The sequence below is a fragment of the Mus caroli genome, chromosome 12 (genome assembly GCF_900094665.2).
Source record: "Mus caroli chromosome 12, CAROLI_EIJ_v1.1, whole genome shotgun sequence".
NCBI lineage: Eukaryota > Metazoa > Chordata > Mammalia > Rodentia > Muridae > Mus > Mus caroli.
This window is the reverse complement of record NC_034581.1, coordinates 7,027,170-7,089,085: the sequence shown is the minus strand read 5'-3', so window position 1 is coordinate 7,089,085 and position 61,916 is coordinate 7,027,170. Positions and strand designations below refer to the sequence as shown.

At 39.2% G+C, this 61,916-nt stretch overlaps 2 protein-coding genes and 1 non-coding gene across 10 annotated transcripts; 1 reads left to right on the top strand and 2 right to left on the bottom strand.

The window, feature by feature from the left end:
- The first annotated feature begins 2,137 nt into the window (after positions 1–2,137).
- LOC115032910 lies at positions 2,138–2,244 on the top strand. The gene has a single exon (XR_003838557.1). It is a non-coding gene; the product is annotated as a U6 spliceosomal RNA (small nuclear RNA).
- A 16,692-nt stretch (positions 2,245–18,936) lies between these two features.
- Positions 18,937–23,652, bottom strand: Rdh14 (retinol dehydrogenase 14). The gene is made up of 2 exons (XM_021179251.2): positions 23,208–23,652; positions 18,937–19,961 (listed from the first exon to the last, which is right to left on the bottom strand). Exons 1-2 carry the CDS (start codon positions 23,592–23,594, stop codon positions 19,344–19,346), a joined length of 1,005 nt encoding a protein of 334 aa, XP_021034910.1. The 5' UTR covers positions 23,595–23,652; the 3' UTR covers positions 18,937–19,343.
- Positions 23,653–24,238: 586 nt separating this feature from the next.
- Positions 24,239–44,099, bottom strand: LOC110307039 (cytosolic 5'-nucleotidase 1B). Of its 8 annotated transcripts, XR_002379348.1 has the most exons (11): positions 43,981–44,071; positions 42,317–42,406; positions 41,817–41,990; positions 41,212–41,355; positions 38,938–39,456; positions 38,593–38,760; positions 36,873–37,002; positions 33,965–34,087; positions 33,400–33,584; positions 27,432–27,525; positions 24,568–24,628 (listed from the first exon to the last, which is right to left on the bottom strand). XR_002379348.1 is itself a non-coding variant. In XM_021179250.1 (10 exons), the coding sequence occupies exons 1-10, from the start codon at positions 44,011–44,013 to the stop codon at positions 24,299–24,301; spliced, it is 1,896 nt and encodes a 631-aa protein (XP_021034909.1). In that variant the 5' UTR covers positions 44,014–44,088; the 3' UTR covers positions 24,239–24,298. The 8 variants fall into 8 exon arrangements, 7 of the variants coding, with proteins under 7 accessions (XP_021034909.1, XP_021034905.1, XP_021034903.1 ...); XM_021179250.1 differs by lacking the exon at positions 27,432–27,525 and having other exon boundaries at positions 24,239–24,628; positions 43,981–44,088; XM_021179246.1 differs by lacking the exon at positions 27,432–27,525 and having other exon boundaries at positions 24,239–24,628; positions 38,986–39,456.
- Between the last annotated feature and the right edge of the window lie 17,817 nt (positions 44,100–61,916).

Sequence of the window (61,916 nt, the reverse complement as noted above, 5' to 3'; positions counted from 1 at the left end):
CAGAGTTGTCTCCCTTTGGGTTTTCTTTATTGTTTCTACTTCCATTTTTAGATCTTGGGTGATTTTGTTCAATTCCATCATCTGTTTGGTTGTGTTTACTGTAGGTCTTTTAAGGATTTTTGTGTTTCCTCTTTAAAGACTTCTACCTGTTTAGCAGTGTTTTCCTGTAATTCTTTAAGGGGTTTTTGTGCTTCCTCTCTGAGTACTTCTACCTGTTTATCAGTGTTCTCCTTTATTTTTTTTAACTGAGTTATTAATGCCCTTCTTAAAATCCTTTATCAGCATCATGAGATATGATTTTAAATCAGAATCTGGATTTTCAGGTATGTTGTGTATCCAGGACTTGCTGTGGTGGGAGTACTGGGTTCTGATAGTACTATGTTCAATTTTCTGAGGAACGGTCAGACTGATTTAGGCAAATGGATGCATCTGGAGGATATCATCCTGAGTGAGGTAACCCAAACACAAAAGAACACACATGATATGCACTCACTGATAAGCGGGTATTAGCCCACAAACTTAGAGTACCCAAGATACAATTTGCAAAACACATGGAACTCAAGAAGAAGGAAGACCAAAGTGTGGATACTTCATTCCTTCTTAGAATGGGGAACAAAACACCCATGGAAGGAGTTACAGAGACAAAGTTCAGAGCTGAGATGGAAGGAAGGACCATCCAGAAATTGCCCCACCCAGGGATCCATCTCATATACAGCCTCCAAACCCAGACACTACTGTATATGCCAGAAATTTTTTGCCTACAGAACCCTGACATAGCTCTCTTTAGTGAGGCTATGTATATGCCAGTGCCTGGCAAATACAGAAGTGGATGTTCACAGTCATCTATTGGATGGAACACAGGGCCCCTAATGAGGGAGTTAGAGAAAATACCCAATGAGCTAAAGGGGTCTGCAACCCTATAGGAGGAACAACATATAAAGTATCCAGTAACTCCCCCCACCAGCTGTGTCTCTAGTTGCATATGTAGCAGAGGATGGTCTAGTTGGCCAACAATGGGAGGAGAGGCCCTTGGTCTTGTGAAGATTATATGCCCCAATACAGGGGAATGCCAGGGCCAGGAAGTGGGATGGGTGGGTTGGGGAGCAGGGCAGGGGTAGGGTATAGGGGGCTTTGGGGATAGCATTTGAAATGTAAATGAAGAAAATATCTAATAAAGAAAAAGAAAAAAGTTTAATTTGAAAAACAAACAAAACAAAACAAAAACAACAACCAAAAAAAAAACCCCAAACAAACAAACAAACAAAAAACCCCAAGCACTGGCTCTCCAATGAGAATGAGTGCCCAGGCAGATGCACATATTAGTCCTCAGCTGATGCTAGGGGAAAAGCGGTGACCCAAATAACAGACTCATGGTTGCTTAGCAGCACACATTGCTATGGTACTAAGCAACTCAGTTATAGTAGGGTTTATCTTGCTATCAGGGGTAAGTAGAGAATAGTTTGAAGATGGGACCAGGTAGTTGGCAGGAGTGAAAGGTAAAGCAGGGCCAATTTGTAAAGCAGGGCCAATTCTAGGGATAGTCTCTATAAGGGTATGACGGCAGTAAATTATGCTATTGTGCCTTCTCTGGTTTCATTGGCCTTTTCAAAAAGCAGAATTGATTATTTGAATTTCTGTTGACTTTTGTTTCTCTTTCATGAACAATCTGCCTTTTTCTTTTTTGGGTGTAATTTTGTTGTTAATACAAAGTAGATATCTGGTCTTCTTCACTCATGGCTCTGAGATTTTTATCTTTTGCAAGTTTCTGATAAGAATCAAAAGAACAGCTTACAGTATTTTTAAAAGTCTCTTTCAGTGTAAAGAAGTTTATGCAAATGAGGGGAATGTGAGGCAATAGGCTATGAACCTACAGTCTGGCCTCCAGTCCAGCTGAGGTCTTGAACTCAGGTAGGACCTAATGGGTGGTAATTTCTGCCTACATGGGATGGTAGGTGTTCCCTCATATCTCCTGGACCCCTGGCTCCTGTCAAATGTACTGTTCCCACAGCCCCCACAGGAGGCATGTGGCTTTCAGTCTCATAGACAATGTCCCAAGTTTTTGGCCTTCTGGTTAGACTCCTCCACAGTTACCTAGCAACAGCAAGATAAGCAGCCCACTATAAGAGGGGCTGTTTGCATGCTCGATTGGGAAGCACATATACTAAAATTGGAATGATACAGACAAGATTAGCATGGCCTCTGCGCAAGGATGACACACAAATTCAAGAAGCGTTCCATATTTAAAAAAAAAAATGGGGGGGGGGGCTGTTTGGACCCTCCTTGCTCTCTTAAGCTTTCACCTTTTTGACTCTCTAGCTCCTTCTCTCTCTTCCCCTTCCCATCCCTCTCTGTCTAAGCTTTTACCTCTCTCTCTAAACCTTCACCTTTCTTACTTGCTAACTCTCTTTCTCTCTTTCCCTCCCCCCTTCTCTCCTCTTGGCCATGGCCGATCTCTCTTTCTCTCTTTTCACCTTCTCTCTTTACCCCTACCTTTCTACAATAAGTCTCTAAAACCATAGACTGTCTCTGTTCATCCCCTTGCCCTCTCTTCCAGTATCTTTGGGGCCGAGTGCTGCCTCGGGGCCCCTATTCTGTTCTCAGCTCCTCCACTGTATCCAGCGTAGGATGCCAGATACTGAGAACCTTGTACCAGGGGCTGCCCCTTGTCCAACCCCGCCATGTGTGGTCAGTGGCTTAACACAACCAGATGCCCACCTGGGGCCACATGGAGATCGACCAGCAGTCCTCTCACATCTGCCTGCCCAGAATACCGGAACTCTGGCAGGACACGGGCTCTCTCCCTCCCACCTCTTCCCTTACACCCACAGCCGCTCAGGGAAAGTCTGGTAGTCAGAGGAATCAGTCTGTGGTTTAAAGGCTGGAATATTGAGTGCCACCGCCCAACCTATGAGGAAGGAAGGAGAAATGGAGACTAAGGTCAATGGCCTATAGTCAACAATGGAGTCAGTTATGCCTACTATGTAATGTAGCTTTCATAAATCCTTCAAATAAGTGAGTTCAGAGCTTCTGGGTTAGTGATATGTCTACCTGTTTGGATGGTAATACTCTCAGCTAGACAGAAATAGTCATGCACACACACAGGGCCCTTGTATGTTACTACCTGGTTCCTCATTTCTGTCTTTTACTACATCCTTTATAATAAAATGATAGCAAAAGGTAAAAATTTCTGAGTACTATGAAATGTTACAGTAAGCTGAGGAGGGAGTGTATGAATATCCAATCTGTAATCAATTTTGAAACAGTATGAATCATATAGTGACCCATGTTTTGTGACTCAGACCTACAATTTTGGACAGTCTTAACTGGGAAGGCCTGCCTGAAAAATTGATTCAGTATTGAATCACTGAACACTACAGAGCATGGGGGAACTGCTTGGTGTGAGAAAATCAGCTCCATAAATTTGGTAGTGGAACCATTGTGAATTTAGAGGAACCATTCTGGTTCTTTAAATTGTTAGTTTAATTTCCTATACATGAAGGGTTGGGGTTTTTTGTTTGTTTGTTTGTTTTTGTTTTTGTTTTTGTTTTGTTTTGTTTTTTTTATTTTACTTAACTTCTGACACATGATTGATTTCTCCTTAATCTCTTTCTAATTTATTTATTGAGGCTATCATCTCATTATTACTGTTTCAAAATATCTTTAAGCTTCCATTTTTATTTCTCTTTTGGCTCATTATTCATTTAGAAATATGCTTCTTGGTTTTCAAATTCCAAGTTTACTAATATTGTATATCAGTTTCCTCTGAGATTCAAACATTCCATTTCTCAGGGAACCTCCTTAACACAAGGTAAACAACTCAAAGAAGCTTCAGGAAGTCTCTGAAACTGACCAGATTCACCAGGTCCCTCCCCATCCCACCCCCAAATCCCAGTAAGCAATAAAGGCAATAAAGGCTATTGACTCACTCTCAGACATGATAGCTACAAAGAAGTCTCCTAGACTTGACCAGTAGCCCCAGTGAAGCAGAGACCAGCCTGCTGTCTGGAAGATTAGAACAATGAGTCACTTGGAAGACATTCTCCAACTAGTTGGAGATTCCCAGCTTTTGTGAGCTGTCATCCATGTTGGGCCCTGCTTGATAAATGCAACTGTTTTGGAGTCATTTCTGCTCATGTTAAGTAACCTCTCACTCATGTTTCTCAAAGTAACACCAATACAACTAATGGTTCACCAAACTGGACTGTGGTGGTATTGGCACTTTGTCCTGTCATGGGTTCCCTATCTGGAGTGAGTAGATTATGTATGCTAGGTCTCCCCAGGAAAAGACTTGTTACACGACTAGTTATTATTTAGCTCCTGATGTTTTTCTTGGCTGAATTGTGATTTAGGAGACCTTCCATATACTCCCAAACTTACGGCGTAAGTTAAAACTAGCTCTATAAACAATAAAAAGACACTTCCTAAAATCTTTTCAGGAGCTTGACAGATAATATATCCTTCAGTCAAAATAGGTAGTGTCTATCTAATAAACTATCTTTGTCCATCAAATAAACTTTGTTAAATTATTGCTTAAATCTTCTCTATTATAACATGTTTTGTCATAGTTCTCAATAACTGATACATAAAAATTTCATTCTGATGGTAGATACAGCAATCTCCGGGGTAAGTACAATTACTGTTTTTTTCTTGGATTTTTAGTGTTTTGAAGCTATTTTTAGGTTTTTTATATAATTAAGTTTATGAAACAATGAAGAAACTAGCAAATTATAATTTTTATTATCCTGATATCATCTCTGAGAGTAATGCTTTTGGGCTTGGTTTGAGTATGCCTTAATAAAGCTATTCTAGTTCTCATTTAACTACTAATTTCAAACCACTCTGGTAGTTTGAATACACTTGGCCTTTTGAATGGCACTATTAGGAGGTATGGCCTTGTTGGAGTAGGTGTGGCCTTGCTGGAGGAAGTGAGTCACTGAGGGGAGTAGGCTTTGAGGCCATCTTCCTAGCTGCCTGGAGACAGTCTCTCTTGGTTGCAGTTGAATCAAGATGCACAACTCTCAGCTCCTCCAGCACCATGTCTGCCTGCACCTGGATATTTTTACAAAGTAGTATCTTATCACACACATTTATCATATTTTCATTTAAAGCTACTAAGCTATCCCATCCTCTGCTTCTTCTTTTTCTCTTATTTCTCTTTTTTCCTCAGGTTATGTTATCATTTGATTGTTTGCATGTGAGGCTGGAGAGAGTTCCTTCTTGTTATTGATGCAGTGAGTACCTGTATTACATTGTGTGTCCTTAGCAATTTTTTAAAAACATGGCCCCAGTCAATTCTGAGTCTGAAGGCAAATTTAATTTTCCCAATCCACTTTTTATACCATTTTAATTACATGCAAGTATTAAGGGCCAGTAGTACAATAAGGAATCAAGAAAGACAATAAACAAGGAACAAGCAAGACAATAACACAAAGCCTCATGATCACTCTAGTGATAGCTGTTTCTAAGGATGATCAAGGTATCTGAGCCTACTTCTTTGTTCTACCCTAAAACCAGATCCTTACTTCCTTGTTTTCAGCCAATGTCAGATCCCTGCCTGAACTTACTTCTTTGTCATGCTCTAATGTCAGATTCCTGCCAAGCTTACTTCTTTACCATGCAAGTTTTATTATCAATAGTTTCATTTATCTGATTTCAGGATAATGGGAAAAAGGTAAAAACACTCGAACTCAATATTTTTATTATCCAGAAAGTTGTTTATATTTAAATATTGCCAGGCATTTTAAGTTTACATACACACACACACACACACACACACACACACACACACACCAACATATTATTTTACATTCTTATTTTTTAATATACCTCTGAGTTTTAGCTTCAGCATCCTCTGAATAGTCCTCTATTTTGGACACCTGGGCTCTTCCTTATGCCAGAAGTGAATCGCTGAGGATTCTTCTGATTGGGTTCAATTGTGGCCAGTCCTGTTTTGGTATACCAGCTAACATTTAATTTCCTATCTGCTGTGGACACAGTTTGATAGGAGTAGGTGATAGGGCTGGCAGTTATTTCTGCTGGGTATGCTGCAGTCTCTGGTTCAAATGACTGCTGCTGAGAAAGTAGCTGCTTATTTTTTAAAGGTTATCTGTCTAGTTCATTCAGTAGCTTCTTAGACTTTCTCTGTCTCTTGTTTCTGGACATTTCTTCATTGTGTATTTAGATACGAATGTTTTCCTTATTGCTATTAATACAATTCACTCCTGGTGGGCTTCCATGGCTTTTGACAGATGACTAGTATGTAAAACTAAGATACCTGAAAACTTACCTGTGCTCCGTGTAGTCGTACTTCCTGATCTCTGGTGACATTGATCATTTGGCTGTGTCTATGGTTTTGTATTTTACAGAACACAGTATCCTCAGGTTCATACAGGTTGGCATTTCTTTTGCTGAGTCTATATTATGGCCCCAGCATAGGCTGGGCAGCACACATCTTGTTAGAAGTGAAATCTGGTTCATTGCTCAGATATACCACACACAGTTTGCTATTCATTCACAAGTTCACTTCAGCTGTTTCAGTTTTGGAAAGTCAGGATTAAAACTGCTGTAGTACCTGTTGATTCTCTCTTTCTCTCTCTCTCTCTCTCTCTCTCTCTCTCTCTCTCCCTCCCTCTCTCTCTCTCTCCCTCTCTCTTTCTGTCCCATCCCTCTCCCGCCCTCCCCCTAACCTCTGTGTGTGTGTGTGTTTTAAGAGTTTTAAGATGGAACTTTCTACTGTTCCAATCTCACACTAGTCTTCTTGAAACTGAGTTAGTGCTTTCATCACTTCTGGAACATTTGTCTTTTGTCATTACAAATATTGCCTCTGTTCTCATTCTCTATCATTTTATGTCTGTATAATCAGTGCCTTCTTTACTCACTCATCCTGCTATATTTCTCTGTCTATTTCCCACTGTTTCTGTCCTCTGTGTCTCTCATGGCATTTTGGTAATGTCTCCCGATCATCCCTTCAGTTGCCGCTTCTCCCTTCTACTGTGCGGAGCTGACTCCATCTCTGAGCCTTTTCAGTTCTGTTTTAATGTCTAGAGCTCTTACACCATTATTACTCAGGTCTATCTCTTGCAGAGGTTTATGTCTCATGCAACACTTTAATTTTGCTACAGCAACTGTCATTCTTTACCATTTGCATCTGATGATCCTTCTGTCTGAACTCTGAGCAGAGGGTCACAGGACCATTCCTGTGTCTGAATTCTTAGTGTCTATAGTTATTCAAAATCCAGTTCAATGTAAACTCTGAAGATGTCAGTTTTTGTGTAAATTTTCACTTCTATTGTTCTTCAAATGCCAAAAGTTTGTGTAAATTGTTTTCCAGACTGGCAGAGGCCTTCTTGATAAAAGTGATTTTCTTCAGTCCATATAAATTCATTTATTCAAATTGACCTGATTTTGATTTTAAAAACATCTCATTATCTTACAGCTCTTTGAAGTTTAAAAAATACACATGAGAATTCATCCAGAGTTGTCCTTAAACAAGGATTAATCTGTCTAATTTAGTGTATTATATCCAAATGCCAATGACCCTTCAACTATTTTTTTAAGAACCGAACAAAAAGAAAACCTTTTCTCTGTCACTTTTCACTTTATTTAGAAAACTAACGTGACATAATATTGTTATGTCAGGTATGTTATCAGTTACAGAATAGGAAAGGTATTCTAAATAAGTGCAGGTCTTAATTAGTTGGCATTTCACTGATAGGGTATGCCTAATGTTCAACTTCTCTGCAGATGTTGGAGAGTTAAAAAGGCTTCATCGCAAGAGAAATAAATGTATTTACTATAAAGTACTATAACATGGTTCTTTTGATCATTGCATTATGATTTAGTTCAGACATCTTCATTGTTTGTTCAGTTTCTCTGAAGCCATGAAAGATGATCTATTTCCCTCTGGCAGCAAAGGAACACTATGCTGGGCCCTGGGTTATTTAACCACTCTGATAAATAATTTACACTTGAGATATTATACAGAAACCTTTTCAATTAGCTTGTGTTGACAGAGAAACTAAATATAGTATACTTAGTGAAAAAATTAACACATTCTTGACTTGCCAGGCAGAAGTAATCTTATCTAAAATAATACCTTTTCTAGGAAATGCATATATTTAGGAGAAAGATAGAAAAATAATAGTTATAAGCATGAGAATAAAATATATATTATTGTTTTTAATTAAAAGAAAATTTTAATTCATTTTATGTAACTTATTTGGTGACCTACAAGAAGCATCTGTTAATATATTAAAGCAGCCACAGAGTAAATTCTGAAAGAGTTTAGTTAAACCTTTGGCCCATCAAGCTTTAGTTAGGTAAATCACTAGTCTCCTGAATTCCAACTTCTTATTCACAACAGAAGAATGGAAATTCCTTGCATACTACATTGCTTTTAGTATTAGAGTTGATACAAGGAAGATCTCTGTTAGAAAAGGTTTTATACTAGAGAGAGATTTCACCAGTGAGTTTGATCACATGCTGGCTTTGTGTTATTAAGTGGGGATCTTTGGTCTAGAGGTTCACAAAGAATGTGTTATTATTGTAAGAAGAATAAAAATTCCTCAAATTTTTCATCTATTATTTCATATGGAAATTCATTAAGAGGTGAGATAAATGCTTACTAGTTATTGTAGAAATAATTATGTCGGCCTTTGAATGTCCTGTTTAATCAAGAAAAAGCAGACTTCTCCCTACAACACTTTAGATTCCCAGAAACTTCAAGATGACCAATAATTTGACTGACATAGAGAAGGATGCAGTGGAATTGGTGGAAGGATTCAAAATACTTCTCTTGTAAGACTTCTCCAGAGACATTCCTGCTTCCCTCGTGCTAACTCTCAATTACCACTGAAATAGTTACCAAAAATGACGAAGGTTGTTCCCGTCTACTGTTGAATCGGGTTGTTGCAGAGAACCCATTTGTGCCTATTCCAGCCAGAAGGACTCTCTACTCTTTTCAGACACTGAATACTGAACACTAAAGTATTGTTTAGAGTATAAAACACACTGCTTTGCTACCAGGGCAACTTGTTCCTGAGCATCAGTGAGGTGGTGTGCATTTTACCTTTCAGGTTACTGATTAACTAATTAATAACTCAATATTAAAAAACATAACCAAGTGTTTTATAATTGACTTATGGTCACTTTTGACAGAATATGGGACAAAAATGACTCAGTCAAGTGCCTGACTTTCATGGAGTAAAAATGTTCCACTCTTTCTGGCCTTTGACTCACTTCTTACCTTGATGTCTCTGCTTTTTTTGAAGCAGAGAAGGAGAACAAAATATTCCTGATTATTCCATTATGAACGTCTTTCTTATCCACTCTCAATACTTCAAACACTTATGTGGGAATATCCACCACAGATCATTCTACGATCTCAGCCTCATTACTGTAAGGGAAGCCGGTGGTATGCCACATGTTTCTTAGATGGAAAGAAGCTGTAAGAAAATAGTTCAAGCAGACATCTTACCTTAGGTATGGATATAGCTCTATAGATAGGTGTATACATGGATATTCTTTCAAATGTCAGCCTATCCCATTGTAAATATCATCCCTGGTCCTACCTATTATTAAAATATGGATGCCTTTATGTCTCTGGGAGATATGCAGAATGATAAAATGTAAGTTGAGAAGGGGCGGGGCAAAAATGTCATTGTAAAGTCAACAGCCAACACAGCAGTGTGCATGAGTCCAAGGGCTTCTTGAAGAGCCACTGCTAGAACACAATTTGTGGTCAAGGACTCACCTAATGCAAATATTCCAATTATGTCACCAAACATTCAATTCAGAACTCACTTCCTTTCCTTCAATCTCTGCTCCAGTTTTGTGTCTGCATTTCTTTTAGACAGTAACAATTCTGGGTCAAAAAAAATTGAAGGTAGGTCAATGAACCCATCCTTCCCCTGGGGCCCTGTCTGTCTACTGGAGGTGGTCTCTTCAGGTTCTATTTCCCAACTGTTGAGCATTTTGGCTAAGGTTATCTCCATTGAGTCCTGGGAGCTTCTCACATCTCAGGTCTCTGGGAGTTTGTAGGGGTCCTCCCCCTCCTTGACCCTACTCCCCTCAGCTTCATACTTTCATTCATTCTCCTGGCTCTCTGGGCTTCTCTTCTGTCTCCACCAATGCCTGACTCTGGCCCCCCTTTCCCTCCCTGTCCCCTCTCCCACTGAGGTACCTCCCTCCCTCGGCCTCCAGTGATTATTTTGTTCCCCCTTCTAAGTGGGATTGAAGCATTCACACTTGAAGAAAGGGTGTCTAATGACTGACCCAACTTGGGATTCATCCCATGGGTGGGCATTAAATCCTGAAACTATTACTGATGCCATTGTTGTGCTTGGAGCATAGGATGGCTGTCCTAGACAGAAGCCTAGCATGGCTATCTACTGAAAGGCTGAGATAGATGCAAATACTGAAACTTAACCATTGGACTGAGGTCAGGACTCTTATTGGAAGAGTTAGGGGAAGGACTAAAGGAGCTTATGGGGATGGCAACCCCATAGAAAGAATAATAGTTTCAACTAACATGGACCCCTCAGAGCTCCTAGAAACAAAGCCATCAACCAAAGAATATACATGAGATGGCCTGTGGCACCTGGCACATATGTAGCTAAGGACTGCCTTGACTGTCTTCAGTGGGAGAGGGAGTGCCTAATCTTGTAAAACCTTGATGCCCCAGGGAAACACAACACAGAGGGTGAAGAGAGGGGCTGGGCAAAGAGGGTGGGTGAGTGGGTGTGGGAGCACCCTCTCAGAGGCAAATGGGAGGAGGTATGAAGTGAAGAACTCTTAGAGGGGGAACCAGGAAGAAGGGCAACATTTAGAATATAAATAAATAAAATAATATAGTCAATAAATAAACAAATAAATATACATATTTATAAAAGGTAAGAAAAAACTCAGGTTCTCTACTCTGATTCATAGCTAAAAGATTCTTGTCAATTGATTTTCTAAAACAAATTTCCTCATTGGAATTAAAAATAGATTTTCTCTTTCCTTTTCTTTTTTTTTTGTTTGTCACCATCAACAAATATCAACACATTTAAAAACTCAAAGCTGCTAAGTTGGGGTTTGTACATTGCACAATTTTAATTTCACCAAAGAATTGGCATGCTAGCTGCCTTTCTCCCCAACTCAATGTCTCTTTTCCCTTCATGCTATGAAAACACTCAATTTCTGTATTCGTGGCCCCTCAGGATAATTTAGTCATTGAGGTCAATAATCCTGGTGGCCTATAGTGTTTGTTGGGAACATAGTTTATCATGAATATTTTAAGACAAAAAGAACAAAAATACATTAAGTTAAGTACTAATAAATAATGGAAAAGTCTATAAGAATGGGATAAGTTACAGATAATACTATAAGGACTGATCATTGAGGTAAGCTACTACTTCTGCCATAATGAGGAAGGCAAGGAAGCTGGAGGCTTCTCCTAGAATGACAAGTTAGAGCTTGGATCATCAGAACTCTGTACCAGGATCAGGAAATGGGATCAGGATATCACCAGCACTGTCCCTGTCTCTCAACGCCTTTCTTTATGAGAGTATCCAGGATCATCAGTGGCATGCCCTACGGCCTTCTTGTCATTGAAACAAACAGCCAAACACGGGAAACGAAGCTGAGCCAAAGGAAGTGACTGATCTTTCCTGCCAGTAGGAAATATGCAATAGTGGCAGGAAGAAGGTTTCTTTCTCGGTGTTCCTGTGACAATCTCTCTTTAGTGTCATCTATTTGGGATGACATGTTTCTATCCACAATATAGACAATGAAATTCTTTCTGGGTTGGCTTTATAAAAACATGTATGAGAGGGCCTTGCCTATCCTGGGTTACCTAACTACTGCTACACAGCTATCGCTATACAGCAAAAGAGGAACTAGAATTTCTGATCTTCCACTCCCTAAATGGTGAGACTACTGAGACATTGCTGTGCCCAGTTTATGTGGGGCTAGAGATAAAACCTAGAGCTTCATGCATGCTAGGCAAGTTTAGTGACTGAGCTACATTCACTGGCTTTATTTTTTAAATGCAGCTGTTCAAAAGATTTTTAAAAATCAGTTTTATTTTTCTAACAGAAAATATATTTTCCATACAATATATTCTGATTATTCTTTCCATTCCTCCAACTCTTCTCAGATCCCTCTACTTGCTCACCCACCCAAATCTACACCCTTTCTTTCTTTCATTAGAGTACAAACAGACATCTAGTAATATACAAAATTAACAATATAAGACGAAAACAACAAACTGGAATAGGACAAAACAAACAAACAGAAGAAAAGACAAAGAGCCAAAGAAAAAGCACAAAGTGTTTTTAGGTAAGAATAAAACTGAGCCAGGCAGTGGTGGCATACGCCTTTGATCCTAGCACTTGGGAGGCAGAGGCAGACCGATTTCTGAGTTTGAGGCCAGCCAAGTCTACAGAGTGAGTTCCAGGACAGCCAGCGATACACAGAGAAACCCTGTCTCAAAAAACCAAAAAAAAAAAAAAAAAAAAAAAAGAAAAAAGAAAAAGAATAAAACGTAATACCAGTTGATTCTTCAATCAGCTGAGTGTTCAATGTTCTATGTCTGACTATGTTCCTATAAACTTTATGTATGTTCATGCAAGGTAGTCCATCTTCAACAAAGCCTTTCGTTTGAATACAGTGTCTTATTTACTTGTGTGGGTACACAGGCATAGCAGTCCTGTGTAAGTCAGAGGGCAACCTGTGGGAACTGGTTCTCTCCACCATGTGGATATGAGCAATTGAACCCAGGCCATGGGCAATGGTAGTCAGTGTCCTTACCTGCTGAGCTATCATACCACTCTGCATACAATGTCTTGATTCTCATGTACATTTCCACTTGTGGGTGTTCCCCAGAGTTGATTATAAACTGTGCTTACTGTAAGGTACTGCTTGGAATTCTGGGTACTACGACACCCTAAGCTCATACAATGATTAAGTATGTAATATGCCTATCACTAAAGAAGCCTACATCATGTAAAAAATGAGAGTGGACACGCAGCCAGACACATTTTCACTGCAAAGAGACCTACGTGATTGTTACTCCCTTCTCTTCTACTCTTCTACTCCCTTTTCTTTTTAAGCAGAGTCAGATTTTTGTAGTTTTCAATTTTTTTTCTAAAATACCCACATACAGTCATCTTTCTCATTTCGCTAAGAGAGACACAAGAGCAAAAATGTGTATAATCAAAGAAGAATAAAGATAATATACATCCACACTTTCTCCCAAAGGCCACCGTGACTTTTACAACAACTCTGACTTCATTTATCTATAGGATGGCTCTTGATAGCTTTGTGTGAGCATTTGAAAGTTCAGCCAAGCCAGCTGCATGATCAACACAAAGACAATAGCTCCCACACACAGGGTTACATGGATTAAAGAACCCGATCCATCAGTAAATCTGCCAGATGGCAGTGGAATAAAGCTTGTAACTCTCTCACTTTCATTTCAACAGCAGCAAACAATGTTCAATGTTTAAAATAAACTCTTCCAGATGAGCTAAAGATAAACTCAGAGGTGGGTGGACCTGCTCTTGCTGGGCTAAGGCTCTGAAGTGTTTGATTACATTAGCAAGAAACCCTTGGGTAGAATCCCCTTCTGTCAACAGATTGCTTAGACCTGGACACTTACTACATGAAGCCATTTCCTGTGCTTTCATGGCTTGGTGGCAGAAACTAGTTTTGATATTTTTTTTAAACAAGCTAATAATGATAGGGCTCAGCATTTCTTCAAACCATACATATAACTTCCAGGTACAGCTAAAAGGCCAACATGTATGCAGGTCTTACAGATAAAAATTTCTGCATCTATTAAATCTGTTTTGTACAAAATACTTGACTTAAACATTTCACTAGTTTCATGGTGGCAAAAAAGAATGGGAGTTGTTAGAAGAGCTTTCCATTTCATTCTGCTAATGATTGGATAATTAATTAGATTTGTGTGATGTAATGACAGTGGCAACAAAAAAAGCTACAGATTCTGTTCTGTAAGTTTGAATTTGTAAATGAAAGAATGAATATCTCTTTTGATGTCTTCAACAAACTCAAATATCAGCAATGGGACAAATGGTAACAAATGGTAACAAATGGGACAAATGGTAACAAATGGTAACAAATGGGACAAATGGTAACAAGTCATACATAGGACAGCAACTTCCTAACACAAGGTGACCACGTGTTAAAACAATAAATCTTAAGCATTCAGGGACTCTGCTATTTAACATAATTAGTAGGCACTTTTTAAATGTGGGAGAGAGAGGCAAAGCTGATAATGAAATTAAATCTGAAGCAGCAGCTGCAAAAACACGTTTAAGCCACACTAATTATATCAGATAATCAATTCATCACGTTGGTACATTAAAAAAATAAAGTTATCCCCAAATTTAGAAGTCTTTGGAAAATTATGAATCACCCACAGAAAAGATGTATCACAAATCACATCGAACTAAAATTCTTCTGAAATGGCAGCGATTACTGTATTTTGCACAGTAGAAGCCTTCTTACTTGAATCTGGCTGGTTACATGAGCAGGCTTAGGAAAGACGGAAACCGTAATCGTGAGTCATCTACACCATGAAGCTATTACCTGCACGTGAACCAGAGCGCATCCATTCATCAGCCCATCATCTCATTTGAGGCTAAGGGCTTAATCACCCTTCTTGCTGCTCTTTGAGCTTAAATCCACTTGGAATTGTATCTTTGCACATGGCATTCACTAAAGAATACAACTATAATTTCCAACTTTTGTGTCATTTTTTTTTAAAGACGACCAAACAGTGCAGTACAGGGGATAACAACAGGAACACTGTACAATTCTGGGTGCACATAAAAATGCCATAATAAAGCCCATAGTTTTGTCTGTCTACAAATTTAACAATAAAAAAAAAAAAACAACAATGGAATCAAGCAGAAAATACTGGACTCAGAGTTAAAAACAGTCACTTGCAAGGGACTGAGTACTGATATCAGTGGTGTGTGCACAATATTTATTTTTAGAAAAAGATAGTTGTTTATAACTTAATTCATCAGTAAACTCCAGTGATCTGCCCTCATTTCCTTGTAGGAGAACACTCAAGCTAATTTTCACAGAAATTTACTTTTCTTTGACCTGATAGTTCACCAGTTTCTGTTATGACTATTAAATTGTACTGTGATTAACAGCAAGCCCAGCTAACAAGCACACAAGGACACACACATAGCTTTGGCTGTCTTTCCTCGGGTGGCTCCTGCATCCCCTGGAGACAGACACTAGGCAAATGTCGAACATATAAAAGATATTCAAATATTTGTTAATTTCAGCAAGTGAATGGTATGAAATTTGAAATTTGCTTGTTTTAATGATGATAGGACAAAAAGGCGCAAAGGGTCCACAGTCATGTCCAACCTATGTTATGTGGGACACAAGAACTCCCAGATACCTGTGAATGTAGTCTAACACAAAACTACAGTTACTTAAAACATTGCGACTTGTTTGGGACATTTTAAAATGTAGTTTCACAGTTTTCCAGCATGAACTTTCCAAAGTACTCTTGCAATGACTCACCAGGTTGCTAAAAGTAGGTCATCAACCTAACACCTTCACAAGATGGCAGAATCAGTCTGACTGTTTCTCAAAAAGACTGGGGATGCTGGTCTTACAGTAAGCTTGCACATGGTGGTTGTTGAAGACGGAATCTACTCTACTTTGATTAAACATCTGGCTTGGCAAAAAACTCTTCCTTGCTGTTTGCAGAAAACTAGGCATGCCTTCCAACTTTCCTCTAGGAATTAACTACCTTCCTCCATGCTGACCTATAGCTAATTTAACCCCCCATTGTCCAGAGAAGCCTTGTGAACATCTGAAGCTGTCTGTGGGGGCTCAGCTCCTGAAGGGTGATTAGTAACATGTTCTCTTTAGTGTTCCTTGGGACATTTGGAGTCAATTAAATATTCAAATATAGATTTTTCTTAGATCTCTGGCCAGGCCCAGCAGGTTTGTGCAGGGAAGGAGTTGGAGGAAGATAACTGCTATTCCTCACACCAGAATTTATAGCAGGAGATAGATTTAAAAATATACTCTTTAGACCTCCTGGGTCTTTGAGCAAATAATCATACAAGATTAAAAATTATATAGAAAACCAGAAGCAGCGTCATAGAGTAAGAGCTGTTGCACTATTACTACTGCTGCATAGAGACGAACTGTTTGTGAATGCACCAGCTTTGGAAGGTGGCACTAATTGTTGAAGCACATTAGAATATTCTGGACTAGCCAAGAATAATTTTTCAATTTTATAATATTGGAGGAAATAAAAGAGATGTTAAGACTATGTAGCATGAATTGGAAATGACTCATTAAATATGTACATCTTAAGATGTACACCTAACTTAAAAAACAAACCTGGGCTACTGATTCTTGGTTTAGGGTCCTTTCTTCAGCTGGACTCACTGAGCCCTCACTATCACTGATTCTTACTACTACTACTGTCACTATTAGGCACATTTTTGGATGAAAAGTTGATGTGTTTCTGTTATCATTTCATCACAGGCTTGGCTTTCTCTGTCACATTCATTCATTGACCAGTCCTTTAATGTACATAGGCATTTATCAGACACCAAAATAGTTCAGTGCTTGCTACAGATGCCTGATGACCTGAGTTTGATCTCCAGAACCAAGGGGAAGGTGGAAGGAGAGAGCTGACTCCACAAACTGGTTCTACAATCTTCATATATATGCTGTGGTTTAGACGTATATGCACTTTCTCTTATACACAATGGTAGAATTTAAAATGGCTATTTAAATTTAAAATTTAAAGTGACTATTACATACCTAACATGAGAGCTAGGGAAACATTTTGAAAGGTTAAATAATTGCCCATGATTATTGGGAGAGTTTATTTGGGAAATAATTATTTAAAATCAATGTAGTGGTATTGCTACGAAATGAAATCCCTTTCCCAGTTATAAGGTAACTAAGAGACCCCGAGATTAAGTAACGTGGATGATGTTGAAACAGCACGTGTTGATTCTAGAACCAAACTGCTTGAATGGGTTAGTTAAAAACAAACAAACAAACAAACAAACAAATAACAATACAAACCAATTCAAGATTTAGAATGGAGAAAATGGGGTTAACCTCATTTATTATTACCAGGCTCGGGGATGCTCTACCAATATTTGCCAAGTATAAAAGGTAACAAAATTATTTCCCTTATTCTTTTTTAGGTAGAATGCTCAGAAGTGAGCTACGAGAGAAAGAGTTGGAATAATCTTCCAACTGTACCTAGTAGGCTGCTGCTCTGGGCCCTTGATGCCACCCGCCGCAGTAGTGGGCTTTCCCTTCCAAATGGCAGCTCATTTTACCGTACTAGTTGGTGTTTGTAGATGAGTCGTTTCCCCATCACAATAAATTAATATATCCTATTTTATTGTGGTGCCACAAACAAGAACTCTGAAAGGCTCAAAGGGTCCAAATCCCCTGAAAAGCATCAGGTATCCTAACACAGCCAGAAAAAGATGGTATTAAATGAAGAGGGGAGACCCTTTCTAATGAAGTCAAGGTGTAGGACAGATTTATTAGCTCCCACTCCAAGTTGCATTCTTGTGTACTTCCTGTCCATATTTCCAAATTCAGCAGGTCTCTGAGGAAAACTTTCTAAAATGCATTGTAAGGAACACACCATAGCTTTGCCTATTACAGCGCAGAAACACCTTGGGATGAGAGGACCCTTTATTGTATTCACAAGGCAGTGCTCTAAAAGAAAACATACCATTTGCAGGATCAGCCAAGATCCTGCCAGTCTGAAGAAGAAACGATATTAGTAACCAGGTATGACATGTTCTTAAAAATAACGAAGAGTTAGGTCTGACCAAACGGCCATTAAACTAAATGGAGCTGTCTCTCACTTGGTGTTTTCATTGCTTTTTCCAATATTTTGAGGTGTCAAGACAGAAACACAATGGAAGTTATTAAGCTGATACTTTTGGTGTTACAACGCAGATGCAAACAATACGCCCATTTGGCTCAGTTATCTATTATTTTCCTGAACACCCCTTCATTCTTTGTTGCCCATTTCCACTACCTGTCACCTACACTGATTCTGAAAAGAAAAACTACTTTCTTTCTCTAGATAATGCTTTTAAATTGTCTAACTGAACCTGAAATTAATAATTAGTTCACTTTAGCAAACTACCAAAATCAAAGGAAATGAAGGAGAAAGAATTGATTCTGTCTACAGGTCAGTTGTGTCCTTAAAAGGGTAGGTAGTCCAGACTTAAGGGACATATAAAAAGATAATGATCTAAAGGCAAGGGTGTGGGCTGCTTTTCTACATTCAGAGCTGGGCACTGTGGATGGACAGTGGTAGTCACCAGACATTTTCCTGTTCAAAGGGTATAAATTTGAATATAAAGAGTAATGTTTGGGTTTAAAGAGCATAAATAAGAATATAAATTTCATATAGTCTGTTTCTATGTATCTAGTCCACTCTATTGGGGCTGTGGGGACAGAATTCTTTCCATTCAACAGCACCAAGTATGAGGCATGTGGACAGTCCATGAAGTGTTGCCAGTGTGAACAAAGAGCTTAAACAGGATGATTATCAACTACAACATTCTATAATATCCCTTTGGAGGATTCCACCCCGATATCACTGCTATATTTATACAGTTAACATTGTGTTTAAATGTTTTGAATAAAAGAAATTTTATTTCTTTTATTCAAAGAATAGCTGGAAAAGAAAAACAAACAAACAAACAAACAAAATGAAAACTGGAAAACCATCACAGGATTGGAAGTGTGTCAGGACACCAGGTCATAAACCGCAGATTTAGAAACAGAGCAACATGCAAGATGTGACAGGAAGAGCCTGGTACTGCAAGACCAAGAAAGGCTAATGAAGAAAAACTAAAGGACTACATTCAGCTAGCTGCTTTTAAAGAACTGCACACTGAAAAACCTACATCAGACATTTATTCCAAGTAATTTATGTACACACATTAGGCATAGTATTTACACAAAACAAGCATTGTAATAAAAATTCTAAACATATTTGCCATGAAAGTCAAAATTTTTGAAAACCCTCTTAAGACAGCTTTTAAATTACCAGTATCTTTAACAGTTATAATTGCCCAATTATAATAAATAACAGAATTGTTATATTCTAGTTATGATCCACATTTATAGCATCTTTGCTGAACTTTGTATTAGCCTCAAATAGTAGCAGTGCCCTTGAAATATCCATGTGCACCTCTCAGCATGATTGTGGCTAGACTGTTGTCAAGTAGCACATGCTCACAACATGCCATTCCTGACCAGGGGTATAATGGATCATCCTATACATAGTCCTGTTCTCTTTACTCCTATTTTAGAATGCCAACCATCACTTCACTGATATCCCACAGTTTTCTTGCCACTGACTCGTCCATAGCTTTGGGCAAGAGCTCTTCCTCCTTACAATCTCCAAAGTACCTTCCTGACACACCTTCTACGTCAGGTGAACAGGCTAAATAGATGGAAGTCTGGGCTCCTTCTAATGGAGTTTTGAAAAAAGCCCAGGATACCAAATTGAAAAGTGGTCTTGCCAGCAGTGGGATGTGTATATGCCTCCCTAGGTTTGTTCGCACAACACCAGGATGCAGCACATTGACAGTCACATTTGTTCCTTCTAAGCGACGGGCTAATTCTCTTGTGAAAAGAATGTTAGCTAGTTTACTTCGACTATAACAGAAGCTTTTATTATAGCTTTGCTCACTATTCAAGTCTTCAAAGTTGATTTCTCCATATTTATAAAGTTTGGAAGAAACGACTACAATCCTGCTGGGAGCTGAACTTTTGAGGAGTCCAAGGAGAAGATTGGTGAGTAGGAAGTGGCCCAGATGGTTCACTCCAAACTGCATCTCAAACCCATCTTCAGTCTTCATATATGGGCAGTGGAAAACCCCGGCATTATTGATCAGGACGTCTAGCCTGGGCTCCTCCTTTGAAACCAGGAAGAGAATGCAGAATTATGAACACACATTTTCCGTATCTTTTATTCATCTATGTTTACTAATAAGAACAAGAATTTGAGACTAAAACTAACTCAAGTTTTAGTCAGTGTATCTGGGAACTACTTGAAGCACTGTCATGCTCTTTGCAACTTAGTAATTATGAGTATGTATAGTTCACATTTCACTCAGATGTTGACTATATGTTAATTATCAAGGTCTTTCTTAAAAAACAAATACAGCAAATTTGGGAATGAGAGAATCCTAGGATTGCAGGTCTTATCTTAATTTCAGATGAACTAGAAAAATACCAGTTTTGATGTTATGTTAAATTTGGTATAGCATATTAAACGTATATGTTCCTATGATAACCTTAAAAACATCTTTCAAAATATGAAAAAAATATACTTTTATAGTGATGTTGCATGACTAATAAGGCCTACTTGGTCCCTTTCTCAGATAACCTTATCTACTTCCAATAATATCCTAAGTTCAAGATAAACCCAGGTGACTGGTCAGTGTCAACAAGCTAAGAGGCATGTCAAATTCAACCTGAAGATAAAATTCTTAGACTCCAAAGGCCATTCTCATAATTAGTAACCTAATCTCATAATTAGTAACCTAATCCTTCTAATTTCGATGTGTAAAACAGAGCTTGAGAGGGTAAGCAGAGCGACCATATCTAGCAGAGGGCTGATATTGTGACTCCCACCTCCTTACTAGTATCACCATCAGTAGTAAATGAAGATGCTTGAATCTGTAATTCTGTTAAGTGTAAAAGGTCACTACAAAGACAGAATAACTGAGTGCACATCCCTAAAACTGGTACAAACAGAAAGTCATAGGTACAAACTTTGGATTAGAGAGAATTGTGACTAAATCAAGATAGAAAAGTTAATAAAATCATTGAGTGGTTAGTTACTGACAACAGGGACTGTTACCCAAGTGACACAGTAGTCCAGGAAGAGCCCACTGACAGACAGACACCATTAACCTTCACTGTGACTCTAGAACTGTCCTTTCGTCCCTAAGGATCAAGAGGGTCGCAAATTACAAGACGTCTATACTCAGCTTAGTGTTTTGATCATATACCTCCACATCTTCCAAAATTCAAGTCCTACATTGCACTGTTCTCACTGAGAGCCTTTTTGTTCCTTATAGAATTTGCTTTTCCTTGGCTCGTTCCTGGCTCCTCTGTCTTCTGATGATAGAGTAAAACAAATGTACCACATGTTCCAGGTGTAAATCAGTGGTGATGACCTATCATCAAATTAATTTCAGGTCAAATTTCAACTCTTAATGCCTTTTTTTTTTGGCCAAGTGTAAGTGAAAGAAAAATGTGTTAAATTTCACAACTGTTACCAGAGGTTACCTGTCGGGTTAACTGTTTCTCATTCTCGCCTGTCGAAAAAGACTTCATATTTTCCAACAGTCAACTTCAAAAAGAAGGCACGAGTTCACAGATATGGCGAGAAAGGAGTGTTCGTCTTCACTAATCCTCTGGGAAGGGTTCCAGAATTAATCATTTCTGAGCTATCATTCTTTGCTGGGTTTAAGACTTTATCATTTTCTATTTTTTAAATTCTAGGAGATAAATACCATAAATTCCAAGAATACCAATCTGTAGAATGTTAAAACTTCTATTTCTCTTTTCTTCTAAACACTGAACTTCAGAGCCAAGCAAAAATGGAAATACTTAGGACAGTACTATTTAGGTACCTCTTTGTATTCATACTTTTTTTTATTGGTTTTACCTCAAGACACCAAAGCAGCAATGGTATCAAAAATGAGCATGGTTAATTCTATTTACACATTAGTGAGACAGGAAAACTTACTTCCTATGCTTTCAAAAACCTCCCAGACAAGCACTATTACTTGATCTACTACATGCAAATGAAATGCTAACAACAAAACAAAATACCAACTTCTCTATCTACCTGGCTCTTAATAAGCAACATGATGTCCCAGAACACAACAGGAGTATCTTGTACAATGGCTTAAACTTTGAGCAAAAGAGTGATGCTCTACTCATTATCTCAATAACTCCTCCTCCAAGTGGTTCAATATGGTCTCTCTTCTGATGAGACGGTTTCTTCGTACAGCTGTGCTTTTAGCAGTTATTGGTAGTTATTAGTTACTGTCTTCAATGCAAGTGAAAAGTTAAAAGAAAAAAAGAAGTCTATGTTGAACAAGAATGAAGGTGGCTGTGTCCATCTAACTTGGAGGTTGGAAAAGTTAGTATAGTGTCCTTCATGCCACAGTCCCACTAGTAAGAACTGTCAGAGTTAAATATCTAAATGTTAACAAATGAACTTACAGATATTTCTTTTGGTCTAAGTACATCACGGAAAAGAAAAACAGGCCATTTAGAATGCCTGCCTTAGATTCAAGAGATTTCAGAAGAGACAAGCACCCTCCGGTGTCTGCCTTTAGATCTACCTCTGGCAAGTCACCTTGGCCACAGCCTTTCTACTTCAGTAGAATATTTACTGTACACCCAAGGAAATCACACACCTCAGCCTTCAAGCACCAGGAATGCAGAACAGGAGAAGCAAGGAGTCTGAAGACAGGCAGTTACTTAACCTTCTTATGCCTCAGTTCCCTATTATGAAGTAGAGATAGTATTGCTTGCTTTACAAGATCTGACAACAGCCAAAGACATTAAAAATGTCCTTAGCACATCCCCTGGCATGTATAAAACCTTCCATAAAGCTAAGCATTAAATTATTTTTATTCCTGTCCCTTTTCAGACACTTAATGGAATTCCAAGTTTAGGGATGATGCAGGGTGTCAGTCAGCAAGTGACACCCCCTCCTACTTCAGCAGGACAAAACAAAAAAACAAAACCAGCAAACGAGAAAAAAAAAAAAAAGAAAAAAAGAAAGAAAAGTTTTAAGAAGGGTCTAATCAAAGTTTTTGGCTAGCTTTTCTCCTGTGGTGCTCACAGGCCTTGTGACATTGTAAGATTTGGCACACATTTCACTTCTGACAGGGGGAAAACAACTCAAAGATCAGCTGGTGACTGTCCTAGCCTAACAAAACCAAATGTCCAGACACTGGCTTAGTTATGCACTTCTTCTTAGGACCTCCCAGGAATTCCTTCTCAGACCTGCCCCTCCTCCTAGCTGGGTCCTAGGCCGGCAGGAGCCTTTCGGGTTTGGTCATGGCCACCCTCAAGGTCACACCAGGTTTCAGAGGGCCCTCCCCGAGGGTGGCTGAGCTCCATTCGACCCACACCTGTAGCAGTTCTTGGCAGAAGGCTCGCACTGAGCGCAGCGAGGCAAGGTCCAGCTCCTTAACGACCAGCTGGCCATCGGTGGCGTCGGGCCCGGCGCCCCCAGCCTGACCGAGCTCCTGCCTGAGCTGACCGGCCGCCTCCTCTGCTCGAGCGCGGTCCCGACATCCCATGATGACCCTCGCCCCCAGGCGGAGCAGCTCCGCCGCGGTGGCACGGCCCAGGCCGCTGTTTGCTCCGGTGATCAGCACTGTCTTCCCGTGCATGAGGCCCGGGTCCCCGCCTCCCTGCTGCCGCTGGCTTCTTGGCCCAGAGAGCCTCCGGGCGGCCAGCCACAGCGCCCCGCCCAGTGCGGCCAGGAGCGCTGCGGCCACACTAGCCACTGCCATAGCCTTCCGGTCCCGGTGCACTAGGCCTGGCGCACAGGTTCCGGAGTGCTATGGGGCCACCTACACGCGAAGGACTCTGGGGCGCCGCCTGCTGTCCTGGGCTACTGCGCGCGGGGCTTTCTGGGACTTGTAGTTTTGCTTCTAAGGCTGACTTGACTTAGTGTTCAGGAAGTACACATGAAAGCCCCAACGGATTTATTTAGAAGTGGACAGTGTTAGAATTGGTATATGCCTATAGACAAAATGACATTTCTTGGTAAAATTCTTGCCACACAGAGATAACAAAAGACACAGCCCCAGTTATCAGCAGTATCATTGATCGGACTCATTCCACCCTGAATATACCTTTCCTAGGTGATGTTGCATAGAGATTCATTCATTTGACTAACATTAAAAAGTGAGCAATGCTTTTTGAAAATTAATTAAGCTTCTTGTGAAACAACTTAAGTGTCAAAGTTCTAAACTTGTCTAAAGAGGCACCCATTACAACTTACAGAGAGGTGCAATAGTATCCAACATCCTTAGCTTTAAAAAGTAGATTGCTTGGCTGTAGCTTGAAAGTTCAAAATTTTTTTCCAAAAAGCAAAGAAAAACACCAAAGGAGCTAAGTTTTGTGGTCAAATTCTCAGAAATAACTAGTCACTCTAGCCATCCCAAACACGTGCCATTTGTAATACCAGACTGTTTATTTTTCCTCCCCATCCCTAGTTGCGTTTTTGAGCAATGCCATAAGGCACATGGGCCGTGATGGTACCAAATTTCTGTGCTGATTCAATGTGGAACATTTGGTCGTCGAAGAAGATGTGGGGCCGAATCTTCACTAAGATGGGACCTTTAGGGGCTCCAGCCAGGAAAAGAGCTTCATCTATCTCTAGACCCCATCGGCGAAGGGTCTTCAGTACACGGGCACCTGAACTCGCTGCACTACGAGCTGTAACCAGGTAGGTCCTGATGGGGCAAAGCAATCGTTCGTCTTTGGCATAGAATTTTTTCTGCAGTTTCCCTAAATCTTCCAGAAAGCTTTTAAGAGGACCCTGGAAAAGAGAACGTAAGTCTCAGCTGTGCAAGGGTGAGCAAAAGAGAAGTGATTACTGAAAACCAAACCAAACCAAACCAAACCAACCAACCAACCAAACAAACAAACAAACAGGGTCTTATATGACCTTAAAATCCACAGGTTGCTGACTGGCCTACAGTGATTCTGGGCTGACAGTACGATGTCAAACTCTCTGCATTTATGTGAAGATATTTCCTGATATACAACCATCCCTTGCATGCCTGGAATAAATCTAGGATAACCACATCATTTTTCATCCAGACAAAGATATGTTAAGTATGAAAGAACGTTCTATTAATAGTACTCCAGGGCAATAGGCATAAATTATCCCCGGTAACTGGGAGATGTGTTTCAGTTGACCACCAAAACCACCATTGTACCACATTGTTGGTTAGCTGAACATTTTACCTTTGAAATTACTGTCACTTTGTTTAACTAGTTGTTTGTTTGGCCTGAGTCCAACCCTGTCTTAACGCTATATAGCTTTATAGCTTTATAGTTTCTACATTAAGACATAATATTTGTTTCTTTTTATGTTATTTTAGTCTTTTCCATTGTTTTATGTTTACATCCATGCTTAACTATTTTATACTCATTTATGTCTTCTATGCGCATGCCGCCATTGGCATGCTGGCCAACATTTGTTGCATACTACTCTCTTCTCAAGAAAATACTTGTGGAAATCCTGTTTGACAATTTAGTATATTATCATCATACTGCTCACTGTCCCCTCTACCTGAGTGAGGTTTTGCCTAAAAATAGATTCCATGAGTCATATTTTCTCTGAATAAGATGGAACTCAGGTCATCAGGCTTGGTGACAAGCAAGCACTCTTATCCTCTAAGCCACCTCACTGGCCCATTTTAAAACCATGTTTATTATAGTGTGTGTGTACAGGGGCACACACATGGTTAAATAAATATACAATCAGGATAAATAGACATAGCTGGCTGAAGGGAAAAGTTCAGAAAAATATACAACACATACAGCATTATTCTAAAAGTTAGGAATATATGAATATCAGACAGGCATTGTATGAGAAACAGTTGATAAATGTGATATAGAATATATACCATTTTCCTAAATATGTGGAATTCAAAATATGCAAAACTGATCAAAATTGCCAGGTTTGTTAGAACTCATTTGTAATCCCACCATATGAGAAACTGAGTCAGGTGGCAGTGAGCTTGTCTTAGTAAGGGTTTTATTGCTGTGAACAGACACCATGAATAAGGTAACTCTTTTTATTTATTTATTTTTGGTTTTTCAAGACAGGGTTTCTCTGTGTAGCCCTGACTGTCCTGGAACTTACTCTGTAGACCAGGCTGGCCTCGAACTCAGAAATCTACCTGCCTCTGCCTCCCAAGTGCTGGGATTAAAGGTGAGTGCCATCACTGCCCGGCTGAGGTAACTCTTATAAGGATATTTAATTGGGGATGCATTACAGGTTCCGGGGTTCAGTCCATTATCATCAGGGTGGGAACATGGCAGCATCCAGGCAGTCATGGTGCAGGAGGAGCTGAAAGTTCTACATCTTCATCTGAAGGCTGCTAGGAGAATACTAACTTCCAGGCAGCTAGGATGGGGGTCATATAGCCCACACCCACAGTGACACACCCACTCCAACAAGGCCACACCTACTAATAATGCCCTTCTCTGGGCCAAGCATATGCAAGCCATCACAGAGCTCAAGGAAAGCCTTAGTTACTGCTGGATGTTTGTCATCATGACACAATTTGATACAGATTATCTAAGAGGAGGGAGGCTCCAATAAGGAAATGTCCCCATAAGATCCAACTGCAAACATTTTCTTAATTAGTGATTGATGACTGAGGGCCCAGTCCATTGTGGTTAGTGCCAATACCCTAGGCACCAGGCTGAGCAAGACGAGGGTAGTAAGCTGCACCTATTATGGCCTCTATCAGCTCTTGCCTCCAGGACTTTACCCTGTTTCAGTTCTCATTCCAACTTCGTTTGAAGATGACCAGTAATATGGATGTATAAGGTGAATAAACCCATCCATCCCCAACTTGTTGTTTTGGTCATGGTCTTTCTTCGAAGCAAGCAAACAAATGAACAAAAACAACCACCAAAAAAAAAAAAATCAAAAAAGAAACAATGATAACAACAACAACAACAACAAAACCCAGCCAACCAACCAACCAATCAAAGAAACAAACAAACAAAAATCACTAAGACAAGTTGGTACCTGACCATGTTTTGGGGAGAACTGTGGAAGAATCTTAGTGCTCTGCAATAGGAAAGCCATTTAATGTTGAGAGCTTGGTTGGATGTTCTGTGGCTGCTTGGAAGTAAGACTGATAAGAACAACACAGAGGGTTTTGCAGGTGCCCCCTCCCTCCTCTGAAAGTCCCGCCTGGCTACAAGAGGTAGGCACGTCAGTCTCTTATTATCTCCCTCTGGTAATAATCTCAGGCTCATCCCCATAGATTCCCCTTATATTCCTCTATCCCAGTACCCTCCCCTGTCCCAGACTTCCAGCTCGTCCCAGAGATTGCCCCCCCCCACCTTGTCCATTCTCATTCCCACCCATATCCTGCCCCCACACACACACCTGATCACTATCACCTTTCCCCTCCTCACTCCTCCTACCCATTTCCCTCTTTCCATCCATCTTTGATGGCCATTTAGTTTCCCCTTATGAGAGAGATTCATGCATCCTCCTTTGGGGCCTCCTTATTACCCAGATTATTTGAGTCCATAGACTGTAACATGGTTATCCTGCACTTTATCGCTAATGCCCACTTATGAGTACATACCACATATGTCTTTCTGGATCTTGGTTACCTGACTCGTGGTGATATTCTCAAGTTCAAACCACTCACAAAGCCTTCAACCTCAAATCTGTCTTACCTACAAGATGAGCAGGGATAAAAATGGAGCAGCACTGAGGGAATAACTAACCAATGACTGCACCAACTTGAGTCCCATCCCACGTGAGAGAGCTAACCCATGACAGTATTAATGATACTCTGTTGTTCTTGCAGACAAGAACTTAGCATAACTGATTACTGAGAGGCCTCATCGAGCAGGAGATGGAGGCAGGTGCAGAGACCCAAGACCAAACATCAGGCAGAGCTTGGAGAGTCTTGTGGAAGAGTGGAGGCATAGAACTGAGCAAGCTGGAGGGAGGTGGATGACACGATAAGACCTTCAGAGTCAATTAACCTGGAATCATGGGGCTCACAGAGACAGGGACACCACATAGGGAGTATGCAGGGACTGGGTCTAGGTCCCCCACATTTGTAGCAAATGTGCAGCTTGGTCTTTGTGTGGTACCCCTAACAAGTGGAAGAGGGGCTGTCTCAATCTCTGTTCTCTGCCTTTGCATTCCTATTCTGCCTGATAGGGCCTCAGGGGACGGGATGTGCCTAGTCCTGCTGGGACTAGTTGTCCCAGAGTAGGGTGGTACCCAAGGGAGGTTCCTCCTTCTCTGAAGAGAAGAGTAGTGGGCAATGAGAAAGTTGAAAGGGTATAAGGGTAAGTAGACTAGAAGGAGAGGAGAGAGGGGGGCTGTGATTGGGTTGTAAAATAGATTAAAAAAAAACCCTTTAAGAAAAAGGAGCAGTAGAGAGGGCGGAGGCCTCAACTATGAGGTTTTCAGAGGGAAGTTTAAAGACTCTATCACGGCCATTTGTTATTTTGATTTAATCCTGTGGTTCTGACTAGTTGGGGCTGTAGAATCAGCTGTAATTAACAAGATACCAGAACCACTAAAGTGAAATCTTTGCTTTGCTGGGATACTTTATGCTGGTCTTCCAGAGCTGAGCATTTAACAGTAATTAAGAAAAGACTGGCATTACTGAGGCAAAATCTTCTGGAAAAGTGTTTCATGAGAGTTATCACACATCAGCTGTGCTACAGAGGTAGCAAAGATTGTATCTCGTGCTGGCAGTCACGAACTTTGTAGTCGAAGAGTCACCAAGGTGGCAACAGTTTTGAAGGAATGAAGGGGTCATGGAGAGCAGCTAAGGCTTGGCTCTAGAGAGGGCAGGAGAGGTCATTGGTGAAGGTGCAGCCTCAGTGGTAGTCAAAGGCCCAAGATTGAAAGGGACATCGACATCGTAAAGAAGCTGAGGCTTGGCACCATAAATAAAACCTACTGGTGAAAGTTTAGCCCAGTTGCAGTAGAAGACCCCTATGTTTGGGAGAAGCCAGTACTATGGATTGAGCAAGAAGAATAGCAGTAGCAGTGGGGTGGAGCCAGATGTAGCCAAGAAATCAAGCTGTTTGTGTTGCAGAGAACAGAGTTGGAGAAGTGACCCAAGCCCTTTGGAGTTAGAAAAACTCGAGTGGATCCCAGATATTGGGCATTCTTTTATGCCCATTTAGGCAAATGTTGGAGTTTGGTTTTGCATTTTCAGATTGTGACTGTGCCCCTAATCTTTTCTCTTGAAGAAAGAAATTATTTATTTTTTATTTTACTGGAGCCCACAGCTGAGAAACTTTGGATTTTAAAGGAAATTGGCTATTTCAATGGGATTGGAATTTTAATGTGTTTGAATTTATAAAGACTGTGGGACTTTAAAAGTTACTTATAATTTTAATGTGAGATCTTAAGAGACAAGAAAAAAAAGGGTCATGGCTTAATAGTGATGTTTGTGCTTGTGTGTCAAGCTGACAAGGGGTCAGTTATGCTGGCTAGTCTTATGTGAACTTGACACAAGCTAGAGTTATCTGAAAGGAGGGAATCTTACTTGAGAAAATGCCTGCATTTTCTCAATTTGTCATTTTCTTAATTAGTCATGGACAGAGCAGGGCCCAGCCTATTGTGGATGGTGTCATTCCTGGGCTGAAGTTCCTGGTTCTATAGGAAAGCAGGTTGAACAAGCAGGACCCATCCATGGTCTCTTGATCAGCTTCTGCCTCTTGGATCCTGCCCTGTTTGAGTTCCTTTCCTGACTTCCCTCAGTGATAAACAGTTGTCTTAGTCAGGGTTTCTATTGCTGCACAAACATGATGACCAAGAAGCAAGTTGGGGAGGAAAGGGTTTATTCGGCTTACACTTCCATACTGTTGTTCATCACCAAGGAAGTCAGGACTGGAACTCAGACAGGTCAGGGAGCAGGAGCTGATACAGAGGCCATGGAGGGATGTTCTTTATTGGCTTGTTCCCCTGGCTTGCTCAGCCTACTCTCTTATAGAACCCAAGACTACCAGCCCAGAGATGATCCCACCCACAAGGAGCCTTTCCCCCTTGATCACTAATTGAGAAAATGCCTTACAGTTGGATCTCATGGAGGCATTTCCTCAACTGTAGCTCCTTTCTCTGTGATAACTCCAGCTGTGTCAAGTTGACACAAAAATAGCCAGTGCAACAGTACTGTGGAAGTGTAAACTGAATAAACCTATTCTTCCATAACTTGCTTTTTGGTCATGATTTTTCACCACACTAATAGAAACAGCAAGTAAAACAGTCACATAGTTAGATCTTATCTCAGTCAATCAAAGAAAAAAAATCCCCGGTAATATTTCTGTACTTCAACACTGCCTTCTTGTTGTGAAGACAGCAAACAATCAAAAAGAATTAAACATCTTACAACTGAACTAAAGTGGTGGTGTAAAATGCTTTCCAGTACAAGCACCCGAGTTTGTATCTGTAGCAACCACATCAAAAATCAGGTGTTGGGGGCTGGTTAAGAGGTTAAGAGCACTGGCTGCTTTTCCAGAGGTCCTGAGTTCAATTCCCAGCAACCATATGGTAATTCATAACCATCTATAATGAGATCTGATGCCCTCTTCTGGCCTGGAGGAGGAATACATGGAGGCAGAACATTGTATATATTTAAAAAGGGGGTCGGGGGAAGTGTGGTAGTATAGGACTTTAATCCTAGCACTAGGGAGGCAGAAATGGGAGGATGGACAGAGTTTGCTGTCCACCTAGTTGGGAATTCAAGGTTCAGAGACTCTGTCTCAAAACATATGGGTGACAGGGAAAAATGGTTGACATCCATCTCTTAATTCTACACACACACACACACACACACACACACACACACACACCCTCTCATCCCAGCAACATGACTTTAATTAATGTGATAATCTAATTTACACTTGTAGAATGGACCATCAACAATACATTATTTTCACAATACATAGGACATACTCAGCAGGTTATAACTTTCTCAGCAAAAAGTACACCACAACAAACACCATAAAATGCAACATAGACTTTCTGCTCACACTGGAATAAGCCATGTGAAGAGTAACAGAGCTATGTGGAAGGAAAAAAAAAAAAACACCTCATCAAATGTTTCACAGTTAATTTACCTTAACTGTAAACAATCCAACCAATAAAGGGGAAGTCATAAAGAAATTCAAATATATTTTGAATTGAAATAAAATGACATCACTTTTAAACATCTGGGATATTAATTTAGAAAAAAAAAAAAGAAACCAAATTACACAAAATCAGTGACCTAAAAATGTTAGGAAAGTTACCTTGTGAAAAAGATAAAATTGGTAAATTACTACCCATAGTGACACAAAAATGAAATAAAGCAAAGGAAAATGGCAATAATTAATATTATTGGACATGAAATTGGGAGCACATCACTTACTATTCTAAAAACATTTTAAAAAACACAGTAAAACATATATAAGTTTATGATTATAGAAATAAATGATATTTTTAATTTCTTTGAGGAGCACAAACAATAAACAGAAGAAAGGAATGGAGTGAAGAGGAAAAATTAAATGGCTATGTGGGAGAAAAGTCTTTCAAGGTCTGGCAAGATGGTTTAGGAGAAAAAGCACTTTTTGTTTAAGTCTGAAGACCAGAATTAGATTCCCAGAACTCATATAAAGGTGAAATGAGAGCACTGAGTGTTGCGTTTTTATATAAAAAGGAAGGGCCAAGGATATGTTTGATAGAGCCAGGTATGGTGAGGTGGAAGGGGGTGTCTCAACGGGTCCATGCTGAGGCATCCCTTCCCCCTGAGGTACCAGCCATACAATGGGTATAGTATGGAATAGGGTTTATTTAGGGCATAGGAAAGGGAGTGGGGAAGGGAGGAGAGAATGAGAGAGAGAGAGAGAGAGAGAGAGAGAGAGAGACAGAGACAGAGACAGAGACAGAGACACAGAGAGAGACAGACAGAGACAGACAGAGACAGACAGAGACAGAGACAGACAGAGACAGAGACAGACAGAGTCAGAGGGAGGTGGGGAGGGAGAGGGAGGCCTGATAGGAACAGTGGAAACAGTGGAGAAAGGTGGGGAGGGGGAAGGGAGAGAGGGAGAAAGGGATCAGGGAGAGAAGGAGTAGAGTACTAGGGTAAGAGAGCCAGGAGGGGGCAAGCAGCCCCTTTTTTAGTAAGCCAGGCATACCTGGCTGTTGCCAAGTAACTGTGGGGTGAAACCTAGAAGGAATGCTAACATTGAGTCCACAAAGTTGTCCCTTATCCTCCATATACATGCCATGGCACATGTGATCCAACCCCATCACACATACAACACACACACATACACACTTAAAATATATATAGTATATACTAAAATAATATACATAATAAAAATTTTTTAAATGATATCTGGGTCTAGGTAGTTTGTCTAGAAAGGTTTATCAAACATTTGCATAATTTTCATGCATTTTATAAAATCATGAATCATTATTACTCTACTACTCAAGTGAGATACAGCAAGTAAACTCTAGACTACTCGTATACATACATACATCATACATACATATATATATATATATGTATATATATATATATGAAGGCAGACATCTTCTCAGACTGAATCCAGGAATGTCTAAAAAGGATGACGACACTCTATGACTTTCTCCAGTGTTCATGCAGTGCATTACTGCCTCAACAAGTTAAGATCCTTCAGTGAATTTACATATGCATGTCCTCCCAAACCAATGGATTTTCTCAACTAATAGTGTGAAGGCATCAATCAAAACCCAGCATCCATTCCACAAATCTTCAAAAAATGCATAGTGGTTGGTAGCACCTTAACTTGACAAAGAATATCTGAAAATATCCTGTAGATACATTACTTAAGACTGGAAGTCTGAACATCCTTTGAAGGACAGGGAGCAAGGCCTACAGGTCCATACTCTTGGTTGCTACTGAACATTATATGGATCAGATTCAGAATAAAAACTGGATCAACCATCAGTTCAGATTCAATTTGGATTCCATTTTCATGTTTCCAATTTTGAAACACCCCCTTTTAGATCTAGATCTTAATTTTTAATACTTCATGAAGTGGATTTAGTAAAAAGAAAAAGCAAAAACAAACAAATACACAAAATCCTCCAATACTTGTTTGTTGAAGGCTAATTATTTATTTGGACGCAGAATATCAGTCTGGAAGTTCTTCCCAATTAAAGTGTCTTTCTTGAACTTGAAGTCACAGTCTGACAGACCAAGTAAATGTTTACAGAGCAGTGAGTATATTGGACATGACTTTGAGGCTAAAGATGTTGAAATGGCTTAATGGTACACAGTCCTGTGTGTCACTAATAACTTGAAGTAAGTTACCTCATCAGTAACAGAAGATCACTGAAGTGTTTCCAAGAGGATATATAAAAGAATGGTAAAATTCGCAACCATATATGTTCCGAAGTAAGGAGTAAGGAGGAACTAACAAGCAAAAGAGTAGAATATACAGAGTGGAGGAGGCCATCTAAAATTAGTTGAAAGTCATCACAAGGAACAACATCGATATTCACATGTTGGAAGAAAAGTAGATGAAAATTAAAGTTGGTTATCTTACCTGAGCAAGAGGCTTATTTTCAAATAGTGTTTCATGTTGGAAAAATTTGTCCAGCCCGTGATCCTTGGCAATATGTTCAGATTCATCTGAGAAGAGGACAGCATCCCCATCAAAGGCCACGCGTAGCTGTGTGTCGCAATAAGCCATGTCTTTGGCTCCAGCATACATGGTTGCAGAGGCAATACCTGACATCATAGGGATAGATTAGTACTCTTTTTAAGCCTATAGGTTTTAGTTTCTCCAAGTAAAGTCGTTTTCCCCATAGAAAGCTTCTTCTTTAGTTGTTGCCACATAATTCTGGAGCTGCCTACAACTACAAATCTCAGAATATACACAGACTCTGTTTATACAGGAATGGGAGGTGAAAATGAGCTATGCAATAACCACAGAAAATGTTATCTTCCCGTAAGGTCAAATCCTTATGGAACACAAGTAAGGGGTGCCATATGTGTAAAAGCCTCAGCAGAAGAGGCAATAAGAAGTAAGCCAGCTAAAGCTGTGTGAAACCCAAGGTAACTAACTATCAGTTCAAACCTTATGAGCTAGAATAAACCCAGGTCACTACCTTCTTTTATTGCTTCTTGTACTTTTTCAGAATCGGCAGAAAGATACAAGTTGGTAAGATATGCCTTCAAATATCCAATGGGGCTTTTCCCACCCGTCAAACAGAAGCGGTCAATCAGTAGACCTATTATCAGGTGAGAAAAGCTGTGTTATGATCAAAGATATAACATTGATCCAAATGACATTTACTGTAGGAATAAAATGTTGTATTAGTAAATGCTTGTGAGTTCATTTGTAAGTCTAACTGAATGTTATAAATTTTTGAAAACTAAAAATGAGTTTCACAGCACCAATATTATAAAACATCAAAGAAACTTCATAGTTTGGCACACTATAGTTTATGGAGCATATTCATACAAACCATGTCAATTTACTTAAAACAGCATGCCATGTGTGATTCTCCTTATAGAAAAGGATGCTGGAAAGACTTGCACAACCTACTAGTTCAAAGACATACGGCAGTCTTCAGCCCACATGTTTAACTACATCTGCATGAGGATAAGTCTCTCTTTTCCTTAAATTACAGCTTCCTCCTTGCTTATTGAAAGGAGTTTTTAAGGTATAGCCCCATTTTAAATACTATTTCTACATTTCTTCAATGTAATACGTAGTAATAAGTCACCCAGGATTTAAATTATTTTCTAAAGATAATCTAAAAATTTCACTCCTTCTTGACTAGAATATTTGATTGCAGCTATTAGCAAATGGAATATTAACTGATATCTCTACCAATGAACATCCATTTAACTTGTAAAAATTATTAATTATGCTATATCTAAGTTGCCCAACCTGGTATTCAACTTGCATGTGTTTCTGTGTAACCTAGGTAGGTCTCAAATCCAAGATAGCCCTCTTGCATCTTGCTGTAGTCTTCTGAAAAGTTAGCATGATAAGCCTATGCCATCAGGCTTCAACTAATATACTTTAAAATACCTCCCAATAATTAAAAGAAGAAAAATTGACTGTTCAAAAGATCTTGTATATCCAGCACCCACATATACAATGAATAAAAGAATGAATTTGTACAAGTTGCCTTGAAAGATATTTAATGAGCAAAGAGATATAGGTCAGTGGCTGACCATTGACCAGCACTAATTAGTTCTAAAGTTCAATCTATATACAAAATAATTAATTTAATGGTATCTATTAAGAGTTTTTAGAGAGTTATGCCTTTTAACATAGAATTCCTTTTCTGACAGTATTATTATACGGAATCTACAAAGTTTTAGTAAGGATTTAAGTATAAAAATCTAAGGTCCAGATTATATTTGAAAATATATATCCATCAATGTGAGACTCATGCATATGATAAAAATCTATGTGATTATTCAAAATTATGTTTAAATTTATGATAAACTGGGTAACTATGTTAGATAAAGCAAAATATGGAATCTGGTTAGCTGTTTTCCGAAGAATTAAGGGGCATAGGTCACCAATGTGGGTAGAATGCTTTGGTGTCAACAAAATATAAAAATTTCAATTGATACAAAGTTGACTTTAAGCGTCTCAGAAGTGGATCTTATATACCATTATATAACATCAATATAACGTTCTAGAAAATATGTGTTGGTACTAGGATTTCAAAACTGAGTGAAAACATTGTTTTTTGTTTGTTTTCTTTTCTTTTTCTTCAAAGTGATTCCCAATTACTAAGGAGCCGGGCATAATTATGGTAATGAAGACCACAGTAGAGATAGGCAAAGACTGTCTTCTGTATCCTAAAGAGGGAAATAACCAACTCTTCCAAGGTAAAAGGTTGTAATTCCATGGAAAAGACCAGCTGGAAAGATGTTCCAATTGTTTAATCAACAGAATTCATATTTAAGTAGCTGATTCCGGAGGCTGGAAACCTTGGTGTGTTTATCATGCTTCAGGACAGACATACCACTATCACTTACTAAAGCAGTGAGATTGTGATGCTGTACACCTGAAGTCCCATTCTGGGAAGCTGAGGCAAGATGACCTAGAGCTAGCCTGTGCTATATATGGCAAGAGCCTAATAAACTTCATTTGCTGAGTATCGTATGCTCCTCAGAGCCTTTGACATACATTTTCTCTTCAATTCATAACATTATAAAGGTTGAATTACTAAAATGCATTTCAGATTTTATAAGTAGGATCATGTGAAGTAGAATAAAACACAACAGCTTATAATACACCTTGGTTATTTATAAATATTCCTAATTTAAACTTAGAATCTCTATGTTCATAATTTAAACCTGATTTTGATGCGACTTACTCACAACTAAATCTGTTACTGGAAAACAAGACCAAGGCATCTCAAAGAGACTGTTAGGTCGTTTCATAGTAGAAAAACAAAAGGAAAATTTACAAGAAAGGTACATCGGTGGCAATGCTGTGAAGATCAGCACCAATGCAATCTTTTATGTAAAGTAATAAAGACAAATTTTCTGGTAAAAATATGGACTTGTGTGTGTGGGAGAGAGAGAGAGAGAGAGAGAGAGAGAGAGAGAGAGAACAGCCAGGAGCATCCAATTTTAAGAACTAGAAGGGGAGGTGAAAACCTTAAACCTTTCAACCTGTAACATGGATCTGTGGTGAGGAAAAAGTTTGATCCCATAGAAAAAGCCTCTGGGCTGACGGCTCCTTGAAGTCAAGTTCAGAAGTGAAAAACATAAAGCAGAGAAATATATTGAGGACCTGGAATTAAGACTTTGAAATTCACACTTGACAAGTTAAGTCCAGAGCTTTGAGCCCAACTCTGTGCTGAAGTTAAAAATGAACATGGTCTTTCTTGTTCTGACATAGGCAAATAAACATTCCCCACTCAGAAGGGGGTGTTGGTATCAAAGACATTGCAATGGTTTAAGCCACAGTTAGCTAAATAGCATGGCTTCTTTTTTGCAGGGCTGAGAGCCGGTCTTCCACATGGTATTTATTTTACTTACCGTAGTGATTGACGCTGTTTATAAGCCTTACTCCCACTTGGGCATGGTTATTAGTCATCAGTACTATATCGAATAAGTCCTGTTCCTCAGGATACAGATCACGGAGTCTAGAGTTGACATGCTGCAGTGCCTGCAGGTTGCAAACATGGATGTATAAAAAAGGGCAAGCAAGGTGTTAGGCAGCAAGAAGAAAAACACCTCATCAGGGTCAGAATCAAGCTCCATAGAGTCCTGACTGAAAAATCAGTGCTCTTTTAAAACATGGTGATGTCACCTTTCCTATGTTTTCTGACTCCCACACATAAGCCTCAATTAATGCCCATGGCACAAATGGGGATGTCTACAGGATGGTATTAAAACATCCTGTTTAATAGAATTGTCTTGGAAGAGGAGATAGGATAGGAGGGTTGTGGAGGGGAAACCGGGAAAGGGGGGTGGGCAACATTTGAAATTTAGTATAAATAAAATAACCAAAAAAATTATCTCAGCAGTAGGTAGAGAAAAAGATACATTTAATGATATGCCTTCTTATTTGTCTATTTGTTTAACTTTGTAAATCCTGATTTTATTGTAAGAAATTTGGAACGATTTGGGAATTTACTTGTCACTCATGCAGAAAGCAGATTGAGGCAAACTGATAATCTCATTTTGGTTTTGTTTTGTTTTGTTTTTGTATGTTCTATGGAACATCATAGGCTGTGACTCACTTATTTTAATTTTAGTTTTGGCATTTAATTCATTTTTTAAAGTGTGTGTGTGTGTGTGTGTAAAAGAAAGAAAGTACTTCCAGAGTCTCTAGCTCAGTGGTTCTCAACTTTTCTAATGCTGAGACCCTTTAATACAGTTCCTCATGTTATGGTGACCCCAACCATAAGATTATTTCCTTTGATACTTCATAACTGAAAATTTGCTATTCTTATTATTTGTAAGGTAAACATTTTGAAGAGACAGGGTTGCCAAAGGGGTCCTGATCCAAACATTGGGAACTATATGTCTAGAAGCTGGAGATGGTTGTGAGCTGCCCTATGTGGGGATTGGGAACCAAGTCAGGTCCTCTTCAAGAACAATGCCAGCTTTAAATACTACACTCTTCTTTCCAGCCCTTTAATCTTTTTACAAAAAAAAAATTAAATGTTTTTCATGGGCTGGTGGTTTCTCTCCATGGTTCTACATGTCATGCAAGTATCTTACTCCAAACCCGTAGAGGTGACATTTGCTTTCACATAGTTACATGATTGATTGTATAATAATCCAATAATTGTATACAGGAGATAGGTTATGAGTGCTACATATTTTAGTATACATTCATGATAGTACATGCTGGGATAGTCTTGATTTTCTTAATATATTTGGGGTCAGACCAGCTCAAGTGAATTCCATTATTTTAATAAGGCGTTTTCTTTCTACTACCCAGGACCATTAACTCATTATTATTTCCTACCTAACTTCTGTTTAGAGGAATCAGGCTTTTGTTTAAAGGCCAGGTAACCAGGGCTCCATTGAAGAAAGCCACGATTCATAATGGCAGATTCAGGATGAAAAATCCTTCTCTCAACAATTCCGAATATCTTTGGGACTTGGTCAACTGGAATGGGGCAAGAATTATAAAGATGGTATAGGGATTATTGAGGAGAATGGGCAAACTCCCAAAGGTCCATCTGGGTCCTTTTTCTTCTTATCCAGAGTCCCTGATGGGAGTGAATGGCAGTTTACACAGTACCTTGACAAACCGGAATGCTGGCCCTGGGGTCAGGATGACATTCTCGTTAGTGAGCTGATACTCCATGTACTTTTCCAGACCTTCCTCTTCGTAGATTTTTCTGTCATCTACCATATTGAAAAGTGCCCGAGAAGAGACGGCAATGGTGATGGCATGCTTGGGTTTGGGCTGTGGAGGTCAAGGAGAGGAAAGTCAACACATATAGAAAAGGGTAGGAATGTAGCTGAGACAGGATAGAGGACCGAGGTGGGAAGGCTGAGAAGGTCTTCTCTACACAATAAGTGGGATGGAGTTGAGGGACAGGCAGAAGGGAGCCTAGGGGTGCCAGAAGCCAGGCACCCTCACCGGCCTGGGCCGTGCACAGCTGGGGATCTTCTCATACAGCATGCTCACAGATGTCCAATAGGCCTCATCCACCTCATCTTCCTCCGTCTGCTGCCTCTGCCTCTGCTGCAGGCCATCAGATATATATTCCGGTTCCAAGTCCACAGAGGTGCCATACTGGAGGCGACGCTGGACATAGGGCTTCCACTCAGTAGGAGGAGTGCGCGGATATTCTCGGGTCTTGGGCATCCCTTCTCGCGAGTCACAGCTGTGTGCATAGTCCCTCAACTGCAAGTCTCTAGGCTCTCTGTTTTCCCTGTGAGCCCATGGATCACTGCCTGTATACATCTTCGCCGATGTTCGTCTCGAGTTTGGCTCTGTTTCCGGAGGTGTGGGAGGTTGTGATTCAAGCTGGGTGATAGGTCTGTTCTGGGGGGTCTGTTGAATGGAGGACTTCTCTGATGTCTGAGGTGGAGGCGAGGTCTCGTGTTGACTGGGGGAGGCAGAGGAAGTTCGAGAGGTAGTGGAGCTGTTAGGGGCCTGATGAAGAAATGGAGGTTGAAGTTTAGGCCCATGAGGATTTACATTTATCTCCCATACTGCACCTCCTAGCTCTAGCCTATTCCTAGATATTGAATGAATCCTGGTTCATTCTCGCCCCTTTAACTAGACTGAAAAGCATCCAAGCATTTCTAGTCTCCAGACATTGGGTATTCCTGTTAAAATAGACTGCTTGCTGTACTCTCATCCACCAACCCCTCTACCTGGACCTCACACATGGGTATCACATTTGCTCATTGCAGCACCTGGTATTTGGCTTTGAATAAATCATAAACCTTGCCTCCCTAAATGACTCCAGTGAGCTTCATGTGCATATTGGGTAAGACACTGGCACTAGAAGGCTCTACTTACCCTAATCCTCTGTGACTTTCTTTGCGCAGTGACTATGCATGTGATTGCTGGGAAGGCTTCAGTCCTTTTTTTTTTCTTTTAATTTAACAATTTTTATTAGATATTTTCTTCATTTACATTTCAAATGCTATCCCTAAAGTTCCCTATACACTCCCCCTGCCCTGCTCCCCAACCCACCCATTCCCAAAGTCGCAGTCTTGATATGCTATCAGATAACATCAGAGTTGATTATCTTTCTAAATAAGAAGGGGCAGTTCTGGAGAAAGAATGCATTACTGACACAGCTCTGCAAGATGTTATTAAACATTCATGTATTCATATAACACTCAATTTATGTTTGTTTCACATGTATGGCCATTCTTGGTGAGATTACTGAACCAAACCCAGCAAAATATAGGTATATGGAATGTGTTTATATATTTGAACAGGGAAATCTCTTCTTTTCTATGCATCTGAAAAGAATTTCATAATCTCACTTATGTGGTCAGGCCAACTTAAAGGTCTAAAGCCCATGCAATGACATTTAAATGTTCTCTTTTGATTTGATTGTTTTCTTCCCTTTCTTCTTTTGAAAGCCAAGGGTACTCAATTGTGTTTGTTATTTAGATGAAGGACAGAGAATATATTACTAGACCTAAAAACTGTATTTAAAACTGTTGTCTTCTGCTTTGTAGTATGAAAATTTGGGCAGATCGCTCTGTGGTTTTGTTTTCTCAGTGGTAAGTTTAGGCGGGCCTAGGTGTTTCTGGAAAAGCTAAATTAACTACTAAGAAGTCAGTTACCATTGTGTCCGGGATTTCCTAGATGTTTTGAGTTAGGGTCTTTTTGCATTTTGCATTTGCTGACAGGACCCTGATATAGCTATCTCTTGTGAGGCTGTGCCAGTGCCTGGCAAATCCAGAAGTGGATGCTCACAGTCAGCTATTGGATGGAAAACAGGGCCCCCAATGAAGGAACTAGAGAAAGTGTCCAAGGAGCTGAAGGGGTCTGCACCTCTATAGGAGGAACAACAATATGAACTAACCAGTACCCCCAGAGCTCGTGTCTCTAGCTGCATATTTAGCAGAAGATGGCCTAGTCAGTCATCAATGGGAGGAAAGGCCCTTGGTCTTGAGAAGAATATATGTCCCAGTACAGGGGAATGCCAGGGTCAGGAAGCAGGAGTGGGTGGGTTGAGGAGCAGGGTGGCAGGAAGGTATAGAGGACTTTTAGAGAGGAAATTAGGAAAGGGGATAGCATTTGAAATGTAAGTGAAGAAAATATCTAATAAAAAACTAACATTAAAAAAGTCACTTACCCAGAACAGGGTCTAAGCACTTTGAAAAATAAGTCCCAATAGACAGAAGTTATCATTTATCACCCACTCCTCTCTTTCATCATTACCTCTACCTTGATGACAGTATTCCTGCTTCTGGGCTCATCCACTGATGGAGCCCCAGTAGATGGGCTCCGTGATGTTCGGGACCACTGATTTCGTACGACGTAACCTCTGGAGTCTGTATTATGCAGAGGTAATTCTTGGGATCCCTGTGTAAGAGAAAAGACCCAACTATTTAATTCTTAACCATCTACTCCTTATATGTATCTGCCCACAGGATAACCATGTCAGACAAAAAACAGCAGCAACCAAGGGAAAGATGTTCCCCAGCCCTGTTTCTATGACCCTTGATTCAGTCTAGGTCCTGGTTTTGCTCTTCAGTCATATCTTCTCCTTTCCCCAACATCCGCCCTTAAAGATAAACCTATGACTATAGGTCAAAATTATATATCTATGATTTTACTGTACTGTAAATCGAGGGCAGCTGATACTCAAACCACAGCTGCAGCAGGGCTCTGTGACAGCTACACAAAAGTGCATACAACCTGCCAACCTTTGTTTCATGATGACACCATGGAGAGGCAAGTGGACTATTTTCTGTCCCATATCCTTCCCCTACCCAGGATGACTGGGGCTCCCCTCCCAAATTAGTCATGCGATCTCTGCTCACCCTGATCATGGTGATCTGCCGGCCCTGCTCCCACAACAGGCACATGTGAATATAAATACGTATTGTGCGACAGGGGCTAGTTCCCTCAGCTGCACAAAGGCAGCGTCTACAGGAGTGGTGATACCGCATGGGGCAACATCTCAGCGAGTGATTCGGGTAGCCTGCACGCCTCATCTGAAAGATTGTGCAGAAAATGGGTCAATGTGATGGCCAGACTTCCACTCCCTCCCTGATCTGAATGGACCAGTCTCCTCCTGTTGGCTGAGCGGAGGAGACTGTATTTCTACACTTATCATTCTGCCTGAACAGGGAGGCTGTGGACTGGAGGGAGGGCAAGGGCCAGCTTCTCCTGAGTGTACCCCTAACCTCTTCACTAGGACCTTAGGAGTATCCATTGGTGCAGACCTGAAGGGCTCACATGTCTCCTCCAGAGCTTCCCCCCTGTTTTTTCTCATTGTGTTTTCTGCTTTCTTTCAGCTGTGTTATGCAGGGCAGCTCACCTGAGTGCTCAGACGAGCTCCAGTTTTGTCAGAATCCTTTCTTTTCTCTGCATCTAGACTCTCTTTTGAGTACCTCCTTCCAGGTTCATTCTTAATATGGAAACAAAGAATGTTTATTAATGTTTACTCTCAGAGACATTAGAAACCTTGGGTTTGGGAATTAAAACAGGGTAAATAAAACCTAAACTTTGTCCCTTGGCCAGCATCAAAAATTTATGTAAACTTTAGCTATGATTCCTTTCCCACTCTAGCAAGTATAAGAAAAGGACACATTTTATAAATAAAATATTACATAAGCATATTGTTATATGACTCAGTCATTCCATGGGTTCAGGATATGAGCTGTATTTATCATTAAAAATGATAGCATGAGGAATGTAATGAGCATCTTCGGGGGATCGACAGCATTTGGATTTAAGTGTAATGTTGCATGTGCAGAATAATTGTTTCTTCTCCTGTTTTTCTGAAGACTGCTAATTATGAAACTTTTCATTTTCTATATAGAACAGAAACTCATATAGCTGATCCTAACCAGTATTAATTTGATTTTTACAAACAAGGGCTTTTATCTTTTACAAATTTATTGGTACATCTATTCTTATTGTCAAGTTTCTCTTAGCATCTAGCTAAAAAAGGGAATTACCTACTAACAAACTAATAGGTAAAAATCAAGAACAGATAGGATGAACACTTATTTTGTAGAAACCTAATCAAATATTGATGCCTGCATTTTGAGTGGGAAATACCGAAGTCTACTTGTTTTATGCTAATTCAAGTGTGTACTGTCATTAATATTAGTGTTAAGTGTCTTTTTATGATGTGCCATACATACATAAATTAGACCAAAGTCCTTTCAGAAACTTCTATGTTCATCCATTTACTCCCTGCACCGGCCCAGGAAACATCATCTCCATGGTGTTTGAATGAGATGTGACTTCAAGGAATGGCCTAGCTGCATAATTATTGAGCTGACCTGAGCTGACCCCACCAACTCCCATGGCCCCATTTCAGGTTCCATAATATTCTGTCACTTCTAGCTTCCAAAATATTTAAATCTAACCATTCTTTATCTTTGTGTTAGGTCTCCGGTCATCATTCATGGCTTTTAAAGCCTTCACATTTCCAAAGGTGTCTCTTTTGTTGAATGTAAGCATACTTAAGCTTTATTCCCGGGTCAACTCTATCTTCAACCCAAACAGACCAGGAACATCAGGATGAAGCCCCACTACTTCCTATTTCTATGCTTAACACCCATGTAACTTCTTTGTAAGCCACTTTCTCTTCAATAATCTCCAAAACTCAGCTCACTCCAATCTTGCTGCAGCACCACAGGCAAACGTTCTTTGTACAAATCTCCTATAGAGTCATTGTATTTACTTTTTCATATTAACTATGAGCATATGTTCAACACAGGCTGACACACTAGGTTGGCCTACATTCTCCCACTTCACCTCTTTCTTTGTTGCTTCCATTCCCTATTCCATGTCTCTGTGGTCTAGACTTATTTGTTGTTGCAGAGCATTCCCAGAGAGTAAAAATGGACGAATGTTTCCATGTTCTCAGCTTTCTGGTAAGATTTTAGGGTAGTTCACTCACTCACTCACTCACTCACTCATTCACTCACTCACTCACTCACTCACTCACTCACTCACTCACTCACTCACTTTCTTTTTTTGTTTCAAGGATGTTTGACTCATTTCTTCAACTGATGGAATTCGTTTGTTGTTATGATGGTCTTCATCTCCCCAGCTCCATTTCCTATCACTTCGCTGGCTCAGTCTAGCTCTGAATTTAGAATGTCAAATTTATGACATCATGTGTGATTCCATGGTAACTAACTGATGCCACACATATATACTTAGATTTCGTTGTTGTTGTGAAGAGAGCAGTAGCCTTTCCTATTTCAGCACATTTACTTATTGCCATCTCTTGCATCTGCAGGAATTGATGTGTAAATTGCTCAGATGTCCATTATGCTGCAATATCCATTTTACAACCTCGTTATACCTATGTTTTTTAAAGCCTGACTCTGTCACACATCATACCTATTCTCCTTGGCTTTGTCCATATTCTGGTTGAAATGAATACAAATTCATTTTTGGGTTAAGGCATTTGGTTTGTTTTTTGTTTGTTTGTTTGTTTGTTTGTTTGTTTTTCTGCAGATTCAGAGACTCTTTGACAGCTGGAAATTGGTTCTAGTTGTAGATTTTGGCTTTGATCTTTGCTTTAGTGTGTGTGTGTGTGTGTGTGTGTGTGTGTGTGTATGTGTATGATTTCTTTCACAGTGGCAAAGACCCTTGTCATTGTCAGGGATGTTCCCTATGCCTCGACAAAGTAGGTTATTGCCTGTACTATCTTTGTCTATCTTTCCTCATGTTAGCAGAATACCCATCCTTTGATATACATTTCCCCTTTTGGGTAAAGAGAAAGCATTATATCAAAAACAGTCCCCAGATTCTGGTTTATAGAGTCAAACCATATTGTTATGTTTTTGTTCTGATTTTAATCTTCATACAAATATAGGTAAGATACATGTGTTCTGTCAGTCCTAACTGTTGAAACCATAAGGAGAAAGACAGGTTCCTGACCTTCCTAGAAATCACTGATTGTCAAATTTGACTGGTACAAGTTTTCTAAATAATCTTTTACTGTATATATCATTCAGGTATTAGTTTTGAATTCCCTTATGCCACCACTCTCTACCACAATACCTTCTGCAACCTCAACGAGTTTGGCTAATTTTAATAATCTTAATTTTCTCCATTACAAAATGGAGAAAATATTTAGATAATAATAGGAAAAACATTTAAGATTTATTGTGGGTGCTGGCAAGATAAATTAAGTGAGTGAAGTGCTTGCTGGATAAGCATGAAGATCTGAGCTTGCATCTTCAGCACTATTGTAAGTAGCCAGATGAGGTGGGAACACCTTAGCCTTGGCACTGAGCAGGGCAAAACCAGGTGCTATCTAAGGGCTTGTTAGCCTGTCTAGGTGAAATGCAACAGGGTCTTTAGGAGACCCTGTCTCAAAACCTAAGGTGGAGCCTTTTCTATTCTTTTCAGTTATCTCCACTGTGCAGGTGCCAGAGCTGAGCACCTATCACCATGTCTCAAAAAATTGCGGAAATCGTGAACTTTCTGCTCACAGCCTGGCAGAAGGATGCCAAATATGTCAAGAACAAGGATAGTGTGAAGTTCTAAGTTTGCTGCAGAAGGTCTCTTTACACCCTGGTTATCACAGACAAGGAGAAGGCAGAGAAGCTGAAGCAGTCCCTACCCCCAGAATTGTCAGCTGAAGGAGTTGATATGAACCAGACTCCTGCATGTAACTATTAAAAGCCATGAAAAGTAAGAACCAAACCAAACCAACAAATAAGAAAACCAAACCAACAACAACGTTGACAAACCCCAAAACAAAACCAAGAAAATAATAAAAACAAAACAAAACAAAACATAAGGTAGAGAAGCAATTGAAAAAATAAAAACATACTAACAATGACCTTCAGTTTTCACTGTTACACTTGTCAATGAAGTCCCCAGCATACAAATTTAGTGTAATTGTTGAAATAACTGAATTTATAACTGAGTAATAAATATTAACTATTCATCTCATTCATACTCTTTGCTCCTTATGTAATTTTAAATAATTTAGCGACTACTGAAGTATAGTTGTAAGAACAGGATTTATAGAATACTTGATACTTGTTGATAAAGGTTTATGAACAATCAACTGTCAGTCTTGTGACCCCCCGCCCCCATTCCCTATTTGGTAGACTTATTGGTACAAGCAGAGTAAAGTAGACAGCTGACATAGGACAGACACTGGGAAAAGCTCTGACCTACATTCTACAGAATAAAGAAGGAATATGTAATAGAGATGAGAGTTTATACCAGTTTGCTTTCTTAATGACCTTTCTAAAACATATCTAGGATCAGCTTGTCTGATCTCTTCTATACTCTATCATTTAAACTAATAATTAAATATTTCCAATATTACATAGTATAGCAGAGAACAGGATTCTAATAAGTACTTAAAATTATTTTATGAGTTAAGATCTAAATATATAGCTATGTTATTTTGTCTCAAGCCCCAAAAGTGATATTAGAGAACTCTTTCGTGCTGATTTTCAGATTTCTTTATTTATTTCCCCTTATTCTTCTCTACTCCTTAAATTCTCTATTGAGCATGGAATAACACACATGTATAGGAGGTAAGTAATTTATTTGGCTTGGATTCTTTTCTCTAGAGGTTGACCTTTGCACATAAAGGCAAATTGAAACATCATTATGATTTTTTTTTTTGGTGTGTGTGTATGTGTGTGTGTGGCCTTCGAAGACTACCTCAGACTGGTTTTAATGATTTAATTACCATTGCCAGTTTCAGTTGTATATAATTTTTAAAAGAGATCCATAAAAGGATTGGAAAGGAATGTTGGAAAACCACAAATATGGAGAGTTGTAAATCTGCATTCTTCATCTATTTGGAGAAAATACTTTTTTAGTTCTTGCCGTGGTTACAAAGATGGTCTACCCTTTGTGTTGGCACTTTCCTTCTTAGCAGAGTGCTTCAAAAATTTTTCTGGGACATAGTTTCCACTTGGCCATACTCTCTCTAGTTCTTATTTTCAGGGACAATAGTGATATCACTTGACAATTTTGGAGATGTTAGGAGACTATTGGTTAGTCTGGAGCTTTTCAAAGAATGAGGCAAAGATTTTGTCCTACAACTAGGAATTGCCATCCAGGGAAGATATCAAAGATTTATTTTCTTCTCATGACTACCCTGTTTCATTCAGTTCTGTAGAAATCAACATCTTAAGACATGGCTTTCTTGCTTTAATGGTCTTTATGTCCCAAGTCTACTCACTTTACTGAGTCTAAAGATACAGGAACACTTAAAAATTTTAACAGTATTCATTGCTATTTTACAGTGTTTTCATAGACGGGGAAACACAACCTTAAATGTGTTGCAATTTTGAAAGTTAGATCTAGAAGCACAGGTGAAGATAAGAAGTGTGGGTAGAAAAAGTGGTCAGCCAAAGTGCATTATAAACACACATGAAGTTGTCATAAAAGAAAAACCAAAAAAAAAATAGCTTACTTAAAAAAAAAGAATCAAAGAACATAAGTAAATACTATGAGATAACAAAATAATCAGGCCTATAAAAAGAGAACAATGTTTAATTTCCTATATTAATTTAGTTAGTAGATTTTAGTTATCTCACTTAACCTTTCTGTTAGATGTTGCAAGAATTATATACCATATGTAATTCAGTATTTTTCTTTCATAACATTAAGTTTAGTTTTCATATTGTTATTTCCCTTGGCTAATCATAGTTTTTAATGAGCTCATGACATTACAGAGTGAAGACACAATAATTTACATAAGGATTTTCCTTCCATTGAATTTTGAGTTTCAAAATTTCTTCCTTATATATTTTCTTCTTGTTTTTTTTTTTGTTGTTGTTTATACAGAGTAAAAATTTTAAAGTATGAAGTTTATTCCCACAGGGACTAGTAACTCCAACTGGTAGCAACAGCATCTTCAACTTTGCATCTTACAGAGACCAGTTTGACTTAATCTTCTCATTCTGCTTTGCCATTTTCATGTGTGATATCCCAGCCATTTTTAAGAGTGTAAGTCTTACAGCTATCTTTGAGTCTACTGTTCTCTCACTATTAAATCCTTAGTCAATCGTGAATGCTTTGCTTTCTAAATAGATTCAGTTCAGCTGCTCATTACCATAAATATCACTACCTGATTTGAACTAATTTCATCAGCTCTTACCTAGAAAGGTGCCTCATTAGGTTGCTGGCCTCTCATATGCATTCTTTCCTACTCTAAGACAGCAAAAGCAATTAGTTAGTAATCCAATGTATTAAATTGTACTCAATACAGTAGTTCTCCAAAGACACATGAGCAAGGTTGAAGTCCATTCCAGGATAGCTCTCATCTCATATTCTCCAGTATTCTCTTTTTCTTATCATCTCTAGGTCTATGAAGTAAGCGTATTCTCAAATTAAGTCAAGACAGTTAAACTTACTGCACTGTCTGCTAATGCTCTTCATACATTTGCATGGCTCAACTGCTCACTTCAGCTGGCTATCTGTACCTGTGACATCTCACAGGTCTTTGTCATTAAAATTGTAACCCTCCACCAATCAAAGAGTACACATGGAGGGACTCATGGCTCCAACTGCATATGTGGCAGAGGACAGCCTTGTTGGCATCAGTGGGAGGAGAGGCCCTTGGGCCTGAGGGTGTTTGGTGCCCCAGTGTAGGAGAATGCCAGGGCAGAAAGACAGGAGTGTGTGGTTGGGTGGGGGAGCACCCTCACAGAGACAGGGGGCGGGTGATGGAATAAGGGGTTTCTAAATGGGAGATCTGGAAAGGGGGAAATATTTGAAATATAAACAAACAAAATATCCAATAAAAAAGTTTTAAAAAGAATAAAAATCAGAATCCTCCTTTCATTCATTCTAGAACCCTTTGTTTTATCTTTATTCACAACAATTATTTTGACTTGACTCTATTTCACAAGATTTTATTCATTGATAACCTTTCCTGGTCCCACGGTAGTGAAAGAAACTTTTGAGAAATGACCTAACTTACATACCTTTCTCACAGTTGTTATTTCATATTCCAGAACAATTATTAGCAGGTACTTTATTAAGTCATTGTTTAATGGATACATTGATCTCTTGGGAAAGTGCATTATTTAGCAATGATGATAAAGGAATAGAGGCCTGTGCTAATAGTAGTGGGGCAGGTGAAAAAGAGACATCATTTTCTTGTGCTTCAGAAAAGCGACACTAGTATACAGGGTATAAAATAAGAGAATTGCTATAGTTCATTTTTTGGAGGGGAAGACTGTGTGTGTGTGTGTGTGTGTGTGTGTGTGTGTGTGTGTGTGTGTGTGTGTGTGCGTGATACCCAGGATGTCAGAGGTATCAGATCTCCCTGTATCTTGAGTTATAATTGGTTATGTGTTGTATGACATGGGTGTGGGGAATCAAACTTGGAAGATAACTGATCTTAACCACTGAGTTAATTTCTCTGGCTTCTACATGTGTATGTAGTCCAGGCTGGCCTTGATCTCATGGTCCTCTTGTAACTGCCTTTTCTACCACACTTAGCTATGTTTTTGCTTCTCACTTACTTTTCTAAACAAGCTATCCAGAGACTAGTCATTATCATACTAGAGAAGTCATCAGAGTTAACCTGGGGGGCCTATAAAATATAATTGCTATATGCTAATTAATAGTTTAACTATGACATATTTATGCACAGAATACTAGACAACAATTAAAAGAGAAAGCCAGCAATACAGCCAGTAACCTGGATGACTTTCTAGAGACAAAATAAATCTTTAAAAGTAATAGATTGCAGAAGCTTTGCAATTTATGAAATTCCTAGGCAAATGGATGGACCTGGAGGGCATCATCCTGAGTGAGGTAACCCAATCACAAAAGAACTCACATGATATGTACTCACTGATAAGTGGATATTAGCCCAGAAACTTAGAATACCAAAGATATAAGACACAATTTGCTAAATACATGAAACTCAAGAAGAACGAAGACCAAAGTGTGGACACTTTGCCCCTTCTTAGAATTGGGAACAAAACACCCATGGAAGGAGTTGCAGAGACAAAGTTTGGAGTTGAGATGAAAGGATGGACCATCTAGAGACTGCCATATCTGGGGATCCATCCCATAATCAGCCTCCAAATGCTGACACCATTGCATACACTAGCAAGATTTTGCTGAAAGGACCCTAATATAGTTGTCTCTTGTGAGACTATGCCGGGGCCTAACAAACACAGAAGTGGATGCTCACAGTCAGCTATTGGATGGATCACGGGCCCCCAATGGAGGAGCTAGAGAAAGTACCCAAGGAGCTAAAGGGATCTGCAACCCTATAGGTGGAACAACAATATGAACTAACCAGTACCTCCCCAGAGCTCGTGTCTCTAGTTGCATATGTATCAGAAGATGGCCTAGTCGGCCATCAGTGGAAAGAGAGGCCCATTGGTTGTGCAAACTTTATATGCCTAAGTACAGGAGAACGCCAGGGCCAAGAAGTGAGAGTGGGTGGTTGGGGGAGTGGATGGGGGAGCGTGTGGGGAACTTTTGGGATAGCATTGGAGATGTAAATGAAATAAATACCTAATAAAAAAAAGGGAAAAAAATAATAGACTGTGTGATTACGTTTGAGTACCATTCTTGACATGGCAAGTAGTAGAAATGGAGACCAGATTTGTAGTTGCTACGATTCAAAAGTGAGGCAGGGCAAGTGGATGTAGCTATAATCAAGTAACAAAGAAGAATGGTTTTGGTACCTTGATTCCATCAATGTCAGTATCCTGGCTGTGGTATTGCTATACACTGTTACAAGATGTTACCACATACTTCTTCAATTGACTTTAAGTTTATGAGCTTTTAAAGTAGGGAACTACTTAAAAAATGTTTAGTTTGAAATCAATGATGATCACTATTCATTCAGTAAATAGAAAGAATTCTGGGTACTTGATTTGAAGATATGTCCTGCTTTGTAAGAGGATAGCCTAAGAGAGGAAATATTTACAGAAATTTTGGATCATATGCTTAAATCTTTTCAATTCTTTTTTTTTTTTTCGAGACAGGGTTTCTCTGTATAGCCCTGGCTGTCCTGGAACTCACTTTGTAGACCAAGCTGATTCTTTTATTTGAATGTCTTTGGATTTATTTGCATGTCTTCTCTTGTCTCCTGTCTCTTCTGAGGTCATTATAGTCCAGACTGCAATTAAATAGGCCTAAATGTTCCTTTAAACCTAAAGGAATCCTTTACACCTAATTTACATAGCAAAGATAGATTTTAAATACTTCCAAAATTAAATATAAAAATAAAAAATGATATGCTCTTAGTAGTTGCTTTCTGTATAAATGGAGGTACCTCTCATATTTGCTTTCCAAGAATATCTGAAACCTTGTACTCTGCTTTTTGAGACAGGTCTCAGTATGTGGCCAGGTTAACCTCAGTTTCCCTATCCTCCTTTTTCCTACTCTGATGTGCAGGATAATAGGTCCACACCATCATGCCCAGTTTATCTAATTTAATATTGTGTCATTTTAAATCAAATGCTTCTGAGGTTAAAAAAAATCAAAGAAACAAAACAAAACAAACAAAAAAACTCTTCTACTATCTACACAGTTAATCTAGGAGTCTTGTTTCTTTGTGTTCTATAAAACGGGCATTATTATATCCAACTGGACAGGTTTCCAGGGAGTAAATTAACCAGATTCCTTAAAGGCCTTAGGGCTTCACAGTAAGTGCTTGAGAGCTTTAACCCCAGGGAATGTTGTTACCCTGAGTTTGGGTTGAAATATTTATGGCTGAGAAACTATGGACAATGAAGACAAGAAACCTAAACATATGGAGACATGTTGTATATATTTCATATTGTTTTCCACTTAAAAAAATTGCCAAGCAGGATATAGCGACATGTTGCCTGAAGTTCCAAAGTGACAATTGGTAGAGTCAGGATTCTACTTCTGCCCTACAGGACTCTAATACTTATGATGATTGTCATTCTTAATCATCCTTTCTCTTCTCCAGTATCCTTGTCTTCTACATCAGTCACCATGCTAAGTCATGGGAAATCCAGTGCAGTTAGAGACACTACAGAATTGGATTATATCTATTTGAATTTCTGTGCTTCCTCAATGCTGCTGTGTCTCTCCAAATCTCAGGCTACTATTAAGGAGAAGCGTCTCACGTGGTCCCCGCTTCAGGACATTTGCAGAATATTCTTGCCAAAAGCTGGTAAGTGGAGATTTCTTGTGTAAAATTTTGACTGAAGGCCAATGTGTCTATACCAGTCTGTTCTTTAATCATGGTGACATTAGCTCTACACGTATGTTGACCAAGGCTATGAAATATAAGTTCTAAGGAGTTTATCCAGAAGGTGAGTGTGTTCTTCAGAAATCCCAAGTGAAAAATAAGTTGTCTTTGAAGTTCACAGATCTTGATTCAGTCAATCCTGTTCATTCATACATTCAGTATTTACCATGGAGTCAGAGAGCCAAATAACTCTGGCTAAGAACACTGAGATAGCCTGTTTTGATGGACTAGAAAAGTATTTATTTATTTATTATTTATTGCACAACACTGGTAATTTAAAAATATTCTACCTAAGGGAGATACTGATATGAGGCCCCCAACACATATACAGCATAAGAATGCCAGGTCTATGTTCAATCAGTGATGATGCACCAAACCCTCAAGAGACTGGAGGCCCTAGGGAGTTTAGAGGTCAGGTGGGTTGGGGGGTGGGGACGTCCTCATGGAGACAGGAGGGTGGGGGGGAAGTATGTGATGTCGGAGGGTGGATAGGGGAGGGGAATAAAATCTGGAGTGTAAAATAAATAAATAATAAAAAATATCAAACTTTCAAAAGAGTGATATTCATAATCCTCTCACTTGTAAAATAGAAATCGAACTGCTATTCTCTCTGTCTCTCCTTTGTCTTTCTCTGTCTCTCTCTCACACACACAGAAGTACACACACACACACACACACACACACACACACACGCACCTGTGCGCAAGCACACACGCATGCACACACGTGTGCATCACTCTAATAGCTAATTTAGTCATTGAAGTAAAAGTACATCAGAAGTTCACAGAGTTTTTTGGTTTTTCTTTTCTTTTCTGTTTTCTTTTTTTTTAAGTGGCAGACTATCTGTTCAAGAGTCAAATACTAAACAAACATTCTATCAATGGCCTACATCCCCAGCCTAGACATTCTTCTTCTTTTTTTTTTAATTAGGTATTTATTTCATTTACATTTCCAATGCTATCCCAAAAGTCCCCCACACCCCTCCCCCACCCACTCCCCCACCCACCCACTTCCACTTTTTGACCCTGGCGTTCCCTTGTACTGAGGCAGATAAAGTTTGCATGACCAATGGGCCTCTCTTTCCACTGATTGCTGACTAGGCCATCTTCTGATACATATGCAGCTAGAGACAGTACTGGTTAGTTCATATTGTTATTCCACCTATAGGGTTATAGATCCCTTTAGCTCCTTGGGTACTTTCTCTAGCTCCCCCATTGGGGGCCCTGTGATCCATCCAATAGCTGACTGTGAGCATCCACTTCTGTGTTTGCTAGGCCCCGGCATAGCCTCACAAGAGACAGCTATATCTGGGTCCTTTCAGCAAAATCTTGCTAGTGTATGCAATGGTGTCAGCGTTTGGAGGCTGATTATGGGATGGATCCCCGGGTATGGCAGTCTCTAATTGGTCCATCCTTTCATCTCAGCTCCAAACTTTGTCTCTGTAACTCCTTCCATGGGTGTTTACCTCCAAGACAAGCAGTATTTAAAATCTATCTATAGATCATTTGGAAGATACCCAAAGGGCTTGGAAATCTGCCTGGCTATATAGAAGTCAGCAACCATGTTTACATAAAGACAAGATACCTTGGTCCCTATGTGAAATTGGTGTCTTGCTCCTTTTACAAAAATCCTGACTTGTTTTTTCCACTTTTCATTCAGTTTAGGCCAAATGGTCCATAGTCACCCTTTCCCCCCTTTCCATCTTGCCTCCAATACCCACTCTCATAAGTAAAATTAACAGATGATCCCATTTCTCCCATTAGTAACAGCCATTAAGCAGGAATTTTCAACACCCAACAGCCTTAACCAAACCCTAATTAAGTGCTGCCTGCCACCTCCTACTTACAAAGCATACCTTTCTTTCTTCATACCAGCTACAGCACCCTTCAAAAAAGCATGCAAAAAACTTCCCTCCTCAGCCAGTACTACCTCACATCATTAATCAACTTGCTATATGCCTCAACCAGGGGTAGAGGTTTCCCACTCAGTCCGGCCAGTTGAACAAGTGCTAAATGAAACTTATGTATATAAACTGTACAGTAGCAGCTATACCTGGAAATACAGTGTATATAGACAGATATGTGCCATTGAAGTTGGTCTGTGTATAGACCCATTCTGCGTGACATCCTAATGTTTTGGTTTTTCAAAGCCAAGCTTTCAGTAGAACAATGTAAGGCAATGCTTTCTGGCCAAGGACCAATTGGTACTATACTGACTTGCTGGGGAGACCTAATATCTAAGAAGGAATGTGGGGAGATAAGATGGTTTCTATATTAGACATCTTTCAGAGACAGAAGCAGAGAATTCGAGTCATGAGCGCATGGACAGGGACCATCATGCTGTGTCTTCACTGTTCCTATGTAAGTTTCTACATGGCAGTAGCCCTCACTTCCAGGAAGAGTGACCTCCTAGGTGACACTGCTCATCTCCTTGAGTGATATGTTGCTAAGGAATGAAGTGGCATTATAGCTTGGGGTTATAGACTAATGCTGTTTCTTGTTATGTGTCTGGGTAAGTCTCTCACTTTCACCTCCCATTTCCTTCTTTATAAAATAGGAATGATAATGATCCTGACTTCAGAAGGGAAGGTAGACAAGGGAAGTGTAAATATGTTTCAGGGGCTGTGGCTGGGTTTTCCTCTGGATCCCAAGGCCACGTACAGAGGGCCCTGCTCTGAACTCCAGTAACCTATGGACAAAAGTCAGGGATTATGCTCTCTCTGTTTTTCTTTGGCCTGTTTTTAATTCTTGGTCTGTGTGATTTCCTAGCAACAGCCCCCTCTGTGGTGAGAAAATATGTGTGTTTGCTATTTGAGGAGCAAGCAGCTTACTCTTGAGGTCACCTTACTGCCCACTGACATAGCTACAAAGTGTCAGTCTGTGATGGATGCCTCTGACTGCAGCCTATCTCAGGCTAGAGTCCCGAATCTGGTCCAGCTTGGATTTTGTACTTTGGTATTGCAAATGAAATGGTTTAGTTTTTGGCTTTGAGATGGTTTAGTTTTTTGGATTTGACATAAATAGCTCCCCTCTCTTTTCTAGTTAGTGCCTTTGGGTACCTATCACCTTCTCCCCTGTAAAATAAAAGGCTTTTTTATTTTGTAAAGGGCTATTTCCCTTTTGCTTAGTTTCTGTAGATGGCACAGTCCATGGATTGCTTTTAGACCCCTGAATGGTTCTCTTTGACATTTAGTAGCTGCTTTTGGTCTGGTTTATATGATATTCCTTGAAACCAGCCATCTGCCCATTACATATCCAGTGTCATATATGAGCCCTCTCAAGATATCCTAGGCAATGTCTACAATAAGCTATAAACTTGCCAGATTAGAATAATTTTTCCTGATTGTTTTGTTTTCAGATTTGGAGGATAGAGCCTCCAGGATATCTGTCTTTGCATGCCCAAGTGTCTATAGTACAGTGTTTCATGTAATTATCTCCCGAAGTAACAGAAGAATTGGAGAAGATGTGCATGCTAGTGCATGCCTAGCATCCTCCCCTGAGATACCTAGATACTCTGCCTCTCACTTGAAAGTCTGTGTCAGAGAGCAGATGAAGGTTTGAGGACTTTTCAGACTTGAAAAAAAACCTTCAATCTTATTTTATTATTGTTTGCCCATTTGTACTTTTTTTTAAAACTGTCAGCTAAAACATCCCCAGTAATTGATTAGAGTGCTCAGAATAGCAGAATTCTCAAGAAACTTAAGGATGAGCATGTCTCATGACTGAAGATACCTGAAAATCAGTATGGCCCAAATGGACTTATCTTGGGTTCCCAAAGACCTCTTTGTTCAATGTTTGTTGTCTCAGGGAGCTCTGAGCAGGGACAGGAAGGTTTCATCACATCAACAGAGACTTCTATGTAGGGAGCAGACTTCACAAATCAGATTATTTTGGGTGGCTAATGTGGTGCGAGTAAAATTTCATTGACACATCATGTCTTAGATATTTATTTAAATGTCTTACTCTTTGTATGACCATGAACTATTGGGAACAAGAAATTCCATACATGCACAATAAGTTTGATTTTTTAATATAATTTGAAACTAACAGTAAAACAAATTCTTAGAAATTTTTATGTATATTTATTTATTGTTTATACTTTATCCTATTAAATCAAAAGTTATGCTGAGATAAGTGTATTGGTAGGTAGATATATAAACAGACAGATGTACTTTTTCTGATCAAACACACATACATACACATACACACACACATACACATGCACACATACACATAGAGAAATAGAGAGATTCTTGTCATTTCTATGTCTTATTGTGTACTTATTAGTTTGTGACATTAAAAGCCATGACTTTATACTTATCTCCAGGTGAAGTTCAGCTATACAGGGTTCACTAAAATATTCCTTGTTTTCATATTTCTCATTTCCTTCTTTTGGCTTTACTCCAAAAGCACACATGAGATAAGAACATCAGTACCATTAGCTGTTTCAGAGTAAGCTAAGAACTCCCTTTTCTCGCTGCCTCTAATATATCTTTCCCAGAGTCTTACCTCTACAAACACACCAGAACAACCTTTCAGTCTTGCCATTGTCACGCACCTGTTTAAAAACACTCCATGTCTTTTATTATAGTGATGGTCCTCCGCTAACAAAATATAAGCTTTCTGTTATCTTTTTTTTACTTAGGTTTTGAGGCTACCAGACTTCCCACCATTTCTGAACAACCAACAGTGAGTACCTACAACTTGTGCATTTTCTCCCTTCCCCTGAATTATTCTCTCATCCTCCAAATAATAGTTCTATTATTACCTGCTCCTAAAACCTTTAGCAGTATATTCCAGGAAGAACAAATATTACCTGCTTCTGGATTCCATGGCTCTTAGTAGCTTCTGCTTGGATTATTTTTCTTAGTGCCATCTAATGACATAGAACACATCCATTATCTATCTATCTATCTATCTATCTATCTATCTATCTATATATCTATCTATATATCTAGTAATATATATATTACTAGAATAAAGGTTCATGGTGGTAGAGGTAGTACCATACACTCTTAGCCTAACACCTTATATTCTCATCATGTATGTCATCATATTCTTAAAGGATGTGACTTTTTAAAATTCTTGATACAGTTCTCAAGTTGCCCAGAAGAATACAATGGAATATCTAAGTACATGTAGGTCTATGAATGGTCAGAATCACTTTCCTGAGGTTACTTTCATGCCAAAATCCTTTTGTCTAATGGAGTTCTAGGGTACATGGTAGTGGTTTTTAGGAATGTGAAGAAAATTCCTCAAAATGTTAATAAATTTAGTGCTGGAGAGGTTAAGTGCCCTTGATGCCTTTGCAGAGACCTGAGTTCATTTCCCAGCATCCATGTGGCAGCTTACAACCATCTGTGACTCCCTCTTTGGCCTGTATAGCACCAGGTACACATATGCCATGGATACATTCATGTAAGCACTCACATGCACCCATAAGATATACATAAATCTTTTGAAAAGTTACAAATTAAAGACTATCATGGAGAAATTAATATAGAAGACTTAAACATGTGCTACATGCTTCATAGAGGTTATAATTGTTTTCCAAACTTAGCTCTATTGCTAACAAATATTTACAAGATTTCTCTCTTTTCAAAGAAAACTGTAGAATTCCAAGAATCTTCATGTCCTTGAATTTCCCACAGTGCTTAGCACATCATGAGCCCCAATGTCTACTTTAAAGCACAAAATTCCAAAACTTATATAACTATAAGCCTTCATCCTTCCTAAAGTGAGCCATGATCTTAGCAGAGTAATTGTCTCCTGCTCTTAGTAGACAATGGGTGGCTTTGTCTCAGAGTGCATGCAGAGGTCAGGAACGCCTGCCTACCAGGCTAAGGCTCTTCCTGTTTTGGAGCCTTGTATACCAGGTATGTGTTCCAAGACTCGGTGTCATTCCATAGTGCCCACTGACAAAGAGCACACATCGAATGGGTGAGAATGATTACGAAGAGGGAGAAAATATCCAGATGTCGGTAACCCATAATGTTTTAATTTAGAGTAGTGTTTTTACCCAACACCATCACCAAAGGTTTGTCTTTGGTTTATTTGTGTTATCACAACAGTGGGGATGGAGTTAAAGGCAGCCTTTGAAAGAGGATTTTTGCTTGTTTCATTTATATTCTACTGTTCTTTCATGAAACATTTCTAAATATCCACAGGGCCCAATTCTAACAAAAATAAATCAGATAAACCTAGGGTTTTTGCCAAGTCAAATATCTACAGTTTCTGGCAATTATTTAATTTCCAACTGTGCTGCAAGAACTATTGCTGATAAGTCAATCGTCATAAAGAGAGGAGTTCCAGACCAATCTTTATTAGTTTGTCCTTCACTGATATATGCAAAGTCTTTTTCTCAAAAGCAGAGTTGTAACTTTCTTTGGTCCCTAGTGAATGGCTTCTCATCATAACAGTTTATATCTGGATAATGTCATAGTAAAATGTGAAAATGGTAAATTAAAACCAACGAAATTACATTCTGCTGTTATTAATAAAAGCCCGCTCTGCTGTGCACTGTTTTGTTATGATGGTGCTGTCTCATAATACAGCCTCGTGGTAATGTCTTTCTGGCATGGCAAGTTGATTTGGCCCAGACAAAAGCAATATTTAGAAAGTCACTCTGTGGGACTTCTCCGGGACAAATGAACTGGAGAATACTGTGTTAATTTAAAAATCTCCTTAATGTTGAAGCTAACCACATTATTGATTGGAAGGGGCTTTTATGAAGAGGAGAACTGTGTTCCTCTTTAGAAGAAATATAAAATAAACAAACTGAAAATACCAACATGCTATCTTTGTGTCAGTGTAACATATCTGTTTGGTGCCTTTAACACATTGTTAAAATGCTTGTTTCAAGATAAAAGCATTACTTTCAAATTGCTGCTTTTGCTCTTGCCTTGAGAAGAATCTCCTGGGGCTGACTTCTCTCTGTTCTGAGAGCCTTTGGTGGTCTGAGAAGGCAGGTTTAGTTTGTACTGCATTATGAGGAAGGGTATTTTGCATCAACCCTTGACCTTGGTTCTTCTCCACATTGTAGTAAGTACCAGTCCTAAACTCAGTAAGAAGTTATCCTCCTAGTCCATGTCTTTCCATGGGATTTCAAGTTATGGCATCTCTGCAATTACACCAAACCCAGAATTCTGCCCACTCTCACCCTTCTCTGCTGCTGTTTTTCTGCTTGGATTTACTGCTAACCTCTGGTCTCACTGACTTTTATTTGTACGCTTGCCTCATATTACTAAGACACAAGTGATTCTATGACTTTCCTTTGCCCTCAGTTCACCTGTGAATGATCTTGATTTTTAGTGTCCATATGGCCTTGGCACATTCTACAGTGTCTTCTCTCTGGCTACTGCTTCTCCTGTACACATCCTTACTATACACTGCAAATAATGTCACAATCCAAATACTTTGTTTTTGCTTGTTTTGCTGTTCTGGGAAGCCATGTTCCTAGTGCCTTTTGACAACTTTCATTGGGCCATTGATATAGCAGTGCAGCTGGGGCTGGTCTCAAACAAGGGGGGAATGGAGACCTCCCTTTTAGGATTAGTTGGAAATGAGGACACTTTGATTCCCTGCTGCTCTTGGTTTATCTGAGACTGTGCAACAGGGATGGGAGTTGGGAGAGGCCCACAAAAGCAATTACAGTGTGGCAAACACTATAAGTTTTACAAGCATGGAGTCACTTTAAGTATCCTCTCTGGGAGTTTCCATTTGAATTAGAAAGCTCTAGTTTTATCTTGATGAACTGGTTTCTGGTTAATTCAATTGTTCTGTCTTGTGCAGGAACTTAAGTGTTGGATATTCAGGGCAGAGAATGTAGTTTTGAAAGAAAATTATGAATAAGGTTGCTAGATTAATACTTAAAATTTAGGATGATGGGGTTGGAATATAGCTTAGTAGTAGAGCATTTGCCTATACCTGTTAACAACAACAACAGCAACAACAACAACACACACCACATACACACACACAAAATGGTTAAATTAGTATGCCAGATAAATATGAAAACTTTCATAGAACAGTTTTAGATCCTAAATACTATATTGCCCACTCCAAACAAAAGACATGGTTTAAAACATATTGTGGACTGTAAGTTTAAGTCATTGGTAGAATGGTTTTCTAGCATTTCTCAGATTAATTGGCAGGATTATTAAAAAGTAAAGAAGCAAAGAGAGAAGGGAGAAAAAGTGGAAGAGATGGAAGGAGGAAGGGAGGAATAGAGGGAAGGAGGAAGAAAGGAAGGAAAAAAGGAAGAAAGAAAGGGAAGGAGGGGGAAGGAGGAAAGAATGGAGGGAGAGAAAGGGAAGAAAAGAAGTTAAATGTTTCAAATCTGAATTTCAAATCTGATTGAGCCCACTATATTCTTTCTGAAAAAATTAATATTGCTAGATCCTTCAATTTGTTCATTTTATCATTGATAATATCCCATAGAGTAATAGCTGTTTTAGACATTTGTCTCAATTTTGTAGATAAATTACAGTAGGATACATTTACTTTCTCACTGATATAAAATTAGTGGGTATGTCTATACAGATGTGAATATTTACTTTTATGTATATAACAATGTGCTGTTTAGGCTTCCAAGATTTGCTTTGTTTTAATTTCATATATTAGAGACTGATATTTGAGTATGAGCAATTTTCATCTTATTAAGTTAGAGTATAAGATAAAGAATGAATTCAATTATGTGCAAAAATTAAAGGATCAGGAAAAAGTAAGGTTTTCGTGACTGCATTGATGATGCACATCTATTGCAGAATATTTTGAAGATATATCATAAAAATGCAAATGAACTTTTTTGAATCTATGCTTTTACAAACATTTAAAAGTTTGTTGTGATTATGTTGTAATCCAGGTTTGGTGCCTTTAAAATAATTACCATTGCAGTCTGAGCTTTTATTTCACTAGAAACATTTATAAGTCACACTAGTGAGCATATAATGTTCTTTCTCTTACTGCTTTGTTGTTTTCTTGTCCTACTCTAAAAATGAGCATATTACTCCGTATCTATTTGTATAGATTAAGTTTGTTTAGATGTATCTCAGAAAATGTAGTTATTTGTTATAAAATGTAAAATCTCTTAATAGTCTGTGTCATTAGTCTTTAATACCAGTACATGACAACCCACATTTCCTAAACTTCTCATTCCTGTTTTGTGCTGGAAGGAACATCCTTGCAGATTTTATTTCTCTGTCTCTATTCTCTCCTTACCTTGAGGTAGACGGGAATTATCTAGTGCACATGTCTGGAGCAAGAAAATTTGTTCAATTCTTCCCATGTTATATTTGTTTAGATGGGAATAAAATACCACTAAATCTCAATCTCTCCCCCTCCCCCCACTGCTGGGCATACCTGAAATTATTTGTTTTTCTTTTGTTAATGAATAAACTGGAGATTGAAGGTATATGAAACATTCCATTGAAACCATTCATGTAACTCATTGTGTGTACTAATATCTATCTATCTATCTATCTATCTATCTATCTATCTATCTATCTATCTATCTACTTACCTATATATCTTAAATCATGGGCTTATCGATCATCTATTGAGAGAGAGCAAATGCTCTGGCTTTGTAATTCTGGTTGACCTGGAAACTGCTATATAACCAGCCCACCTTGTGATATTCTTGCTTCTTCTTTCCAAGTATTAGGACTACAGGCAGGTGTTGTCTCATTTTTTCTGATTTTAAGTAATATACCTGAAGTTTG

What these genes read in the sequence shown, in the direction of transcription:
- Rdh14 (XM_021179251.2), bottom strand. Translation starts at nt 23,594, where the DNA reads ATGGCAGTGGCTAGTGTGGCCGCAGCGCTCCTGGCCGCACTGGGCGGG. An exon ending in TCTGCCAAGAACTGCTACAG is followed by an intron (nt 19,962 to 23,207) that starts GTGTGGGTCGAA and finishes CTGGTTTCAAAG; the next exon opens with GAGGAGCCCAGGCTAGACGT.
- LOC110307039 (XM_021179250.1), bottom strand. Translation starts at nt 44,013, where the DNA reads ATGAGTCAAACATCCTTGAAACAAAAAAAGAAA. An exon ending in GGCAGATCACCATGATCAGG is followed by an intron (nt 41,356 to 41,816) that starts GTGAGCAGAGAT and finishes TCTCTTACACAG; the next exon opens with GGATCCCAAGAATTACCTCT. An exon ending in AAAATAAGCCTCTTGCTCAG is followed by an intron (nt 24,629 to 33,399) that starts GTAAGATAACCA and finishes TCTCTTTTCCAG; the next exon opens with GGTCCTCTTAAAAGCTTTCT.